The sequence below is a fragment of the Rutidosis leptorrhynchoides genome, chromosome 2 (assembly GCF_046630445.1).
Source record: "Rutidosis leptorrhynchoides isolate AG116_Rl617_1_P2 chromosome 2, CSIRO_AGI_Rlap_v1, whole genome shotgun sequence".
Classification (NCBI taxonomy): Eukaryota; Viridiplantae; Streptophyta; class Magnoliopsida; order Asterales; family Asteraceae; genus Rutidosis; species Rutidosis leptorrhynchoides.
Genome location: NC_092334.1, coordinates 446,157,601 through 446,229,689, shown reverse-complemented (window position 1 = coordinate 446,229,689; position 72,089 = coordinate 446,157,601). Strand labels below are relative to the sequence as shown.

Genomic DNA, 72,089 nt, shown 5'->3' with positions numbered 1-72,089 from the left:
GTCCCGCATAAACACGCACACAAAGTCTAAGTCTAGGCGCCTATCTCAAGTCACCTAAATCCCTTAGACCATGCTCTGATACCACTTGTAACAACCCAAACCGTAACCGACCAAACACGACGAAATTGCAAACAAAAAAAATTTTCTGGTGCAGATCATCTGCGCGGCGCGCCAGGTGACCGCGCGGCGCGCCAAATCACCTGGACAGCCCGCTGTCCCCGGAAGTCTTTTTAACGAAAATGTTTGACTAGTTCCCGACATTTTTAGCCAAAACGCTTTTAACCATACATTCATATATGTAAAACTAGCACATAACTAAGGTTTGAGCGAGTTTTACAAAGTGGGGCCCACACGTGCCCAAAACGCCACTAAGTTAAAAATACAATGTTTAATACAAATTAGAGTTTCGACCACGAAAAGTTTATTTGCCAAACGATACAACGAGCATGGTGTTTGGGGTTAAACTACCCAAGTCTCGGTCAAACTCCAAAATCGTCACATCCCAAAAGCGTCACTAAACAAGACGGGATCTCTAATCCAACCGGATGCCCTTACCCTTGTCCACACCGGAACCTATAAAAATAGTAAACAACGAGAGGGTAAGCAAAGCTTAGTGAGTAAAACATATATATACATGCATATACAACTTACCCACACGCATCCACGATATCAAATAACACATAACAAATCTCGATAAGCAAGCTAGTATCACCAAACGTATCACTAGCAATAATCATAGCATAAATACTCATAACAATAATCAAATGCTAGTATGAACAACAATAAATCATGGTTAACCAATCTCTTCGCTAGGGAACGACTTCGCGAAACAAGTCATCGATGTTCATAACATTCGTTAGCTTCCAAAAACGGCTATGGCATGCTAACCCCCCGAGGTGTTCCAAAAACGGCTATGGCATCACCCCTCAAGTGTTCCAAAAACGGCTATGGCATCACTTGCTCAATGTGAGTAGAACACGGCTATTACTCACGCTTTCGTACACCAACACGGCTATGTGTACGGGTAACTCAAATAACAACGTGGGAGTAAAACACGGCTATTACTCGCCACTAAATGCACAAACACGGCTATGTGCCTTAGTACAAAACATGGACTAATACGGCTAAGTCCCACAACCTTGGTCACAAAACGGCTATGTGACACCATCAACACGGTACATAAATCATATACATACATATATAGATATTCCACTCACCTCAAAATCTCTTGTCGAAAGATAACCGAGCTTGAACACTTCAATGTAACGCACCTATTACATTTATCACAATATCAAAATCATAACTCAAGTTGGTCAACACTCTAAAGCTCACTCCTAGGGCCAATTTGACCTATGGTGCAAATCCGACCCATTTGCACCCTTAACCCTAAAATCGGGTTAACTCATCACAAACCCTATCATTAACCAAAGTAGGTTCTTTACACATTTTAACACTAGTTTTAGGCTTCAACTACACATATTAATTAGCTTAAGTTCAATTTGACCCATTTGGCACTTTCAAAGTCAACCTACCCATTTTTGGGTCAACCACTAACCCTTTTACACCCATTTACATAAATCATGGTGTTCTAACCCTCTTACTAGCTAATTAGGGTTCTCTAACATCAATTAACACTTCCAAAACCCTAGTTAACTCGATATTGAGTCTAGATGACCCAAATTACCCAAGAATACCCAAAATTAACCAAAAGTGGGTTTTATGTTCACCTTTGACTCAAACCCTAGCCCTAAATCGAATTAAACAAAGGAATTAAGATTAGAGCATACCACAACTACCAAAACGAAGATAATGACGAGATGAACAACTTTAGGACTTGGGCTTTAGCAAGAAACCCTCTTCTTCCTCTTCAAAATGAGCTTTCCCTCTCTAAAACTCACTCTCTCACTAAAATAAATTGGGAGGTGATAAGGTTGGTGAACAAGGGAGTAAATGAGCTCCCAAACTACTGAACCAAGCATTAAACTCGGCCTTGATGTGAATTTACCAAAATACCCACAAAATATCTAATTTAAAAGAAAGGGAGAATCTGCCAGTCATATGGCGCGGCGCGCCACCAATCCGCGCGGCGCGCAACCCTCCCAGTCCAGCTTCTTTTGCCTTTTTTAATATATACAACCAACCCCGATTCGAGTACCGCACAATACACTTATTTACACATATGTACACTTCAATTATTCGGGTCTTACATTAGGCACCCAAACACGATTGTTTAAGGTCTTTAGTCCACGTGAGTCATCAATTAAGTCCACTTTTCGTTTGGTCATTTGTTCAGATTTAATATGTTCGTCCTCTAAAGCACAAGCCTGAATGGTTCTTAAGCTGTTAATCAAATCTGAAGTTATATTCAAACGAAGAAATTTCACATTTTCACTTGACTTTTTACGACTTAGCGCATCTGCAACCACATTTGCCTTACCCGGATGGTATTTAATTTCACAATCGTAATCTTTGATCAACTCTTGCCATCGTCTCTGATGCATATTCAATTCTTTCTGTGAGAAGATATACTAAACAAACTCTTGTGATCTGTACATATAACACAATGGGTTCCATACAAATAGTGTCTCCACAGTTTCAAAGCAAACACTACTGCAGCCATTTCAAGATCATGCACTGGATAATTCTTCTCATGAACTTTCAACTGTCGCGAGGCGTAAGCAATTACTTTATCTCTTTGCATTAATACACAACCCAACCCAGCATATGATGCATCACAGTATACCATGAAGTCGTCTGAACCTTCTGGTAAAGCTAACACTGGTGCCTGACACAGTAGCTGTTTCAAAATCTGAAAAGCCTTTTCCTGTTCATCAGTACATCGAAAGGCTACATCTTTACGAGTCAACTTAGTCAATGGACCCGCTATTTTCGATAAATCCTTGATAAATCTGCGATAATAACTGGCTAATCCCAGAAAACTCTTAATCTCAGTCGGAGTCTTCGGAGAATTCCAATTCATTACCGCTTCTATCTTTGTCGGATCAACTTTTATACCCTCGGCACAAATCACATGACCCAAAAACTGCACTTCAAGTAACCAAAATTCACACTTTGAAAATTTTGCAAATAGTTGTTCACGTTTCAACAAGTTCAAAACGTGTCTCAAATGTTCGGCATGTTCACTTTTGGTCTTTGAATACACTAGTATATCGTCTATAAATACAATCACAAACTTATCTAAGAACGAGCGACACACTCTATTCATTAGATACATGAAGATTGCTGGCGCATTCGTCAACCCAAACGGCATGACAAGAAATTCATAATGACCATACCTTTTTCTGAATGTTGTTTTCGGTATATCTGATTCAGCAACACGAACCTGATGATACCCGGATCGTAAGTCTATCTTAGAAAAGAATGAAGCACCCTGTAACTGATCGAACAAATCGTCTATTCCAGGTAACGGATACTTATTCTTCACTGTTCTTTTGTTCAATTCATGATAATCAATAAACATACGCATTGACCCATCTTTCTTTTTAACAAACAATACCGGAGCACCCCACGGTGAAGAACTCAGTCGGATAAACCCACGATCTAATAGTTCTTGAATCTGTGACATCATTTCACAGATTTCAGATGACACTAATCGGTATGGAGCTTTTGCAACTGGAGTTGTTCCAGGAACCAACTCAATCTTATATTCGACTTCCCTTACCGACGGCAGACTTGGTAACTCCTCTGGGAACACTTCGGGAAATTCTGATACTATCGGAATATCGGCCACTGTTTTCTTTTCTTTTTTCGCATCAATCACATATGCAAGAAATGATTCACAACCCTTTCCCATCGACTTTTTCGCTTTCATCATGGTTATCAACGGAAGATTATACCCGCTCCGCTCCCCTCGGGCCACAACACGGGTTTCATCGGTCGAACGAAAGGTAATCATTTTCCTATTGCACTTAATATTAGCCCTAAGCGAGCTCAACCAATCCATTCCTAGTACTACATCAAAGTTAGGAATAGGTAACACTAAACAAGTCACCGGGAAAGACTTCCCTTCGATCTCTATACAAACCCCAGTCACATAGGTTGTGACGGGTGTGGTCTTACCATCGGCTACTTCTACACTAACCGGCTTGGGTAACACAGTAGCTGGTAAATTCAACTTAGCACAGAAATCTAGGGACATAAAACACCTATTGGCACCACAATCAAACAATACGTGAGCAGGTATTGAGTTGATTAGAAACATACCGGTGATCACTTCATCGGTTGCCACAGCATTCTCAACCGACATCTGAAAAGCTCTAGCCTCTGCTGTTGAAGGGTTCTTCCTCTTCTGCCCACTCGAGGCAGTTAACCCTACGGCTGATGCTGAACGCGCCCCTGACCCTGCCCCGGAACTGTAGTGACCCAAACTTTTCCATGTTTATATATATTAATTGAGATTGATATTTACATGATTAAATGTTTCCAACATGTTAAGCAATCAAACTTGTTAAGACTTGATTAATTGAAATATGTTTCATATAGACAATTGACCACCCAAGTTGACCGGTGATTCACGAACGTTAAAACTTGTAAAAACTATATGATGAAATATATATATGGATATATATATATAGTTAACATGATACTATAAGTTTAATAAACATATCATTAAGTATATTAACAATGAACTACATATGTAAAAACAAGACTACTAACTTAATGATTTTTAAACGAGACATATATGTAACGATTATCGTTGTAAAGACATTTAATGTATATATATCATATTAAGAGACATTCATACATGATAATATCATGATAATATAATAATTTAAAATCTCATTTGATATTATAAACATTGGGTTAACAACATTTAACAAGATCGTTAACCTAAAGGTTTCAAAACAACACTTACATGTAACGACTAACGATGACTTAACGACTCAGTTAAAATGTATATACATGTAGTGTTTTAATATGTATTTATACACTTTTGAAAGACTTCAATACACTTATCAAAATACTTCTACTTAACAAAAATGCTTACAATTACATCCTCGTTCAGTTTCATCAACAATTCTACTCGTATGCACCCGTATTAGTACTCGTACAATACACAGCTTTTAGATGTATGTACTATTGGTATATACACTCCAATGATCAGCTCTTAGCAGCCCATGTGAGTCACCTAACACATGTGGGAACCATCATTTGGCAACTAGCATGAAATATCTCATAAAATTACAAAAATATGAGTAATCATTCATGACTTATTTACATGAAAACAAAATTACATATCCTTTATATCTAATCCATACACCAACGACCAAAAACACCTACAAACACTTTCATTCTTCAATTTTCTTCATCTAATTGATCTCTCTCAAGTTCTATCTTCAAGTTCTAAGTGTTCTTCATATATTCTACAAGTTCTAGTTACATAAAATCAAGAATACTTTCAAGTTTGCTAGCTCACTTCCAATCTTGTAAGGTGATCATCCAACCTCAAGAAATCTTTGTTTCTTACAGTAGGTTATAATTCTAAAACAAGGTAATAATCATATTCAAACTTTGGTTCAATTTCTATAACTATAACAATCTTATTTCAAGTGATGATCTTACTTGAACTTGTTTTCGTGTCATGATTCTGCTTCAAGAACTTCGAGCCATCCAAGGATCCATTGAAGCTAGATCTATTTTTCTATTTTCCAGTAGGTTTATCCAAGGAACTTAAGGTAGTAATGATGTTCATAACATCATTCGATTCATACATATAAAGCTATCTTATTCGAAGGTTTAAACTTGTAATCACTAGAACATAGTTTAGTTAATTCTAAACTTGTTCGCAAACAAAAGTTAATCCTTCTAAATTGACTTTTAAAATCAACTAAACACATGTTCTATATCTATATGATATGCTAACTTAATGATTTAAAACCTGGAAACACGAAAAACACCGTAAAACCGGATTTACGCCGTCGTAGTAACACCGCGGGCTGTTTTGGGTTAGTTAATTAAAAACTATGATAAACTTTGATTTAAAAGTTGTTATTCTGAGAAAATGATTTTTATTATGAACATGGAACTATATCCAAAAATTATGGTTAAACTCAAAGTGGAAGTATGTTTTCTAAAATGGTCATCTAGACGTCGTTCTTTCGACTGAAATGACTACCTTTACAAAAATGACTTGTAACTTATTTTTCCGACTATAAACCTATAATTTTTCTGTTTAGATTCATAAAATAGAGTTCAATATGAAACCATAGCAATTTTATTCACTCAAAACGGATTTAAAATGAAGAAGTTATGGGTAAAACAAGATTGGATAATTTTTCTCATTTTAGCTACGTGAAAATTGGTAACAAATCTATTCCAACCATAACTTAATCAACTTGTATTGTATATTATGTAATCTTGAGATACCATAGACACGTATACAATGTTTCAACCTATCATGTCGACACATCTATATATATTTCGGAACAACCATAGACACTCTATATGTGAATGTTAGAGTTAGCTATACAGGGTTGAGGTTGATTCCAAAATATATATAGTTTGAGTTGTGATCAATACTGAGATACGTATACACTGGGTCGTGGATTGATTCAAGGTAATATTTATCGATTTATTTCTGTACATCTAACTGTGGACAACTAGTTGTAGGTTACTAACGAGGACAGCTGACTTAATAAACTTAAAACATCAAAATATATTAAAAGTGTTGTAAATATATTTTGAACATACTTTGATATATATGTATATATTGTTATAGGTTCGTGAATCAACCAGTGGCCAAGTCTTACTTCCCGACGAAGTAAAAATCTGTGAAAGTGAGTTATAGTCCCACTTTTAAAATCTAATATTTTTGGGATGAGAATACATGCAGGTTTTATAAATGATTTACAAAATAGACACAAGTACGTGAAACTACATTCTATGGTTGAATTATCGAAATCGAATATGCCCCTTTTTATTAAGTCTGGTAATCTAAGAATTAGGGAACAGACACCCTAATTGACGCGAATCCTAAAGATAGATCTATTGGGCCTAACAAACCCCATCCAAAGTACCGGATGCTTTAGTACTTCGAAATTTATATCATATCCGAAGGGTGTCCCGGAATGATGGGGATATTCTTATATATGCATCTTGTTAATGTCGGTTACCAGGTGTTCACCATATGAATGATTTTTATCTCTATGTATGGGATGTGTATTGAAATATGAAATCTTGTGGTCTATTATTATGATTTGATATATATAGGTTAAACCTATAACTCACCAACATTTTTGTTGACATTTTAAGCATGTTTATTCTCAGGTGATTATTAAGAGCTTCCGCTGTCGCATACTTAAATAAGGACGAGATTTGGAGTCCATGCTTGTATGATATTGTGTAAAAACTGCATTCAAGAAACTTATTTTGTTGTAACATATTTGTATTGTAAACCATTATGTAATGGTCGTGTGTAAACAGGATATTTTAGATTATCATTATTTGATAATCTACGTAAAGCTTTTTAAAACCTTTATCTATGAAATAAAGGTTATGGTTTGTTTTAAAAATGAATGCAGTCTTTGAAAAATGTCTCATATAGAGGTCAAAACCTCGCAACGAAATCAATTAATATGGAACGTTTTTAATCAATAAGAACGGGACATTTCAGTTGGTATCCGAGCGTTGGTCTTAGAGAACCAAAATTTTGCATTAGTGTGTCTTATCGAGTTTGTTAGGATGCATTAGTGAGTCTGGACTTCGACCGTGTTTACTTGAAAAATGATTGTTTAACAAATTTTGTTGGAAACTATATATTTTTAACATGTGAATATTATGTGATATATTAATCTCTTAACGCGTTTGATATTATGTGATAGATGTCTACCTCTAGAACAAGTCCCATTGACTCACCTAATAATAATGAAGAGTCAAATGTAAATTGGAATGATTCGTGGACTGATTCACAAGTTCCCGAAAAGGAACCGGAAGAAGAGTCGGAACCGGAAGAAGAATCGGAACCGGAAGAAGAATCGGAACCGGATGAAGAAATAGAACCGGTGGGGGAAATAATAAAACGGTTAAGTAAAAGAAAATCCTCAACCAACCGACCAAGGTTAATTATGGTCAATGGTGTTTCCGCCAAGGAAGCAAAATATTGGGAGGATTACCAATTCTCCGATGAATCGGATTCCGACGAGAATTCCGATGATGTTATAGAAATTACCCCAACTGAATTTAAAAAGGCAAAAGAAAATAACAAGGGAAAGGGCATAAAAATAGAGAAATCTAATTCCAACCCCGATGAACTTTATATGTATCGTCAACCCCCGAAGTCCTTAAGTTGTAACAATGACCCGGGAACCTCTAAACCACCAGGTTTTTCTAAACCAATGTGGAAAACGACGGCTCGTATTAGGGGAACATCATATATCCCTAGAAACTTGGCAAAACGAACCAAAACCGAAGAAGAAGAAGAAACAAGCGAGTCGGAATAAGATAGTTGTATTCGTGTGATGTAATATATGTAATATAGTGTGCTTATGCTTTATGATATATGTAAAAATTGCTTGTATTAATAAGTATCTTTTTTTATGAATCTAACTCTTGTCTATTTTACAGTATAAAAACACAAAATGGATAGACAACCCAATATTTTAAGAGACCTACCCGCAGACATGATTGATGAAATCTTGTCTAGAGTCGGTCAGAATTCTTCGGCACAACTATTTAAGGCGAGATCAGTTTGTAAGACATTCGAAGAACGTTCCAAGAATGCCTTGGTTTATAAAAGGCTTTCGTTCGAAAGATGGGGGATATCACATTGGGAAATCCATAAGTTACGATGTGTTTACTTTGACGCATATATTGCGGGGAACCCAAATGCTATTTTACGCAATGGGTTAAGAAATTATTTTGACTCAATATATCCGAATATTGGACTTCGTGATTTAGAAAAAGCGGCTAACATGCAACATAAAGAAGCATGTTATGCTTACGGATTAGTAATGTTCGCTTCTCACCAAAGTGAGAACAAGAACATCGGGCTACAACTATTAAACAAAACGTTTCCACAAGTGACGGAGTCAGTAATTGGGGTAAGAAATGAGGTTTTTAGATTGTTACGGGACTGTTGGACATTACGTAACCCTCGTCCCTTTGACGACGTTACAACACGCTGTCTTATCAATGGCCATAACGGTTATGTTCCACAAGACCAAGGATGGGAAGTAATACTAGTAAAACCAGAATGCATGACTTGTTTCTGGACGTATGAATTACGTGTCTTTATTGCCTTTGCTGAACGACTTGTTTACTAGCTAGAATTATCTTCACAACCATCTTGTATCAAATTTATTGTGTGTTATATTTCATGCTATATGTAAAATAAGCGGTATTGTAAGTTTGTAAAATATTGTGTAAAAGTTTGAACGCGAAATATTATTATAATCAGTTTTTCATATAGAATTGTAGTAGTTGAATTGTATATTAGCTACTAAGTATGAACTTAACGGGTAGGTACTACCCGAATTTAAACTTATAAAACGCTAATATGAAGAAAAAGCTTTTATAAATGAGTTCATATTATGCTACGAAATACTATTAACTACTCTTAATATTCTGTATGATTAACTTGTTCCATTTAACTATTTTGAAGGAAATGGCACCGACTACTCGACACACCGTGAATATGAATGAAGAGGAATTCCGTACTTTTCTAGCTTCAAACATAGCCGCAGTACAGGCAGCGCTACATACCAACAATAACCTTGGATCTAGCAGTATAGGAAATCGTGTAGGATGCACCTACAAAGAATTCACTGCCTGCAAACCTTTGGAATTTGATGGAACCGAAGGACCGATCGGATTGAAACGGTGGACCGAGAAGGTCGAATCGGTGTTTGCCATAAGTAAGTGTACTGAAGAGGACAAAGTGAAGTACGCTATGCATACCTTCACAGGTTCTGCGTTAACATGGTGGAATACCTATCTAGAGCAAGTGGGACAAGACGATGCGTACGCACTACCGTGGTCAGCATTCAAGCACTTGATGAACGAGAAGTACCGTCCCAGAACCGAGGTCAATAAGCTCAAGACAGAACTTAGAGGGTTACGAACCCAAGGATTTGATATTACCACGTACGAAAGACGATTCACAGAATTGTGCCTATTGTGTCCGAGAGCATTCGAAGATGAGGAAGAGAAGATCGACGCATTTGTGAAAGGATTACCGGAAAGAATCCAAGAAGATATAAGTTCACACGAGCCCGCCTCCATAAAACAGGCATGTAGAATGGCTCACAAACTAGTGAACCAGATTGAAGAAAGAATTAAAGAACAGACTGCTGAAGAGGCCAATGTGAAGCAAGTCAAAAGAAAGTGGGAGGAAAACGGTGATAAGAATCACCAATACAACAACAACAGTAATTACAACAATAATCGCAATAATTATCCCAACAATCGCAACATCAATCGCAACTACAACAAACGGCCCAACAACAACAACAACAACAACAACAACAACAACAACAACAACAACAGCAACTACAACAATCATCCCAACAACAATAATAATCACAACAACAACAACAATCAGAAACAGCTATGCCAAAGGTGTGAAAAGTATCACTCGGGGTTCTACACCAAATTTTGCAACAACTGTAAAAGAAATGGTCATAGCGCAGCAAAGTGTGAGGTCTACGGACCAGGGGTTAATAGAACGAAAGGATCAAATGGTGTCGGAACGAGTAATGGCGGAGCAAGTAGTGTCGGAGCAAGTTATGCCAATGTAGTTTGTTATAAATGTGGAAAACCGGGCCACATTATTAGAAATTGCCCGAACCAGGAGAACACGAATGGACAAGGCCGCGGAAGAGTTTTCAATATTAATGCGGCAGAGGCACAGGAAGACCCGGAGCTTGTTACGGGTACGTTTCTTATTGACAATAAATCTGCTTACGTTTTATTTGATTCGGGTGCGGATAGAAGCTATATGAGTAGAGATTTTTGTGCTAAATTAAGTTGTCCATTGACGCCTTTGGATAGTAAATTTTTACTCGAATTAGCAAATGGTAAATTAATTTCAGCAGATAATATATGTCGGAATCGAGAAATTAAACTGGTTAGCGAAACATTTAAGATTGATTTGATACCAGTAGAGTTAGGGAGTTTTGATGTGATAATCGGTATGGACTGGTTGAAAGAAGTGAAAGCAGAGATCGTTTGTTACAAAAATGCAATTCGCATTATACGAGAAAAAGGAAAACCCTTAATGGTGTACGGAGAAAAGGGCAACACGAAGCTACATCTTATTAGTAATTTGAAGGCACAAAAACTAATAAGAAAATGTTGCTATGCTGTTCTAGCACATGTCGAGAAAGTACAAACTGAAGAAAAGAGCATCAATGATGTTCCCATTGCAACAGAATTTCCCGATGTATTTCCGAAAGAATTACCGGGATTACCCCCACATCGATTCGTTGAATTTCAAATAGATCTTGTACCAGGAGCTGCACCAATAGCTCGTGCTCCTTACAGACTCGCACCCAGTAAGATGAAAGAACTGCAAAGCTAATTACAAGAACTTTTAGAGCGTGGTTTCATTCGACCAAGCACATCACCGTGGGGAGCTCCTGTTTTGTTTGTCAAGAAGAAAGATGGTACATTCAGGTTGTGTATCGACTACCGAGAGTTGAACAAACTTACCATCAAGAACTGCTACCCACTACCGAGAATCGACGACTTATTTGATCAACTACAAGGCTCGTCTGTTTATTCAAAGATTGACTTACGTTTCGGGTATCATCAAATGCGGGTGAAAGAAGATGATATTCCAAAGACTGCTTTCAGAACACGTTACGGTCATTACGAGTTTATGGTCATGCCGTTTGGTTTAACTAATGCACCAGCTGTGTTCATGGACCTTATGAACCGAGTGTGTGGACCATACCTTGACAAGTTTGTCATTGTTTTCATTGATGACATACTTATTTACTCAAAGAATGACCAAGAACACGGTGAACATTTGAGAAAGGTGTTAGAAGTATTGAGGAATGAAGAATTGTACGCTAAGTTTTCAAAGTGTGCATTTTGGTTGGAAGAAGTTCAATTCCTCGGTCACATAGTGAACAAAGAAGGTATTAAGGTGGATCCGGCAAAGATAGAAACTGTTGAAAAGTGGGAAACCCCGAAAACTCCGAAACACATACGCCAGTTTTTAGGACTAGCTGGTTACTACAGAAGGTTCATCCAAGACTTTTCCAGAATAGCAAAACCCTTGACTGCATTAACGCATAAAGGGAAGAAATTTGAATGGAATGATGAACAAGAGAAAGCGTTTCAGTTATTGAAGAAAAAGCTAACTACGGCACCTATATTGTCATTGCCTGAAGGGAATGATGATTTTGTGATTTATTTTGACGCATCAAAGCAAGGTCTCGGTTGTGTATTAATGCAACGAACGAAGGTGATTGCTTATGCGTCTAAACAATTGAAGATTCACGAACAAAATTATACGACGCATGATTTGGAATTAGGCGCGGTTGTTTTTGCATTAAAGACTTGGAGGCACTACTTATATGGGGTCAAAAGTATTATATATACCGACCACAAAAGTCTTCAACACATATTTAATCAGAAACAACTGAATATGAGGCAGCGTAGGTGGATTGAATTATTGAATGATTACGACTTTGAGATTCGTTACCACCCGGGGAAGGCAAATGTGGTAGCCGATGCCTTGAGCAGGAAGGACAGAGAACCTATTCGAGTAAAATCTATGAATATAATGATTCATAATAACATTACTACTCAAATAAAGGAGGCGCAACAAGGAGTTTTAAAAGAGGGAAATTTAAAGGATGAAATACCCAAAGGATCGGAGAAGCATCTTAATATTCGGGAAGACGGAACCCGGTATAGGGCTGAAAGGATTTGGGTACCAAAATTTGGAGATATGAGAGAAATGGTACTTAGAGAAGCTCATAAAACCAGATACTCAATACATCCTGGAACGGGGAAGATGTACAAGGATCTCAAGAAACATTTTTGGTGGCCGGGTATGAAAGCCGATGTTGCTAAATACGTAGGAGAATGTTTGACGTGTTCTAAGGTCAAAGCTGAGCATCAGAAACCATCAGGTCTACTTCAACAACCCGAAATCCCGGAATGGAAATGGGAAAACATTACCATGGATTTCATCACTAAATTGCCAAGGACTGCAAGTGGTTTTGATACTATTTGGGTAATAGTTGATCGTCTCACCAAATCAGCACACTTCCTAGCAATAAGAGAAGATGATAAGATGGAGAAGTTAGCACGACTGTATTTGAAGGAAGTCGTCTCCAGACATGGAATACCAATCTCTATTATCTCTGATAGGGATGGCAGATTTATTTCAAGATTCTGGCAGACATTACAGCAAGCATTAGGAACTCGTCTAGACATGAGTACTGCCTATCATCCACAAACTGATGGGCAGAGTGAAAGGACGATACAAAAGCTTGAAGACATGCTACGAGCATGTGTTATTGATTTCAGAAACAGTTGGGATCGACATCTACCGTTAGCAGAATTTTCCTACAACAACAGCTACCATTCAAGCATTGAGATGGCACCGTTTGAAGCACTTTATGGTAGAAAGTGCAGGTCTCCGATTTGTTGGAGTGAAGTGGGGGATAGACAGATTACGGGTCCGGAGATTATACAAGAAACTACCGAGAAGATCATCCAAATTCAACAACGGTTGAAAATCGCCCAAAGTCGACAAAAGAGCTACGCTGACATTAAAAGAAAAGATATAGAATTTGAAATTGGAGAGATGGTCATGCTTAAAGTTGCACCTTGGAAAGGCGTTGTTCGATTTGGTAAACGAGGGAAATTAAATCCAAGGTATATTGGACCATTCAAGATTATTGATCGTGTCGGACCAGTAGCTTACCGACTTGAGTTACCTTAACAACTCGCGGCTGTACATAACACTTTCCACGTCTCAAATTTGAAGAAATGTTTTGCTAAAGAAGATCTCACTATTCCGTTAGATGAAATCCAAATCAACGAAAAACTTCAATTCATCGAAGAACCCGTCGAAATAATGGATCGTGAGGTTAAAAGACTTAAGCAAAACAAGATACCAATTGTTAAGGTTCGATAGAATGCTCGTAGAGGACCCGAGTTCACCTGGGAGCGTGAAGATTAGATGAAGAAGAAATACCCGCATCTATTTCCAGAAGATTCGTCAACACCTTCAACAGCTTAAAATTTCGGGACGAAATTTATTTAACGGGTAGGTACTGTAGTGACCCGAACTTTTCCATGTTTATATATATTAATTGAGATTGATATTTACATGATTAAATGTTTCCAGCATGTTAAGCAATCAAACTTGTTAAGACTTGATTAATTGAAATATGTTTCATATAGACAATTGACCACCCAAGTTGACCGGTGATTCACGAACGTTAAAACTTGTAAAAACTATATGATGACATATATATGGATATATATATAGTTAACATGATACTATGATAAGTAAACATATCATTAAGTATATTAACAATGAACTACATATGTAAAAACAAGACTACTAACTTAATGATTTTTAAACGAGACATATATGTAACGATTATCGTTGTAAAGACATTTAATGTATATATATCATATTAAGAGATATTCATACATGATAATATCATGATAATATAATAATTTAAAATCTCATTTGATATTATAAACATTGGGTTAACAACATTTAACAAGATCGTTAACCTAAAGGTTTCAAAACAACACTTACATGTAACGACTAACGATGACTTAACGACTCAGTTAAAATGTATATACATGTAGTGTTTTAATATGTATTTATACACTTTTGAAAGACTTCAATACACTTATCAAAATACTTCTACTTAACAAAAATGCTTACAATTACATCCTCGTTCAGTTTCATCAACAATTCTACTCGTATGCACCCGTATTCGTACTCGTACAATACACAGCTTTTAGATGTATGCACTATTGGTATATACACTCCAATGATCAGCTCTTAGCAGCCCATGTGAGTCACCTAACACATGTGGGAACCATCATTTGGCAACTAGCATGAAATATCTCATAAAATTACAAAAATATGAGTAATCATTCATGACTTATTTACATGAAAACAAAATTACATATCCTTTATATCTAATCCATACACTAACGACCAAAAACACCTACAAACACTTTCATTCTTCAATTTTCTTCATCTAATTGATCTCTCTCAAGTTCTATCTTCAAGTTCTAAGTGTTCTTCATATATTCTACAAGTTCTAGTTACATAAAATCAAGAATACTTTCAAGTTTGCTAGCTCACTTCCAATCTTGTAAGGTGATCATCCAACCTCAAGAAATCTTTGTTTCTTACAGTAGGTTATCATTCTAAAACAAGGTAATAATCATATTCAAACTTTGGTTCAATTTCTATAACTATAACAATCTTATTTCAAGTGATGATCTTACTTGAACTTGTTTTCGTGTCATGATTCTGCTTCAAGAACTTCGAGCCATCCAAGGATCCATTGAAGCTAGATCCATTTTTCTATTTTCCAGTAGGTTTATCCAAGGAACTTAAGGTAGTAATGATGTTCATAACATCATTCGATTCACACATATAAAGCTATCTTATTCGAAGGTTTAAACTTGTAATCACTAGAACATAGTTTAGTTAATTCTAAACTTGTTCGCAAACAAAAGTTAATCCTTCTAACTTGACTTTTAAAATCAACTAAACACATGTTATATATCTATATGATATTCTAACTTAATGATTTAAAACCTGGAAACACGAAAAACACCGTAAAACTGGATTTACGCCGTCGTAGTAACACCGCGGGCTGTTTTGGGTTAGTTAATTAAAAACTATGATAAACTTTGATTTAAAAGTTGTTATTCTGAGAAAATGATTTTTATTATGAACATGAAACTATATCCAAAAATTATGGTTAAACTCAAAGTGGAAGTATGTTTTCTAAAATGGTCATCTAGACGTCGTTCTTTCGACTGAAATGACTACCTTTACAAAAACGACTTGTAACTTATTTTTCCGACTATAAACCTATACTTTTTCTGTTTAGATTCATAAAATAGAGTTCAATATGAAACCATAGCAATTTGATTCACTCAAAACGGATTTAAAATGAAGAAGTTATGGGTAAAACAAGATTGAATAATTTTTCTCATTTTAGCTACGTGAAAATTGGTAACAAATCTATTCCAACCATAACTTAATCAACTTGTATTGTATATTATGTAATCTTGAGATACCATAGACACGTATACAATGTTTCGACCTATCATGTCGACACATCTATATATATTTCGGAACAACCATAGACACTCTATATGTGAATGTTAGAGTTAGCTATACAGGGTTGAGGTTGATTCCAAAATATATATAGTTTGAGTTGTGATCAATACTGAGATACGTATACACTGGGTCGTGGATTGATTCAAGATAATATTTATCGATTTATTTCTGTACATCTAACTGTGGACAACTAGTTGTAGGTTACTAACGAGGACAGCTGACTTAATAAACTTAAAACATCAAAATATATTAAAAGTGTTGTAAATATATTTTGAACATACTTTGATATATATGTATATATTGTTATAGATTCGTGAATCAACCAGTGACCAAGTCTTACTTCCCGACGACGTAAAAATCTGTGAAAGTGAGTTATAGTCCCACTTTTAAAATCTAATATTTTTGGGATGAGAATACATGCAGGTTTTATAAATGATTTACAAAATAGACACAAGTACGTGAAACTACATTCTATGGTTGAATTATCGAAATCGAATATGCCCCTTTTTATTAAGTCTGGTAATCTAAGAATTAGGGAACAGACACCCTAATTGACGCGAATCCTAAAGATAGATCTATTGGGCCTAACAAACCCCATCCAAAGTACCGGATGCTTTAGTACTTCGAAATTTATATCATATCCGAAGGGTGTCCCAGAATGATGGGGATATTCTTATATATGCATCTTGTTAATGTCGGTTACCAGGTGTTCACCATATGAATGATTTTTATCTCTATGTATGGGATGTGTATTGAAATATGAAATCTTGTGGTCTATTATTATGATTTGATATATATAGGTTAAACCTATAACTCACCAACATTTTTGTTGACGTTTTAAGCATGTTTATTCTCAGGTGATTATTAAGAGCTTCCGCTGTCGCATACTTAAATAAGGACGAGATTTGGAGTCCATGCTTGGTAAGTAAAGGTGTTTTGTGGTGGCATATAATATTGGTTAGGTATTTGATTCTGAAACTGGTTCTGGGGCACATTAGGTATCGTTTGGGATTGCGCTGTTGGGAATCCAGGTGGTGTATCATCATTTCCAGAATGCCTCGCCAATTCAAGCTCATTAATTTTGTCCTCATCCTCTTTTAGCTTGCTTTCTAACTGAAGGATGTAACTACTCTGATCATCATCCAACTCAACACCCTCTTCTGGTGCTCTGAATGTTCTGGGGTTGGATGGGCCAGTTGCGTTTCTATCAGCCATACCTGTGCTACAAAACAGCTCACACAAAAGCTTAGTGGATAACAGTTAGTTCAATCACAACTAACGCACGTATATCCTATTTTCACTTAGCCCCACTCCCACAGACATGTTTGACTTGCCTCGGGGTTTGGGAACAAAATACGCGCACGTATTTGCTGCCAAACCATGCTCTGATACCAACTTGTAACACCGGCAATTTTTTATTTTAAACACAGCGGAAGACTTTATTAACAAACACACTATAAGTCGCGTCGTTACATTAATCTGAGTAATTAAGTTTAAGTTTACACAACGGTGTTACGTTATTACAAAACATGATTTAAACAAAAGTCCACATCAGAGTAGGGTTGTCAAACATGTCTTCTGCATCAGCACCCATCCCGACTAGCAGTATCTAAACCTGCAAGGGGTAATTATATGGGGGATTAGCGCACCGCTAAGTGAATGGAATCTATCTAACAGATATAGCTTAAGTCACACACAAGCTATATACTAACAACAACACATGCTAACTACCAACTAGCATACAATAAGACAATATGAGTATCGGCGGCTTGTACAAGCACACGACTCCTAGCTGATCGGACTTGAGTCTACCGATAGTCCCTGCTACTCAATTCGCAGTATAGTTATTCAGATGCAGGTGATGCATCGTTCACACTATACTCCACAATTAGTAGCCTATGGATCCAACCTCCCCTAGGCACGGTTGACCTCATACGGACTATAACCTCTCCTAGGCACGGTTTCGAGTCCCCAGTCTCCCTAGGCCCGACTGGTGCCATTCACACAGTGTACACATAATTCACATACAACATCAGGCATACTATACTATTCTAACATGGAAATTTCTACACTATGCATGGTAAAAGAGTCAACCACAGTAGCATGATATGCTACTTAAACTCTATCCGGAGATAGACCCACTCACCAATTACCAGCAACTGCTCAGTTATTATTTCTGAGCTTCCTCCTTGTCCTTATAACCTGAGAATAATACAAACAAAGTTAATATACATATCCAATAAATAATATAATCATTTCATACGATTAACTACGTCATAACACCATATATTCATAATTTTATGAGTCTACATCATGACTCCAATCAATAATGGCATACAGGTGCGTGCAAAACACGACATACACACTAAAACTCCTTTTCTGACCCAAAAATAGTTTGATCTAGTTTCTTAAAAGTTCACCATTGAAAAGTATTCTTTATTACGATTCTAACGATAGTTTATTCATCAAAAATGGAGTTACGTTTTGAAAGTTACGCCCGTTTCAATTTCATAAAAGCTACTGTAGCAATAGTGGTACTGTAGCAACTCGGCACTGTAGCAAATAGTGACACTGTAGCAACTCGGTACTGTAGCAAATAGTGATACTGTAGCAACTCGGGCACTGTAGCAAAATAGTGACACTGTAGCAATTCGGTACTGTAGCAAATACTGTAGCAAATACTGTAGCAAAATACTGTAGCAACTGGTTTCGAACACATTCGCTGATTTCTTGATTTTTTCCCCAAAAACTCGATTTTTGAGCGATTTTGATCAAATTTTAAGCACATGGAAGCTACTAAACATATATACAACCTATTTCTAACATCTATTAACACATACAAACACATAATATGAAGATTCAAGCTCAAAATTCATCAAAAACTCATTTACACCCAAAACTCAATTTCTATGAATTAAAGCACGAATTCAAGCTAACAAACCTGGATAAATGATCACAAGGATGATATGAATCAATCCTTAAAGCCTCACAATCCAATTTAAGACTTAGATTCAATTAGGGTTTGTGAAGGGATGAAGTTTGGTACGTTCTTGTTTGAGAAGGTTCAAGAAATGAGAAGAGTGAAGCAGATATTACACACTTATGTGGGTTATAAACCCATACCCCATAACACACGGGTATTTATCAGTTATCTTAATTGATAACCTTTCGTATCTCCTTAGGCGGTCCTAACGGAGTCCAAATTAAATAAACCAACCTGTTCTGGGATCCTTGTCACAAACTGGTCATAACACAATTATAATAAAACACTAATAAAATAATTAAAATAAAAGTACTTAAGACTAAACACAAACCCTAAGGCAAAATAGGCAACTTACAACTAGCCCGGGTTTCAGTCTGTTACACATAATAAATAGGTTGAAATCGTTTTTCAATCCTTTGTCCTAAAACGGCTCCCATTGCAAAATCACTTGCATCGCACATGAGTTCAAACGGTAAATTTCAATTTGGAGTTATCATGATCGGCACATTAGTGAGTTTCTCTTTAAGAATATTAAAAGATTTGATGCATTCATCTGAAAAGATGAATGGAGCATCCTTTTCTAGGAGTTTATTCATAGGAGTGGCAATTTTAGAAAAATCTTTTATAAAACGTCGGTAAAAACCGGCATGCCCTAGAAAACTCCTAACTCCTCTAACATTGGTGGGATGTGGAAGTTTAGCAATTACATCTACTTTAGCTCTATCCACTTCAATTCCTTCCTTTGAAATTTTATGACCAAGAACGATGCCTTCTTTAACCATGAAATGGCATTTCTCCCAATTAAGAACTAGATTTGATTGTTCGCATCTAATAAGCATTCGTTCAAGATTAACTAGACATGATTCAAATGTATCACTGAAGACTGAAAAGTCATCCATGAAAACTTCCATGCATTCTTCTATCATGTCATGAAAAATCGCCATCATGCACCTTTGAAAGGTTGCAAGGGCGTTGCAAAGTCCAAATGGCATGCGTTTGTAAGCAAAAGTACCATAAGGGCACATAAACGTGGTTTTCTCTTGGTCCTCGGGTGCTATTGGAATTTGAAAATATCCGAAAAAACCATCAAGAAAACAATAGTAACTATTTCCGGCTAATCTTTCCAACATTTGATCAATGAAAGGTAAGGGAAAGTGATCTTTTCTGGTGGCGTCATTTAATTTTCCATAATCAATACAAACTCGCCATCCTGTTACAGTCCTAGTAGGAATAAGCTCATTTTTCTCATTTGTAATAACAGTCATACCACCCTTCTTAGGCACGCATTGAACTGGGCTTACCCATGGACTATCAGAGATTGGATAAATTAAACCTGCATCAAGCAGTTTAATAATTTCTTTCTTAACAACATCTTGCATATTAGGATTTAGTCTTCGTTGGCGTTGCACATACGTTTTATGACCTTCTTCCATAAGGATTTTATGTGTGCAATACGAAGGACTTATGCCTTTAATGTCATGAATCTTCCATGCAATAGCTGGTTTATGAGCTTTTATCACAGAAATGAGTTGAGATTTTTCATTTTCAGGAAGAGAAGACGATATTATTACAGGTAATTCAGATTCACCATGTAAATAAGCATATTCCAAATGGTTTGGAAGTGGCTTTAACTCTAATGTCGGTGGTTCTTCTATCGATGATTTATATCGCTATCTGTCTTCTTCTTTTAGCATTTGAATTTCTTCTGTTGTTGGTTCATATCCATTAGCCATAAGTGTAGCTAACATTTCAGCTTCTTCAATTGGTTCAGTTCCTTCTCCTAAAGAACATTCTCCTGTTCCTTGTAATTCTGGAAATTCTTCTAACAATTTTGCATGTGAATCTATAGTTTGAATATAATAACATGTATCATCTGCAGATTGTGGTTGTTGTATTGCTCTATCAACTGAAAAGGTAACACTCTCGTCCTCTATACTTAGGGTCAGTTTCTTACCGAACACGTCTATTATTGCTTTAGCTGTGTTTAAGAATGGTCTTCCTAATATGAGAGGAACTCGAGAATCTTCTTCCATGTCCAGAATAACAAAATCTACTGGAAATACTAAAGTTCCAAATTTAACTAGCATGTTCTGCATTATCCCTCTAGGATATTTTACTGATCGATCGGCTAGTTGTATGTTTATTCTTGTTGGTTTCAATTCTCCAAGGTCTAGTTTAGCGTATAGTGAATACGGAATTAAATTTATACTAGCACCTAAGTCTGTCAATGCTTCTATTGAACTAAGACTACCCAGAAAACATGGAATTGTGAAACTTCCTGGATCAGAGAGTTTTTCTGGTATCTTATTCAACAGCACTGCAGAACAATTAGCATTCATAGTAACAGCCGAGAGTTCTTCCATTTTCTTTCTATTTGTGATTAGATCTTTCAAGAATTTAGCATATCTAGGCATTCCTGAAATTACATCAATGAAAGGAAGATTGACATTTATTTGTTTAAACATATCCAAAAATTTGGATTGCTCGGCTTCAAGTCTCTCTTTTCTCATTTTACTCGGGTAAGGAAGTAGTGGTTGGTATGGTTTAACATAAGGTTTAGCCTTAACTGTGTTATCTTCATTAACCTTTTCAACTACCGGTTCTTTTTCCTTTTCTTGATCAGACTGTGGTTCTTGTGGAATAGGAATAGTGTCCTCAGAAATTACAGGTATTTCAGGTGGTTTAAGTGTAATACCACTTCTCGTGGTAATGGCTTTAGCTGTTTCATTCCGGGGGTTAGCATTTGTATCACTAGGTAAACTTCCCGGTTTTCTTTCACCTATTAACCTTGCTAGGTTGCTTACTTCTTGTTCCAAATTTTGAATAGAAGTTTGTTGATTTCTAAATGTTTGAGCATTTTGTTCATTGATTTGTTTCTGAGATGTGAAAAACTGTGTTTGAGATTCAACTAGCTTCGACATCATATCTTCTAAATTTGGCTTTTTATTATCGGTTTGTGGTGGTTTGTTTTGAAAAATAGGTCTTTACTGATTGTAAGTATTGTTGGATACTTGTTGATTACTAGGACCTTGTTGATTTTTGTATGGAACATTTCGATTATAATTCTGATTTTGATTGTAGATTGGTCTTGGCGGTTGATAATTATTCTGATAATTATTTCCAGGCCTTTGGTTCATGTATGAAACATTCTCTCTTTGTTCCATTGTTGGTTCAATATTGAGACAATCTTTTGTTAAATTTGGTCCTCCACACTGCTCACAACTAATTCTTATTGAGTGAATATCTTTAGTCATCTTTTCCATTCGTCTCTCGACAGCATCTATCTTTGCAGAAATGGAATCTAAGTCATGGCTAGAATCGGCTCTAGCTGCTTTAGATGATCTAATGATATCTTTTTCTTGATGCCACGCATGTGAGTGGGAAGCAGTGTTATCAATAATTTTGTAAGCGTCAGTTGCGGTTTTCTTCATAATGGAACCACCAGCTGCTATATCGATGTCTTTTCTTGTAGTGATGTCACATCCTTGGTAGAATATTTGTACTATTTGACAAGTGTCTAAACCATGTTGCAGACATCCTCTCAATAACTTTCCAAATCTTGTCCACGCCTCATATAGAGTTTCGTTTGGCTTTTGTGTGAACGTAACAATTTCTCCTTGAAGTCTCACGACTTTAGATGCCGGAAAGAATTGTTTAAGAAATTTTTCAACTAAAACATTCCATGTATCAATCGCCCCTTCAGGTAACGATTCTAACCAATCTTTGGCTTCTCCCTTTAAAGTCCAGGGAAATAACATGAGATATATCTGTTCATCCTCCACTTCTCTTATTTTAAATAGAGTACAGATCTTATTAAAGGTACGAAGATGTTCATTTGGATCTTCCTTCGGCGCACCACTAAATTGGCATTGATTTGTTACCATGTGTAGGATTTGTCCTTTGATCTCATAATCTGGCGCATTAATGTCTGGTTGAGTAATTGCGTGACCTTGGCCAGTGCGTTTAGCTCGCATTCGGTCTTCCATACTTAGAGGTTCCAGATTTTCCATGATTGAATTTGTTGAGTCTGAATCACTAGAGGATTCTGATTTAATGGTTTGTTCCTCGACAATCTCTGTTTGAATGATTGGTGGTTCCGGAGGAAAGATTAGTGGTTCAGGATCTCTGAATTGTCCCTGAATATCCTCCGAATTCTCAATTGTGAGGTCGAGTTCAAAAAATGGATTATCTGAAATTTGAATTGGAGTACTTGCTCGACTAGATGACGATTCTAAAGAAAAATCAATGGCGACAATATTGGCTAGATGTCTTGATCGAGTTATAGGTGGTGAACGTATAAAAGGTGGTGAACGTTTTGCTCGGTGCATTCACTGAATATACTATTAGTTATAAAAATAAAAATTATATAAGTTATCAAAATAATAGACTTTTCTGATTTTGCCTACGTTTTGAATAGCCAATAGATACAGCAGGTAGCCAGGACCCTTTAAATCGGAAGCCCACAACTCGCCACTAACAAATCCAACTATTACTACGAACCAGAAAATTTTGGATGTCTATCAATTTAACCACTTAAAATAATTTTTCATTGAAATTTAAAGAAATTTTAGAGAAGAATTAGAAAATTATATGTCCTAAAAACTAGTGCGTCGAGAAATAAGAAAGAAAAAGAGCGCGTCGGAAAGACGTCGAAAAATAAAAGGTCGAAATATAATAAAAGGAACGTAGCACGTCGAAACTTAAAAGTCTAAAAACTAAGAATTAAAACTTACGTCTAAAGGTATTAAAGCTTAAAAGAAATTCTATATCCAAAACGGTAATAACTTAAAAAGTACTAAAATTTATAAAACGGCGTCGCAAAATTCTAAAGCACTTAAATCTTAGTCTAAAGAAAAAGCACTTAAGGGATTTTACGGCAAAGCTTAAAAATCTTGAAATAAAAATAACTATGGCAAAAACTATGACTTAAAACTAAATACGAACGAAAAATACAAATATTACGCTAAAAAAATTAAAAAAAATACAAAATATAAAAATAAACTTAAAGTTATAAAATTACAATTTTTATAAAAATATTATTTTTATATTATTTATTTATAAAAGTATTAATGTTATAATTTATTAAAACTAATTAAACTAAATAATACAAATTAATTAAAAACTAAAACTAAATAATTAAATAAATAACCCTAATTAGGGTTTTAATTAACTATAATTAATTTATACTCCGTAATTAATGCAGTAGGTCAGAGGTTTCAGGCGTGTCAGGTTACCTCATGCGATCGCATGAGGTTTCCTTGTTAATTCCATGCGGTCGCATGGTACTCGGATCCAGTTCAGAAGTTGGGCTTCTACAGTACCTTGGCCCAATTTTATTTATTATTTTTCTGTTTTAATATTTATATAAAATATTTATATAAATTAAATAAAAAATTATATTTTAAAAACTAAAATAAAAATAGAGAGACTTTATAATCTTATATATATTTAACAAACTCTTAAAAATATATATATTTTGTTTTTCTTTTTATATTTTTTTGTATTTTTAATATTTAAAACGTATTTTTACAAAAAGAAATTAAAACTTAATAAAAATCTTTTTTTATATATAGCGTTTCGCTTCCAGCTTTTAAGCAGTTCCCCGGCAGCTGTACCAAAAATACTTGATGTTACGCGAGGGGTATATGAAATAGTATTAATTTTTACAAGGAAATACTATTAAATACGATACAATTTTACACAAGTTATTTATTTATTTATAGAGTGGATATACCTAAACCTTGCTACAATACTTATAGGCAGTGTACCTAATCATACAGTAGTGTAGTTTTTAGTAAGTTCGGTTCGTCCACAGGGAACTCACCAAGTTTAACGCTATATTTTTAAAACTATATTTGTAGATATATAAATATATATAAGTAGTATTATTATTATAAAAGGGGGGTTTTACCGTTTAATGACCGGTTTGTCGATTTTAAAACTTAAGTCACAGTTAAAACCTAATGTAAAATATTAAAAATAAATATAACTTAATTTTAAGCGTAAAGTAAATAACGATAATGAAATGACGATAAATAAATTTGCGATAATTAAAAAGTACGATAATTAAAATGACAATAAATTAAAGTGCGATAATTAAAAGTGAAATTAAATATGAAATAAAGGAATTATGCTTATTTAAACTTCTGTAATCATGATGTTCGACGTGTTGTTTTTAGTTTAGTACCATGGGTTAATTGTCCTTTGTCCTGGATTATTTGATATGTCCATACGATTTTGTCCATAATAGTCCATCAGTCATAAATATAAAGTGCGAAACTCTTCGTCAAATTATCCTTATACCCGAAGTCAAATATTCCAACTAATTGGGGATTCAAATTGTAAAAGGTCTTAATACTTTGTTTAATGAATACACCAGGTTATCGACTGCGTGTAATCCAAGGTTTTATTACTTTGTTAATAATTACACCAATTATCCTTGAATGTAATCCACCCCTGTTTCAACTAGTCCATTAACTATTAATCCAGTTCCGTGTCAAGTAAAATGAACAATTATTGGTATTTATAGATATCCCGCCCACCGTACCCAGTCAAGCGTATGTGGTTATATATAAATACGTCAAATTATAAGTCTATATATTAAATTAATGAGGTATCATTTAGTTAATATAAAGCCCATTAATAGCCCATAGTCTAATTTCCACAAGTGTCGTTCTTTTGTCCAAACCCCAATTATGGTACAAAGCCCAATTACCCCGTCTTTAATATTTAGCCCAACATCACGATTACTTTGGCATTAAATAAGCATAATAATAACTTAGCTACGAGACATTAATTTAAAAAGGTTGAACATAACTTACAATGATTAATAATAGCGTAGCATTACACGGACAGAATTTCGACTTACACCCTTACAACATTCGCTAACATACTCTCATTATTATTAAATTAAAATTAAAATTATAATTATAATTATAATTATAATATATATATATATATATATATATATATATATATATATATATATATATATATATATATATATATATATATATATATATTACAGAGAGATAGAGAGGATAGATAAAGATGTGTAAAAATTCGGCCAAAACACGCGAACTTTATAGGACCTGAGCTAATACTGTTCACCATGTGACTGCATGGATTTTGCACTTCCAGGCCATGCGATCACATGGCCTGCTTTTCCAGCTCACATGCTTTTGTTTTTTATTTGCCGACGGTTTTAATAAATAAATATAATATATAAATAATTTTAAGAATTATTTAAATATTATATTATATTTATGTGCATAGTTGACTTGTAATTTTCGCTCCGTTACGTCGCGCGTTGAGAGTTGACTCTGGTCCCTGTTCCGGATTTTCGAACGCCTTTTCGTACAATTTAAAATCTTGTATTTTGCGTTTTGCGGCTCGTACTCTTGTAACTTTTAGACGTTTCTCATCATTAATTTGAACCACTTTGATTGTATTTTGTACTTTTAAGCTTTTTGGTCGTTTGCGTCTTCAATTCGTTGAATCTGTCTTTTGTCTTCACATTTTATTATTTAAACAAATATCACTTGTAAATAGAACAATTACAAATAAAAGCTTGTCTTTCTTGAGGGATAATGCTATGAAATATATGTTCGTTTTTAACATTATCACACGGATACACTAATAATATATAAAAGTTAAGTTATGAGGGCTCACGTATCAATATTGAGATTCAATATTGCAGGAAAAGTACGTAGACACAACGGGGATGATAAACACTAGTTTGACTCACGAGCAATACTCCCGAACCATACCCATAACCTCCATAGCTATAACCCATAATTTCCTTAGCTCTATCTCGTTAGAAAAACAATTTCGAAATCACTTGGACAGCACTCCGTCGTAATATTTTATGTATACTAATAATATCTTGAAATAATACGGAGTAAATATATATATGTAAATCGATTGAGAGAGTTTAGAGAAAAATATTTTCAAGTTTCTATGAAATAATGAAACCTATTGAATTCTATTTATAATAGATTTTTGAATTATTAAAGTGAATTATTAAAGTATGAATTATTAAAGTGAATTATTAAAGTGAATTATTAAAGTATGAATTATTAAAGTGAATTATTAAAGTATGAATTATTAAAGTGAATTATTAAAGTATGAATTATTAAAGTGAATTATTAAAGTTAAAGTAAAGTAAAAATAAAGTAAAGGTAAAGTTTAAGTATAGTAAAAGTATAAAACTATGTACGTATAATACGCGTATAAATATATATAATATTAATTTAAATCATTATATATATTTAATAAAATAAAATATAAATATCGTTATCTTTATCATACTGGTTAAGTAATGAGTTGTCAAAAGTGGTTCTAGATATTTATAAAAGTTATATGCGTTTTAATAATAAAGTTCTTTTTAAACTGAAAACGTTTTTTGTACGTTTGAAACTAAATCAAATAAATATGATAATTTTGTTTTCCAAAACTAAATATATTTAAGAATCATTTTGTTTAAAGGTTAAAATAATGGAAATCGTTATATCATAAATCGTTTTAGAAAAGTAGAATCATATATATTCATAATAGGTTTCAAGTTTTTAAATTACAGTATGTTGGTGAAGCATGGGATAAAGTCCAAAGGTTAAATAAACGTATGAAATCATCTTAATGAAAAATGTCGAGTTACTTAACTTGTCGATATCCAACATCTAAGTTATTTACACTCCACGTTCTTACTTATAAATCACTTTACCATTTTCCGAATGTTGTCAAAAAGAATAGATTTCTTAAATCACAGTAGACCTCATAACATGGACCCGTAATCATATCACAATGTATCTGATAAATCAATCATTTGATATTATCTTCTAATTCCATTGATAAACATATTGAAACAAATACATTCGTGTAAAGTATTATACGTTTAATACTTTATTAATATTCTCAAGTTATAATATATATATACATATATATACATATCTATTTATATATAACGGTTCGTGAATCGTCGGAATTTGGTCGAGGTTATAATGAATGTATGAACATAGTTTAAAATTCTTGAGATTTAACTTAACAAACTTTGCTTATCGTGTCGGAATAATATAAAGATAAAGTTTAAATTTGGTTGGAAATTTTCGGGTTGTCACAGTACCTACCCGTTAAAGAAATTTCGTCCCTGAAATTTGATCGAGGTCGTCATGACTAATAGTAAGAATGTTATTATGACGAAGATAAGCTGATACATAGAGTTTTATCATGATTAAGAAATACGGATAAAATAATACGATTTTTTGAAGAGTATGAGTGAAGCTATCGTAAAAGAGAGAAATGAGAAAATAGAGATTTGCCTTATCTTTTGACGTCATCAAAGTTGATTTTTGGTTTAAAGAAAATCTTTGTAATCTATATAGGATTTGATTTTTCGGCGATTAAGGAGATTATGATTTTCTTTGATTTAATGCGATAATCCATCTCGATTTTGTCATACCCCGTCCAAATTTTCCTGAACGAATACAATAACATCTGGTACCATTGCGATGAACGGACCTCTATATGCCAGGAACGACTCCATGTAATATGAGCAAATACACAACGGAAGATTTTTTTCATACCTGAGAATAAACATGCTTTCAAGTGTCAACCAAAAGGTTGGTGAGTTCATTAGTTTATCATAAATAATCATTTCTATCATTTTAATAGACCACAAGATTTTCATTTTCATTTCTCATAAATATACGTCCCATGCATAGAGATAAAAATATCATTCATATGGATTGAACACCTGGTAACCGACCTTAACAAGATGCATATAGAATATCCCCATCATTCCGGGACTCACATCGGACATGATAAAAAGGGGCATATTCGATTCGATAATCCAACCATAGAATGTAGTTTCGATTACTTGTGTCTATTTCGTAAAACATTTATAAAAGCAGCGCATGTATTCTCAGTCCCAAAAATATATATTGCAAAAGCATTTAAAAAGGGAGCAGATGAAACTCACCATACGATATTTTGTAGTAAAAATTAAGCATACGACGAAACTGAACAATGCAGGGTTGGCCTCAGATTCACGAACCTATATCATTTATATGTATATTAATACATATAATCGTAATCGAATAAATTTATATATTATATCTTAAATTATATATCTTATATATTTAATATAGTTAATGTTTATATAGTTTTATTTATACATATGATTAATATTATATTAACAATTTGTTATATGTAAATATTTATATAAATAACCTTACTATATATATTTAGATGTATTGAGGTAGTTGTAAATAATATTCTCTTATATAGAAAATATTTATTTGTGATAATAATATTGTTAATATGAAAGTAATAATGATAATAATAATACTGATACTGATACTAATAATAATCTAAATGATAATTCTAATAATACTATAAATTTTGATAAAAATAATAATAATAATAATAATAATAATAATAATAATAATAATAATAATGATGTTAAAAATAATAATTTTAATGTTAAAAGTAATAATGATGATAATAATAATATTAATGATAATAGTAATACTTTTACTAATAATAATAATAATAATAATAATAATAATAATAATAATAATAATAATGAGTAATATGTTAACTACCTCAAAGAAAAAGTTCCAAAAATAATGCTTATGCCCGGGATCGAACCCGAGACCTCTTGCTTAAAGACCCACACTTCCTACCATCCATCTGTCATTACTTTCTTCTTTTAATTTGACCCTAATTTGTTTTAACCATCTTCGCCATTCCCATTAATCTGGCCCAGCCATCTTTGGCCCAACAGAGAAGTTCACAGCCCAACGTTGTTATTACAGTTTCGGCCCAACTGTACTGAACTACTCGGCCCAACAAGTTGCTATCAAATAGTCTGTTAACAATAACCCTTTCACGACCCAAAAGGATAATAAAAAAAAATGCAGCGAATCCTTTGTATCCCACTATGATCGATCATCAAGCCCCATCTCCCACATGCACAATTACACTTGCTGTAAGATAATAATATATCTAACCAAGTTGTCAAATACACTTTTTAAATATCCCCTTTGCTTTTTGGTCGGCCATCCAGGAAAGAAAGAAAAAAAATAAAAATTGAAACTTGCAAGGCTAAAAACAATTGCAAGTTGTTTGTATTGGATGTTATATGTGTCGGTTTTTGGGTTGGCTTTTGGATAGAAGACAGCAGCGAAAAAATAAGTAATGAAATGGTCGGTTAGAACATAAAGTAATACGGCCCTTGTTCCATTAAAAGAGTACGGTGATGAGAACCGTTGGCAACAGAAAGAAAAAAAAACGATTAGTGTTTGCAGCACAATTCGTTTTCTTTCTATCATCTCTTGCGTGAGACCCCACTTCATACTTCCTTTTGGTAAATAAAAAAAATTGGGAAAACTCCAACAGCACTAGTCGACCACTAGTCTCCTTTGTCCCGCACTTTAATCACGAAAAGTAATTGAAAACCAAAAGTTCTTTATTCAATTCCATTTTCGGCCAGCTTGTAAATATGGATTCGTTTTCACTAATGTCCCCACCATAAACATTATCATCCCACTAAGAATCAATCATTCTTTATAACTAATCGTGTGGCCTTTATATAAATGGGTAGGGAGTTGTAAAGAGGCGATATACATTAAAAAAAGCATAACCTTATGCAATCTGGTTTGATAGTAGTATTGATTGTTTTGGTTTCGAATGCAACAGAAATCAAAAGAAGAATAATAGAATTTGTGAAGTGACGGTTCCAGAGGTGTTTACGAATCCAATAGAAAAGAAGAAAAAATTTAATATGAAGAGAGAGAGAAGGTTGCGGTGGTGGTGGTGGTTTGGTTCATGGAATATATCACGATGGTGTAGTGATGATGATTGTTTGAAGGAGTAGGGTGATCGAAGGTTGTGAGAAGAAGAAAAAGGAGTAAAGTTAGTTAATTGAACAAATGAAACAGGTTCTGTATTTAGTCGTGGTTTAATGAAGTGATGTTGGAGACATGATGGGTTTTTGATGGTGGTTTGATCGTAAGGAGTGGTGGTGATTGTTTATTGTGATGGTGAGTTTTTGCTCTTGATTTGTCGATGGTGATTTATGTTTGTTTATGAATCCTAAGTATCTCTCTGCAATCGCTTGTGTGTAAGTAATACATATATGTATATCTTAATATTTTAATATTCTTTTTTTTATTTTTACAATTGCAGTAGCAAATATTATTGTGCGATTGATTGATTGAAATAGAACTCGTGGTACGATAGATTGTTTTATATTCAAGAAGATGTGGACAGATAAAATCAATCCAGGAAGAAGAAAAGTTATAAAGCTTGATTGGCTCGACAAATTTTTATTCTGTCAGAAGAAAATCAAGAAAAGTAAAATTTACATCCAACGAAATTTGTTTGATTCTTATGTTCGTATGTTGATTTGTACAATTTTTAGTGGCAAGGAACAAATTTAGACACGGTATGATCGTATGTTGATTTACCACAGATTTTGGATTTGTTCATGTGATTAACAGTGATTTGTACGAATTTTGGAATCAAGCAAAGTATGATAACATCATGAAACAGATTCAGTAATCTAGTTCATATCCACATGATTTTATAGAATTCAATCTATTAATTAATAATTATAATTATTATTAATAATCACAATTACTAATATTAATAATAATACTATTAATAATAATATTAATAAGAGTAATAATATTAATATAATGATAATAATACTAAGGATTGTAATAAGTCTAATAATAATTGAGAATAATGATAATAATACTATTATTATCGATACTAACAATAATATAATAATATTTATATTATTATCAATAATAATACTAATAATAACAATATAACAACTTATAATTATCAAATTATATATATACATATTTATATCTTATATTAGAATCAATAATATTAATAGTACCAATATTAATATTAACATTAATAATAATAATGGAAGTGGTGATAATAACATTTATATTTTATCTTATAATTACATATAATATTTTAACTTTAAACTATATAATAATATTTATTGAATATTTAATACTTATATATCACAATATGTTAATATCTATTATTAGAAATTATATATATATTTATAATAATATATATGTGGTTATATATAAATATATTTATTTTAATAGTAACTTATTTATTCTAATTATTATTTTACATTTTAAATCCAAATAACTATATTTTATTTTTTTATTAGTTCAGTTCATAATATATTTATATTTATATATATATATATATATATATATATATATATATATATATATATATATATATATACCTATGTTATCTACACTCAAATGTTCGTGAATCGTCGGGAACAGTCGTTGGTCAAATGAATATATGAAACAATTTAAAAAATTTGAGATTCTATATTACAGACTTTGCTTATCGTGTCGAAATCATATTAAGATTAAATTTAAATTTGGTAAGAAATTCCCGGGTCGTCACAGTACCTACCCGTTAAAGAAATTTTGTCCCGAAATTTGAGTGAGGTGGTCATGGCTAACAATAAAAATGTTTTCATGACGAATATGAGTTGATAAATAGAGTTTTATCATCATTGAATAATATGGATAAAACAAATCGATTATTCGAATAGTACAAGTGAAGCTATCACAAAAGAATGGAATGAGAAATAAAGATTTGTTTTAACCTTTGACGTAGTCAAGTTTGAATTCCGAAATTTAGAGGATTTAAAGAATATCTTCGAAATCTAAAAGATTTGATTCTTCGGTGAATAAGGGAATTAGGATCTCTTTAATTAAATGCGACCATCTGTCTCGATTACTTTGTCTGATATTTTCACTATAAATTTACCTTTTCCGTTCCATTATTTTCATCACTCATATACTTTCCTTCTCAGTTCATACTTCCAAAAGATTTTGAAAATGCTAAATCCAGTTCTGATCCTTGTTATTTTCCTGACTATCGCTTCTGTCATTCTTCTTTTTCATTTACCACCAGAGGAATCTGTTTACGTCTATGATTACCTTGGGGTTATAGTGTTTTTAATTCTCACGTGTCTTTATGTTGCTATATACATTGATATACACGGTTTGTGATTTCTGTGTTTGTGATCGGCTTTATATTTTCCTTTATATTTTGGAGCTCCATGCTCATGTTTTCTCTTCCCGACTCCAAGTCAAGTGAATAATGGTCCAGAATTCATATGTATGAAATTTTGAATGATCATAATATACTAAGCAGAAGAATTGTAATAGCACGATTTGATTGGTAAAATTACCAGAATTACAGAAGATAGAACTATCAATAATATATTTTTCTTGATATGTTCGGAGGTTAAGTAGAATGAAAGAGTTATGTAACATGACACAAGATGATGGTATGATCTACTGTGAACCATCATCACGTTTCATTAGAAACTCAGCATGACTTACTGTAATATAATCATGTTGGCCGGGTGTCATTATATTATACTAACCCATGCTTCAATTCCCAACACTTCTCTACAATTCATTCATAATTTATACTTAGATTTTACAGAAGTTTCCAATATAATGGAATACAGATAGCACGAAAAGGTATATATTTTCGGACGAGAATATTTATGAAAATATCTTCAGAAATATCGAAGATATTTGTGATGATATTTTGAAATTTCTAAGTTCGAGAGTTGATGAAGAAAAAATTTTCGCAAGATTTTAACATGACTTCGGAACAAAATATTCTCTAAAGATTTCGGCGGATCCAGAATTACCTGGATTCTTTGAATATAGGGTTTGGTCCCTGTATTTGTCCTTGGTCTCCTTCATGGTTAGCTCAATCCGTTTTTCAGTACCAAATTTTTTTAACCGAGCGTTCCCCACACTCCATTCTTTATCATCAACCTCTTGGCCATTTAGGCCATCTACAATTTTAGTGTTTCGTCTGCATTTAATGCAGCCATATCTAAATCATCGATTATCAATCCGAGGTGTTTTCAGGAGAATTGTGTTTTTAGATGATTAAAAGCTGATGGTAGTATGGTGGAATATAAAAGGTTTTCCGGTAACGAAGGCGAAAAGACAACGTATATATCAAGGTTATAATAAGGCTAGTCTGACCGAAAAGTCGAAATTGACTTGATGGAGCTGTGACAAAATTTGCTACTTTGAAGAGGAACTGCAAAGTTATTTTGGGTAATAATAACACTAAAGGAATTAATACAACTACATTTTAAACGTTTACTCAGTTTTCGAGAGTTTTTCAGGTGCATAACTATATGCATAAATCTTTCCTTCCGTAGATGAAGTGCGGTTGGTTCATCCTCTTGATTGAGGTGTTTTCAAGAATCATGAAAGGTTTAAACGTAGATTGAAATCGCCATGATACAAATGAGGTTTAAGATGAAATCAAGTGGCAAACTTATATATTAAGTTATAATAAGGCTACTCCGAATGAAAGTCGAAGTTGATTTGCTGGAGCTGTGATAAAATTGGCTAATTTTGGAAAGGTATTGTAAAGTTATTTTCGGTAATAACACGCCAATGGATCTGGCACAGTTTTGAATTCAAAGTATGGCTTTGAAAGATGTAGGAATCTAAAAGTGATGTCTTCTGTTAAATCTTGACTTGGATTTTGATCAGTCAAAATCCGAATATGAAATTAAATTGGAATGAAAATGGTTATTCTTTGGTGAACGGATACGTATATCTGTGGTTGTAAGTAGGATAGTAGATGATTGTTGAATCGTATTTGAAGAATGTACAGTGTAACTTACTAATGTGAAATCTAAATATTCCTCGGGTATTACCTACCCGTTAAAATATTTTCACCATTAACAGTTTGTACAAAAGAACTTTTAATTACAATCTTTATGAAAATATATATACATATATATTTTCTTCAGATTTAATCATGGATTTAATGAGTTAATATGATATTAAACTCATATGATTTGCGATTTGAGCTAGAATAAGTCATCTCTAAAACTATTAGGAACCACATATTCTTCGCAGAATATTTATTCAATGAAGTTTTAGATCAATACTTCATCGTTCATTATTGTTGGTACTCCTTGGTATCTATTGTGCGTATGATGTTGATGTTTGTGGAACAGATTGTGATATTGAGGCTTGGATTGTTGATGGTATTGATGTTGTTGATGTTGATGATGGTGGTACTGTTGATGTCGGTGTTGTTGCTGAAGCTAGTACATTTTGCACCATATTTTTCAAAGCCACTATCCGAGCGCGAAGCTCGTTGACTTCTTTTATTACACCGGGATGATTGTTGGTCGAAACGAGCGGATGAATAAAGTTTAGAATTGTGGATAGAATATAATCGTTGCAAGCTATAAGGGTAAATATGGTGTTTCGAACTGGTTCGCCGGTAAATACTTCTGGTTCTTCGTCAAGAAGGCAATTTGGTTGATGGAAGGAATCGCCTTCTTCTCATCTCCATTGGTTAAGTCGACTACGAACTCATCCCCAATTCATCCAGAATTGATAATGGCTGAATGGTTGATCCATTTCGGTTACACTGCTTTCAGAGCTCGAGTGGGAATCCATATCAGAATCCGAGGAACTTGAACTGGTTACAGAATTCATCTTACACGGTTAGATAAAGGATTTTCGATATGAAATTATTTTCGGATATCGGATAATATTCTAATTACATAGAATACATATGTATAATATAGGTGATCTTGTAGATTACGGAGGGAATTAAGGAAACGTGTCAAACAAGGTTTAATGTGATGGGATATGAATTTGTCCGTACACCATCTATGCAATAATCTTAATAAGACGTGTTGAGACTGAAATGATAGATAGATATTTTTCGTCAAAGAATGATAAGCAAAACTTTTGATATGCAGACCAGGTTCAAGTCCAGACTTAATAATGTATCCTAACAACTACTAGGTCGAAGTCCAGACTCATTAATGCATCCTAACAACTACTAGTTAGACACACTAATGCAAGACCTGGTTCGCTAAGACCACCGCTCTGATACCACATGTCATACCCCGTCCAAATTTTCCTGAACAAATACAATAACATCTGGTACCATTGCGATGAACGGACCTCTATATGCCATGAATGACTCCATGTAATATGAGCAAATGCACAACGGAAGATTTCTTTCATACCTGAGAATAAACATGCTTTCAAGTGTCAACCAAAAGGTTAGTGAGTTCATTAGTTTATCATAAATAATCATTTCTATCATTTTAATAGACCACAAGATTTTCATTTTCATTTCTCATAAATATACGTCCCATGCATAGAGACAAAAATATCATTCATATGGATTGAACACCTGGTAACCGACCTTAACAAGATGCATATAGAATATCCCCATCATTCCGGGACTCACATCGGACATGATAAAAAGGGGCATATTCGATTCGATAATCCAACTATAGAATGTAGTTTCGATTACTTGTGTCTATTTCGTAAAACATTTATAAAAGCAGCGCATGTATTCTCAGTCCCAAAAATATATATTGCAAAAGCATTTAAAAAGGGAGCAGATGAAACTCACCATACGATATTTTGTAGTAAAAATTAAGCATACGACGAAACTGAACAATGCAGGGTTGGCCTCAGATTCACGAACCTATATCATTTATATGTATATTAATACATATAATCGTAATCGAATAAATTTATATATTATATCTTAAATTATATATCTTATATATTTAATATAGTTAATGTTTATATAGTTTTATTTATACATATGATTAATATTATATTAACAATTTGTTATATGTAAATATTTATATAAATAACCTTAATATATATATTTAGATGTATTGAGGTAGTTGTAAATAATATTCTCTTATATAGAAAATATTTATTTGTGATAATAATATTGTTAATATGAAAGTAATAATGATAATAATAATACTGATACTGATACTAATAATAATCTAAATGATAATTCTAATAATACTATAAATTTTGATAAAAATCATAATAATAATAATAATAATAATAATAATAATAATAATAATAATAATAATAATAATAATAATAATAATAATAATAATAATAATAATAATAATAATGTTAAAAATAATAATTTTAATGTTAAAAGTAATAATGATGATAATAATAATATTAATGATAATAGTAATACTTTTACTAATAATAATAATAATAATAATAATAATAATAATAATAATAATAATAATAATAATAATAATAATAATAATAATAATAATGAGTAATATGTTAACTACCTCAAAGAAAAAGTTCCAAAAATAATGCTTATGCCCGGGCTCGAACCCGAGACCTCTTGCTTAAAGACCCACACTTCCTACCATCCATCTGTCATTACTTTCTTCTTTTAATTCAACCCTAATTTGTTTTAACCATCTTCGCCATTCCCATTAATCTGACCCAGCCATCTTTGGCCCAACAGAGAAGTTCACAGCCCAACGTTGTTATTACAGTTTCGGCCCAACTGTACTGAACTACTCGGCCCAACAAGTTGCTATCAAATAGTCTGTTAACAATAACCCTTTCACGACCCAAAAGGATAATAAAAAAAAATGCAGCGAATCCTTTGTATCCCACTATGATCGATCATCAAGCCCCATATCCTACATGCACAATTACACTTGCTGTAAGATAATAATATATCTAACCAAGTTGTCAAATACACTTTTTAAATATCCCCTTTGCTTTTTGGTCGGCCATCCAGGAAAGAAAGAAAAAAAAAATTGAAACTTGCAAGGCTAATAACAATTGCATGTTGTTTGTATTGGATGTTATATGTGTCATTTTTGGGTTGGCTTTTGGATAGAAGACAGCAGCGAAAAAATAAGTAATGAAATGGTCGGTTAGAACATAAAGTAATACGGCCCTTGTTCCATTAAAAGAGTACGGTGATGAGAACCGTTGGCAACAGAAAGAAAAAATAAATAAATAATAAAAACGAGTAGTGTTTGCAGCACAATGCGTTTTCTTTCTATCATCTCTTGCGTGAGACCCCACTTCATACTTCCTTTTGGTAAATAAAAAAAAATTAGGAAAACTCCAACAGCACTAGTCGACCACTAGTCTCCTTTGTCCCGCCTTTAATCACGAAAAGTAATTGAAAACCAAAAGTTCTTTATTCAATTCCATTTTCGGCCAGCTTGCAAATATGGATTCGTTTTCACTAATGTCCCCACCATAAACATTATCATCCCACTAAGAATCAATCATTCTTTATAACTAATCGTGTGGCCTTTATATAAACGGGTAAGGAGCTGTAAAGAGGCGATATACATTAACAAAAGCATAACCTTATGCAGTCTGGTTTGATAGTAGTATTGATTGTTTTGGTTTCGAATGCAACAGAAATCAAAAGAAGAATAATAGAATTTGTGAAGTGACGGTTCCAGAGGTGTTTACGAATCCAATAGAAAAGAAGAAAAAATTTAATATGAAGAGAGAGGGAGAGAGAGAAGGTTGCGGTGGTGGTGGTGGTGGTTTGGTTCATGGAATATATCACGATGGTGTAGTGATGATGATTGTTTGAAGGAGTAAGGTGATCGAAGGTTGTGAGAAGAAGAAAAAGGAGTGAAGTTGGTTAATTGAACAAATGAAACAGGTTCTGTATTTAGTCGTGGTTTAATGAAGTGATGTTGGAGACATGATGGGTTCTTGATGGTGGTTTGATCGTAAGGAGTGGTGGTGATTGTTTATTGTGATGGTGAGTTTTTGCTCTTGATTTGTCGATGGTGATTTATGTTTGTTTATGAATCCTAAGTATCTCTCTGCAATCGCTTGTGTGTAAGTAATACATATATGTATATCTTAATATTTTAATATTCTTGTTTTTATTTTTACAATTGTAGTAGCGAATATTATTGTGCGATTGATTGATTGAAATAGAACTCATGGTACGATCGATTGTTTTATATTCAAGAAGATGTGGACAGATAGAATCAATCCAGGAAGAAGAAAAGTTATAAAGCTTGATTGGCTCGACAAATTTTTATTCTGTCAGAAGAAAATCAAGAAAAGTAAAATTGACATCCAACGAAATTTGTTTGATTCTTATGTTCGTATGTTGATTTGTACAATTTTTAGTGGCAAGGAACAAATTTAGACACAGTATGATCGTATGTTGATTTACCACAGATTTTGGATTTGTTCATGTGATAACAGTGATTTGTACGAATTTTGGAACCAAGCAAAGTATGATAACAACATGAAACAGATTCAATAATCTAGTTCATATCCACATGATTTTATAGAATTCAATCTATTAATTAATAATTATAATTATTATTAATAATCACAATTACTAATATTAATAATAATACTATTAATAATAATATTAATAAGAGTAATAATATTAATATAATGATAATAATACTAAGGGTTGTAATAAGTCTAATAATAATTGAGAATAATGATAATAATACTATTATTATTGATACTAACAATAATATAATAATATTTATATTATTATCAATAGTAATACTAATAATAATAATATAACAACTTATAATTAACAAATTATATATATACATATTTATATCTTATATTAGAATCAATAATATTAATAGTACCAATATTAATATTAACATTAATAATAATAATGGAAGTGGTGATAATAACATTTATATTTTATCTTATAATTACATATAATATTTTAACTTTAAACTATATAATAATATTTATTGAATATTTAATACTTATATATCACAATATGTTAATATCTATTATTAGAAATTATATATAGATTTATAATAATATATATGTAGTTATATATAAATATATTTATTTTAATAGTAACTTATTTATTCTAATTATTATTTTACATTTTAAATCCAAATAACTATATTTTATTTTTTTATTAGTTCAGTTCATAATATATATATATATATATATATATATATATATATATATATATATATATATATATATATATATATATATATATATATATATATATATATATATATATATATATATACCTATGTTATCTACACACAAATGTTCATGAATCGTCGGGAACAATTGTTGGTCAAATGAATATATGAAACAGTTTAAAAATTTTGATATTCTATATTATAGACTTTGTTTATCGTGTCGAAATCATATTAAGATTAAGTTTAAATTTGGTCAGAAATTCCCGGGTCGTCACAGATTTCTTCGTCAGATATTTTACTATAAATCCTCCTCTTTTGTTCCCTTACAACTCACATCTTCTATTCTTTCTCTCTCAACTCATGCTTTAAAGCATTCATCAATATGCTCCATCCAGTACTGATTCTTGATATACTCATAACTTTCATATCTGTCATTCTTCTCTTTCATCTACCACCGGAAGATTTTATTTACTTTTACTATTACCTTGGGGTTATAATATTTTTAATTCTCCCGTGTCTTTACGTTGCAATACATACTGATATACACGGTTTGTAATTTCTGTATTGTTGTTGGGCTTTATATTTTCTCTTACATCATGCTTTTGTTTTCTCTTCCCGACTTCAAGTCAAGCGAATAATGGTCCATAATTCGTAGGTATGGATTTTGAAATGAACATAGTTAATGTTCTAAGAAGGGAATTGTAATGGTATGATCTTGATTTGTCAAATTACCAAAATACCTCGAAAAAGGCCGAATCATCAAGGAAAATATTTTCTTGATATATTTAGAGTTTAAGTAGAATACAAGAGTCGTGTAACATGGCACATGATGATGTTATGATCTGTGAATCATCACGTTTCATTTAGAAACTCAGCATGACTTACTGTAATATAATCATGTTGATCAAGTGTCATTATATTATACTAACTCATGCTTCAGTTCCCAACATTACTTCAAAAACATTCATATTTTAACTCGAAGGTTTACAGAATATTGAAACTAAACAGTTTCCTTTTTGATGTAATATAGATAGCGCAAAGAGATAAATGATTTCAGATAAGAATAGTTATGGAAATATCTTCAGAAATATGGAGGATATTTATAATGAAAGATTAGAAGATCTAAGATCAGAGGATGATGAAGAATATTGTCCGCAAGAGTTTTAAAGTAAGGAGTAAGATATTCGCTAAATACTTCTGTGACGATCGCTCCAAATCCATATGGACGAACACGTCATTCATCGATTTCATTGCGAGGTATTTGACCTCTATATGATACGTTTTGTAAATATTGCATTCTTTTAAAAAGGCACACCATAAATGAATATTTAAATCAAAGGTTTTCGACATCTGATGATTTCTACATATAGATAATCACTGTAAATAATAGTTTACAATAATACTTCCGTTGACAATGCAGTCAAAATAAGATACATGGTGATGATTTGGTGAATGCAACGTTTCCTTGAAAAAAATGTCATGTAAGACTCCATGCACATAGCTTGTCTAACACATAAGCAAACAACGGAAGACTTCTAGGAAACCTGAGAATAAACATGCTAACAAGTGTCAACACAAAGGTTGGTGAGTTCATAGTTTTATAGTTTTATATAATCTGTATATAAAGGTGGATCACAAGATTTCAGTTGTTTCGTCCAGAAACGTTTATCAAAATATTCTACAAGATTGAGCACCCTGGTAACTAAACTTTAACGTTATAATAAGTACCCCTATTTTAACATACATGCAACCAACATGTACAATACACGCAATCCAACGTGTACTAAACTCAAATAGTATACGTCTGTTTTATAGTTCAGGCTAGGGTTTCTATACCTGGAACAGACGGGGATGTCAAGCCCTATGGATCCATATACTACTACTCGCGCCCACCAGTTCTTATAACCGGCAGTTACTAGTTACCAAAGCTAAGGGATTTTCGGTTCAAACTCAGTGTAGAATTTAGTATGTACTTGTATCCATTACGTTTAAAATAAAGTGCATGTATTCTCAGCCCAAAAATATAGATTGCAAAAGCAATTAAAAAGGGAGCAAATGAAACTCACCTTAGCAGCATATAAAGTCGTTCACCAAAATGTGACCGAAACTCGGATTACCAAATAACCATAGATCTCAACCTAGAGAACATATGTTGGTCAATAAATGTCTATCAAGCTAAGTCTGGTCATAGTGTATCACAATCCTAATGCTCGAGATCAACATACAAAAGTTATCCAAAGTCGTTTCAAAAAGTCAATTTTGACAATAGTTCAACAAAACGAGACATACCTTATATAAGGAGTCATTTACTCGGTTGGTAATATTCAAAAATCCATTTTATCAATCTCGTAAACAAGTTGTTTAAATCTTAATTGCAGATTCAAAAGCAATTTCAATTAACGTCAATCATAATTCAGTTGATCATATCTCTTAATCCGTTCATCGAAACTATTCGATATCTAAATGAAAAGTCATTGATTTTTCGCCAGCTTTCCAAAAATATGCATATCATATACCTTTTACCAGTAACATATGTATTTAATTCGTGATTCATCATAAACTGTTTAACGACGAAATTTAGCATACAAGCATGTATAAATATATATACTCGAGCACTAGACATGGATACACAATTAATATATAAAAGATAAAATATGAGTGCTTACGTATCAATATTGAGATTCAATATTGTAGGAAAGTACGTAGACATAACGGAGATGACACTAGGTTTGATTCATAAATATACCCCCGAACATTACCCATAACCTCCTTGGCAATAACCCATAATTTCCTTAGCTCTATCCCGCTCGAAAACCATTTTGAAAGTGACATGCTCATAACCTCGTCGTAGTATTTTATGTATAATACTAATTAATAATATTAATAATAATAAGATTAATAATAATATTAATCTTAATAATAATAATAATAATAATAATAATAATAATAATAATAATAATAATTTATATAATATATATATATATATATATATATATATATATATATATATATATATATATGAGAGAAGAGGTCGAGAGATAGATTGAGTAAAAAAAATGGCAGAAACGATCGAGCTTTATAATGTGGCCTGATATCAGACCCCATGCGATCGCATGGGGAATGTGAGGGAATTCCATGCGATCGCATGGATCCCTTTTCCAGCTCACATTGTTTTGATTTCTTCCTCGTCAACATAATATTATAATATAAATATAATAAATAATTTATATAATTAATTATATATTATATTAAATTCATGTGCATAGTTGACTTGTAATTTTCGTTCCGATAAGTCATACGTTGTCACTCGACTTCTGTCCCGATTTTGGTTTTTCGAACGTCCTTTCGTATACTGAGAAAACTTGCATTTTACATTTTGGGATACGTACCTTTGTCAAAATATAGCCTTAAATTATCCCTAAACTATATCACTCGAAATATAATTTATACATTTGAGTGTTTTGGTCATTTACTTCTATAAATCAACGTCTCGCTATTTGTTAAAATACATTTTAAAATAGTTTTTACTGCAGCAAAGGTTTTTTTTACTGTAGCAAATAGTGATTTTTGAAAACACTGTAGCTTTTCGGGTACTATAGCAAATCGAAAATACTGTAGCAAATTAGTGTTTTACTGGTTCATCTTAAACGTTTTAGTTAACTTATCTAAATATCAAACAGATAATCAAACCAATAAGGTTAATGCACAGTATCATTTTCATAACACTTTGTTATGTTTTCAAGTTATAGCATATGTATCTATTTACATATAATTGTTCGCGAATCGTTGAGAACAATCGAAGGGTAATTGAATAGTTCAAAATTTTGAGATTCAACTTCATAGACTTTGCTTATCGTGTCAGAAATGTTAATCATACAATGATTAAGTTTAAATTTGATCAGAAATTTCCGGGTCATCACAGTACCTACCCGTTAAAGAAATTTCGTCCCGAAATTTGAGTGAGGTCGTCATGACTAACAATAAAATGTTTTTATGACGAATATGAGTTGATAAATAGAATTGTATCATCGTTGAATAATTATGGATAAAACAATCCAATTATTCGAAGCGTATGAGAGAAGTTATAGAGATTCGTATTATTTATTAACGTAATAACGATTTATTTCCGGATTTTAAGGAATAGAAAATCTTCATAATCTAAATAAGATTTGATTCTTTGGAAATTGCGGAAATTTGGATTTTCTTTGATTAAATGTGTAATCTGCCTCGATTGCTGTGTCCGATATTTCGCTATAAATTGACCACTTCCGTTTCATTTATTCTCACCATTTCTACATCTTCTTCCTCATTTCATACCTTCAAAATATTGTGAAATGCTTCATCCAGTTCTGATTCTTGATATACTCCTAACCTTCATATCTGTTATTCTTCTCTTTCATTTACCACCGGAGGATTTTATTTACTTTTACTTTTTCTGAGCTTTTGCCAACACACTACTCTTTATCATCAACTTTTTACTGTTAAAGTTGTTTATAGTTTTTGCTGCTTCATCAGCATTTCGAGAACTAGTTCGCAGTTCAGGGTGTTTTTCAGAAACTTCACATTCACAGTATGTAAGTCCAGGAGATAGACGTTATATGTATAACTGTTGGCGTCGACATGCTGCGAGATTTTAAAATACTGATTGCTATTTCCCAATGATTCATATAGCAATTCTCATTACAAGATGCAGATAGGTAAATGATGGGTTTTGATAATTATAATGATTTTTCGAAAAATCAAAAATCAGTGAAGTTGTTGGTAAGTTTATTGCTAATGTGATGGAACATAAATGGTTCCCCGGTAACGATGGCGAAAGGGCGACGTATATATCAAGGTTATAATAAGGTTGTTTCGACTGAAAAGTCGAAGTTGACTTGCTGGAGCTGTGACAAAACTGACTACTTTGGAAAGGAATTGAAAAGTCATTTTAGCTAATAAATGCCAAAGGGTCTGACACGAATACGTGTTAAACTATGACTTTGGTTTTATAAGTTTTTAAGGTACATAACTGTGGGTAACATGTAGTTGGATCATCATCTCGATTGTTCATTATTTGAAGTGTCTTCAGGAATTTCGGAGGGTTTGAACACAGATTGTAATCGTTAATATACATATGATGTTCTAGCACAGTTTTGAAGTCAAAGTATAACTTTGAAAGATGTAGGAATCTAAGAGTGATGATACCGGTTATATCTTGAATTGAATTCTGCGATTTCAAAATCAGAATATGTAATTGAATTTGAATGAGTATGGTTATTTTGATTTTTATGAAAGAATGCATATTGTTGAGAAAATAGTGAGTATAGTTGATGATTATTGAATCAGATTCGAAGAATGTAACATATTAATTGTGAATTTATATATCTCTCGGGTATTACCTACCCGTTAAAAAAAAATTCACAATTAATATTTTGTATAAAAGAATTTGATTAAAGTCTTTATGAAAATATATATGTGCATATTTTCTTTAGACGTAACATAGATTTAATGAGTTAATATTAAATTAAACTCATTTTATTTAGGGTTGAAACTAGAATTGAGTAATCCCTGAACTTTAGAAATTACATAACTTTTACGGAGTATTTCTTCAATGATATTATGAATCAATACTTTGTTATTTGTTGATGCATGATGTTGGTTTTCGTGAAATTCTTGTGAACTTCGCAAGGTATGAATGATGTTCTTGGAAAAGTTTCGAGTACATCGATGATGAAAGTGTAAAATCAAACATATATTTGATTAATACACTTGTTTTATTATGAGATGAAATTTATTGAATTAAAATAGAGATTGTAGTTAACGATGGTTAAGTTGCGGACGAAGGACGTACCTCATTGCATATTAGTAATATGAATTAACCGAGTAATTAAGATTCACACATAATAGCTTAGTATGGAAAGATTTATTTTGATCTCAAAATTTATATATATATATATAAAATATACATATAATTTCTTCATAGGGAGTGAGTTAATACTTCATAACTCGTTGATACAATATACGCGTTATTGATTCGTAATGATGTCCACAGTGATTCTTGAACTGACGGAGTTTGTGATGTTATAGGTGCTACTGATTCTGATGACACTGACGGCACTGACTGTGATGGTGATGCTACGGTACTGTTGATGCTATTGGTAAAATAAGTCTAGCTTATAAATCACACATCATTCTTGTCAGGGTTTCTACTCTTCCTTCTATCATTTTGATTCACTCGTCTGATTTATGGTTAGGGTTAAAATAGATAATCTCTAAGACTTTAGAGATTGCATAATCACCGCGGAGTGTTTCTCCAATGAAGTTATGAATCAACACTTCATCATTTGTTGTTGTTGGTATTCCTTAGTATCTACAGGGCGTATGACATTGGTGCTCATGGGACAGATTGTAAAGTTGAGGTTTACGACGCGGTTGTGGTTGGGGGTGGTAATGGTACTGTTGGCGTTGATGATGGTAGTACTGGTTATGCTGTTGGTGCTGCTGCTGGTGTTTGTAACCTTTGCACCATATTCTCCAAAGCCACTACCCGAGCGCGAAGCTCGTTGACTTCTTCTATTACACCGGGGTGATTGTCGGTTCGGACGAACGGATAAATAAAATCTAGAATTTGATGTAGTATATAATCGTGACGAGATACTCTGGAAATGAGACTGAAAATGATGTTTCGGACATGTTCGCCGGTAAGTGCTTCAGGTCTTCGCCAAGAGGGCAATGTGGAGGATGGAAATGATCGCCTTCTTCTTGTCTCCAATGATTGAGGAGACTACGAACCCATCCCCAATTCATCTAAAATAGATGATGGCTGATTGGTTGATCCATTCCAGTCACACTGCTTTCGGAGCTTGAGTGGGATTCCATATCGGAATTCGAGGGACTTGAACTAATGACGAATTCCATTTCGTACAATTGAATAAATAATTTTTTTTCGATATGAAATGATTTTTGGCTATCAGATGATATTCTAATTACACAGAATATCTATATATATAGAGTAAAAGATTTCGTAGATTACGGAGGAATTTACGGAATATGTCAGGCAAAGTTTACAGTAACAGATACGCTAAAATATAAATTAGCAGATACTCTAAGATATGAATTTTCTCTATACACTATTCATGCAATCAATGCAATAAGATGTGTCTAGACTAAGAATGATAAGCAGGTAATTTCCGACAAAAATGATAAGCAAAACTTTTGACATGCAGACACGGTCGAAGTCCAGACTCACTAATGCATCCTAACGACTTATCAGTTAGACACACTAATGCAGACCTGGTTCGCTAAGACCACCGCTCTGATACCAACTAAAAGGACCCGTTCATATACATTATAAACAATTCACAATAGTTGATTACATCGCGAGGTATTTGACCTCTATATGATACATTTTACAAACATTGCATTCGTTTTTAAAAGACAAACTTTCTTTAAATCTAAAGTTGACGGCATGCATAGTATTTCATAATACATCCAACTATAATTGACTTAATAATAATCTTGATGAACTCAATGACTCGAATGCAACGTCTTTCGAAATATGCCATGAATGACTCCAAGTAATATCCTTAAAATGAGCTAATGCACAGCGGAAGATTTCTTTAATACCTGAGAATAAACATGCTTTAAAGTGTCAACCAAAAGGTTTGTGAGTTCATTAGTTTATCATAATCCATCAATTTCATAATTTTAATAGACCACAAGATTCTCATTTTTCATAAATAACATTACACTCGCAAGTGTAATAAAAATCATTCGTATGATGAACACCTGGTAACCGACATTAACATAATGCATATAGAATATCCCCCGCATACTCGCAAGTATGCTATATAATGGCAATCGCAATCACCTTTTTAAATCGAAGTACTAAAGCATTCCAAATTCCAGAATGGGGTTTGTTAGGCCCATAGATCTATCTTTAGGATTCGTGTCAATTAGGGGCCATTTCCCTAATTCTTAGGTTACCAGACTTGAAGGGGCGATATTCGGTTTAATAATCCAACCATACAATGTAGTTTTAAGTACTTGTGTCTATTTCGTCAAACATTGATAAAACAGCGCATGTATTCTCAGTCCCAAAAATATATATTGCAAAAGCATTTAAAAAGGGAGCAAATAAAACTCACAATACTGTATTTTATAGTAAAATACATATGACGTCATTGAACAAGTGCAAGGTTGGCCTTGGATTCACGAACCTATATTAATTATATATATTTATATGTTTGATCAATACCTGTCTAACAATTTAGGTCAAGTCGTAGTATATCACAATCCTAATGCTCGAGACTAAATATGCAAAAGTCAACAAAAGTCATATTGACCAAAATGTCTTCCAAAATTTATACATGATTATTATATAGTTTAAATATAGTCATTTTATATATTTAAATATTTTTAACAGATTTTATTAAAGTAAATAATATAGTTCTTTTATTAATAAATAAAATTTTATTTATATTAAAATTTATATAATAAAAATATACTTTTATATATCTTAAGTAATAAAATTTATAAAGTTCATTTAATATCATAAAAATAATATGATAGGTATTATTAATGTAATTATATTATACGTAGTAAAATATCTTTGTATCACATATTTATTTGATAAAATAATATTGATAATAATAATAATAAGTAAAAGTTGTATTATTTTGTAATAATTATTATTATTCTACTAATAAAAATAACAATAATTATATTTTCTAAAAATGATAAAATGATAATTTTTATTAATAATAGTACTAAAATGATAATAATAATGATGTTTCATATTAACAATGATATTTTTATTAAAAATAATAATTTTAGTAAAAATGATAGTTTTAATATTAATAATACTTTTAATAATAATAATAGTAAAATAATGAAAATGATATTTTTCCTTTAAATCAATATCTTACAATATCTTAATTTCATCATGATACTCATACTCATTATTTCCTAATCGCTTCGTTTAATAGCTTTTAGTCGTCTTTTATATCGCGTTCATATTAATAATAATAATAATAGTAATCATAATAACTAGATGTTACTAATATTAGTTTTAATTATAATAATAATAATAATATTAATGATAATACTAATAAATATTTGAATGATAATAATAATAATAATAATAATAATCTTAACGATAATAACGATAATAATAATAATAAAAATAACAAATACGTTCGTGTAAAGTATTATACGTCTAATACTTTATTAATATTCTCAAGTTATAATATATATATACATATATATACATATATATACATATCTATTTATATATAACGGTTCGTGAATCGTCGGAATTTGGTCGACGTTATAATGAATGTATGAACACAGTTTAAAATTCTTGAGATTTAACTTAACAAACTTTGCTTATCGTGTCGGAATAATATAAAGATAAAGTTTAAATTTGGTTGGAAATTTCCAGGTTGTCACAGGTGAGAAAAAATTAATGAAGGGAGATAGGAAAGGAAACATGCCGGGAAAAAAGGGAGGAGATATGGTTGTGTAGGGTGGTGGGAAGGAAGAGTAAATGTGAAAAAATATTTATGAATTGGGAGAGAAATTCAAGCATTCAACATATTTAATTTAAACCTTTAAAATCACCTTTTATCTCTTTCTCAACAACCCTAATCGTTACAGTACAAATCATTTACTAAATTTTGTTGAAGATTTTCGTTTCTCTCTGACCTGGGAGTTGTGCCCAACGGTACCAATTTTCACCGGTACCAATTTCGTTCGTTTCCTCCTTTCCCCGGCGGTGGTTTATTTTTTCGGAAGGGCTCTTCTTTCACCATTTTCCGTTCGATTTTTCTCAGTGCCTTTCTCTGTGGCGTTTGACAACTCAAATCAGTTGGGTGATTCTATTTTTATTGGAAGGTTAGATGGGATTTCACATAATTTGCTTATGGATACTTTCGGTAATTTGGGATGATTAAGGAGATTAAATCGTGGTCATTCCGGAGATTTGCTTTCATCACCTATGATCAGTGTGCTCATGCTTTCATGTCAAATCAAGAGATGAATGGCTCTAGTGTCTTCGGAAAACCTATCTATGTTGGACGGCCATGTCGGCGAAGTGGTGGAAATTCTCCCCGTGGTTAAAGAGTTTCTTCTCAAATGCAAAGGACGTTTTTTGAATTTTAGAAAGATAGGATCGTTTTCCACGGTTGTCAAATGTGTTGATTTGGAGTCGTATTCCAGTAATCTAGCGTTGGGTTGGGGGTCCGACTTTGAGATGGTGGTTCCATTTTCTTCAAAGGCTAACGAGTTTTTTAGGTTTGTTTGGGTTAAATTAAGAGGTTTTCCGGTCAGGTATGTTTCCGACGAGAATATAAAGAATTAGCTAGCAACGGTGGTGAAGGTGGCTCAACAATCGGCTGATTTATCAAGCATTGGATCGTCTTTTGCTTCATTGAATCTTCATGTGTTAAGCAAATACATGAGTTTGTCCCGCTGTCTTTGATTTCTGATTCTCTTGCTAAAGGACAGATTTGGGTTAACGAGCTCTCCGACACTTCAGCTACGGAGAGAATTCAGGTACATTCTTTTTCTTGTGATTTTATGCATGAGATAAACGTTTGTACAGGAGGTAATGAGGTTGGTTTGGGTTCCTCTGTTTTGGGTGGTGTTGGTAATCATGTTGATGTGGGTGCTACGGTTGATACGATTGTACCGATGAGTCATGCGGTTCGGGCTGAGCAGGCTGCTCGTAGTTCTGGCAATTTGGTGTTTGGAAATTTTAAAATCGGGTCTACTTCTAGAGTGAAGACGGGTCATCTTTCGGGTGGTAAAAACAGTGGGTGTAAGTCTTTTGAAGGTGTAGGTTTGGGTGTGGATCGATCACCCTCAGTTACTTTTTCTCTGGACAAGGTTCAAACAACGTTAGATTCTCATGATTTTCGCAGTCGCAAAAGGGCTCGGTGTTTAAGTTTTGAGGATGATGTTGTGGCTGTAGAGAATTTCAATTTGGTTAACGGAGTCGGCGGTTCTGTTCGTAGTCCTAAATCTGTGGTGGTGAATGGTGGTTCTGTTGCTCACCCGGTTAGCAGCCTAGTGGTGGATGATGATGATGATTCGTGGGTTGACTTTGGTCAGAATGGATAGGGATTGGAAATGGGTTGTGAGGTTGGGCTTAGGGTTGGAAGTAGGGACGAGACTGGGCCAGGTTTGTTGGGTCAACGTGTAGGTAAGACTTCGGGTATTGCTTCTAGTTTTCTTGAAGGGGTGGCGAAAGAGCTTAAAGGTTGTATTAGGGTGGAAGGAAAATTACTTAGTTCGAAGACGCTTCCGAAACAAATTGTGAGAAAAGGTTTTAAGGTTAAGAAGAGAGGTAATTTGAAATGTTAACGATGAAGGTTTTGATATTTCATGATTCGGTTGTTTTTGTATGATGCTTGATCCTCCTTTCGAACTTGTTTAGTATTTTGGTTTCTTTTTTTTTTGTTGTTTAGCTCGATAGGTTTTTATAGTGGATGTTTGTTTTTGTGTGGGCCTCGTTGCCTTTGTTTGTATTTTTGTTGCGAGTTTTCGATGAAGCTGTTAAAGTTTTTAGTCAAAAAATAATAATAATAATAATAATAATAATAACTCCCTATATATATAGAAAGATTGATTACCAATTATGCACTGCGAATCATGAATAACTTGTATACAATACTCAACATGTTTCAAGATTCATTATCAACAAGTTTACGTTGGCTAAATCTATTACCTCCTGCCATCATACCTATCATCATTTCCTCAATCCTCCTCATCCTAAAACATCTTAAAACGAAGCCGTCAGGCAACACGAACGTCCCTCTACCGCCTGGTCCATACCCTTTGCCGTTCGTTGGTTGCATCATCCAAATGCTCCTAAACAAACCAACTTCCAAGTGGATCCACAACCTCATGGACCAGTACAACACCCCAATCCTTTGCATCAAACTAGGATCATCTACCCATGTTATCGCGGTTAGCTCCACAAACATAGCTTGCGAGTTTTTAAAAACACAAGATTTAGTATTCGCTTCAAGACCCGAAGCCTTGTCCTCTCATTTGATGAGTAACGGTTATCGTGCCACCATTGTGTCCCCTTTTGGGGACCAATGGAAGAAGATGAGAAAAATACTAAAGCATGACATACTCGCGGCACCAATACTCAAATGGTTGCGTCCTAAACGAGACGAAGAAGCCAATCATTTGGTTAGATACTTGTACAAATTAAGTGAAGATGGTGGATTAGTAAACATTCGAATGGTTGGCCAACATTTTTGTGGGAACTTGATGAGAAATATGGTTTTTGGTACACGATTATTTGGTGAAGGAATGGCTAATGGAGGGCCGGGTGAAGAAGAAATTAAACATATTGAAGCTGTTTATGTAATTCTTAGGTATCTTTTTGCATTTTCGATCACTGATTTCATCCCTTGGTTGAGAGGGAAGACTGATTTTGATGGCCATGAAAAGATGATGCGGGATGCGCTTAAAGTTGTTCGTGGTTATCATGATCCGTTGATCGATGAAAGGATCAAGATGTGGAAAGATGGCATTAGAACAGAAAAAGATGATGTACTTGATATTTTTATCAAACATGAAAACCCTAAGCTTACAACAGAAGAGATCAAAGCTCAGATTATTGTAAGACTTTTCACTATCCATCACTATTTTCACTTTCCTTTTTAATTGATAAGATTTTCATTTTAGATATTTGAATTGACTGGATCCAGATAGATATAGCCCGATTCGAAACATTCATAACTATAAGTGGCAAGCTAATAAGGGTTAATTTAATTAAGTTATTATCATTGAGAATTTTGCATAACGTACGAGCAAAACTGTGTATCAAAACAGAAGAAAGTATAAAACAACTCTACCCTACTTTAAGTGTACACTAGTCGCGTTAGATAGACCATTTCTTACCTTGATAATTTTTAGTTGTAACGTGAAGTCAAAAATTGTAATTTTTGGAAGAGAGAAAAATCTGTGTGTTGTGGTAGGTGTCAAATTTGAATGTTAAATTTAACTGAAAAGATTTTAAATGATGTGACAAAATATGATTAAAAGTCAGATTTAAAATAATTAATTAATTAATTAGGGTTAAGTTGCTAGTTTTTAATTGGGTGTTAAAATCTTATGAAGCCCGTTAGATCTGAGATTAGCGACTCAAACTTGTCAAAACTAAAGCCCCACAGTGGGCGTTGGAAAATGTCAAAAAGTTGCCACCTCAATCTGTCATTTTTGTTTTCTGCATGCTCGTATCATTGACTATGAGATGTCAAAAGTAAATAGTGCGTTTTTGTTGAGTTTTTTATTGTTACTTTATTTGATCTCTATTAACTTAAAAGGTCAAATTTTTTTTATCAAATATTTGTATAGTGACGTGATAAAATCTGACTGAAAATTTAGTGAAAAAATATATTAATAACAAAAGTATATTTTTTATTAATTCATGATTGGTTGATCCAAGTATCAAGCTTCCGTAAAAATATGACTGAGGCACCCTTCGTCGGAAACTCACGCCGAGTAAATAGGCGTCAAGTTTCATCAAATTCATTACCGCGTTGCAAATAGTCTAAGAAGTGGTCTCAAGGATAATCATTTCAAGTGGCGCGTCAAATTATATTTTACGTAGTAGTAAAGATACAAATTGCTAAATTAAGATTCTTCCTATTTGATTTTGTAATTATATCAACATTTCAATCTATGTTTGCAACAAATTAATTAATTTCTCTGTATTGCCCGATTTTAGGAACTAATGTTAGCGGGCATAGATAACCCCTCTAACGCAACAGAATGGGTGATGGCCGAGATGATGAACGAACCCGAGATACTAAAAAAAGCCGTGGAGGAACTTGACCAAGTGGTAGGTCGCAACCGACTAGTCGAAGAACAAGACCTACCACGCCTTAATTACATCAAAGCATGCATCAAAGAGGCCTTTAGGCTACACCCTTTTGCATCTTTCAATGCACCCCATGTATCAGTTGAGGACACTACTGTTGCTGGTTACTTTATACCTGAGGGTAGTCACGTGTTCCTTAGCCGACGTGGCTTGGGAAGGAATCCTGATGTGTGGAACGATCCAACGCGATTTGACCCCGAAAGACATTTAGAAGGAAATGAAGAAGTGGTTCTTTATGATGATGAGTTGAGGATGATTTCGTTTAGTACCGGGAGACGTGGATGTCCTGGTATAGTTTTGGGTTCGACGATTAGTACAATGTTGTTAGCCAGAATGGTTCAAGGATTCACTTGGGAGATGCCGAATAACGAGCCGATTAGTCTTGTTGAACATCATGAAGAACTTTGTTTGGCTAAACCACTTGTGGTCGTTGCCAAACCTAGATTGTCTCACCATCTTTACCCTAAGATATAATTTCAATATACTTATGACCATGTATAATGTACTTGCATGATATCTGCTAAATTTGTGAAAACAACATGTATTTTTAACAATTATAATAAGTAATGTGGAACAATTTAAAAGACATTTGTCAAAAAAATAAAAATAAAAATTAAAGTTATTCAAAATTTACTTGGATCATTCTCAACACATCTCACCATGGAGTCGCCCTCAGTTTAGTAGTTCAAGTGGGTCCATGGTGGATTGTGGTGGTAGTTGGAGGTGAGTTTGGTTGTGGTGGTTGGTGGTGGTGGAGCAGACATTATGAGGTGTGCATACTATGAGGATGAATAGGAGGATGAGAATAAACATTATGAGATTGGGTTTTACAATCACATGTGATTGAAATGCAGAATCACATGTGATTGGGTTTCTACAATCACATGTGATTGGGTTTCTACAATCACATGTGATTGACTCGGATGTGCTAGCCGGGTGGCTTGGGCGACTTGGTAGCTCGTGCGGCTTGTTGAAGCCCGGGTACGGTGTCGTGTGTGGTGCCCGGGTGGCTAAAAATAACATTAAAATGAGTAAAAGAACATTTCCGTCATCTATACAACCTAGAATGGCAAGACACCTTCAAAAATGTAGATCAATAGCAAGTTCTGATTCCGAGCACAGACATCGGCACACTCAACGTGAAATAATGAACGAAATATTACTTCCCGCAATCGAGGAAGAGTACCTATGGGCCTCCCTTGAGAATATGACAGCGTCTTAAATCTCATTCGCCCTCACATGCTTCCTACACTGTTTTTTTAGAACAGCAGCAATATATTAAAACAAAACGAGTTATCCTAGCAAATAGCTAGAATAGACCCGCGAAAGAGATTATAGCGGCTTAAGGCGTTACACGTTTCAATTTACAATTTTTTTTACCTCTACTTTTATACCAATTAATAGAATAAAGGCAAATTGAATATAAAAAACACAACGATTAAAGGGGCGTGGGTGAAATAAATGGCTATTCCTGAATCTCCATATATGTCAAACTGTAGAAGCAACTATGACATATAACCTGGACATTCTATAAACGGCTATTCCTGAATCTCCAAATATGTCAAACTGTAGAAGCCTACAGTCTTCAAACCAAGCTAAGCTATCCAATCCTACTCTTAATTATCATGTCACTAGTTTCTTTTAAAAATAAAAAATAAAGAAAAAAGAAAGAAAAAAAAAAAAAACCTTTGCGTCAAAACGATACACAATATCTATAAAACGAGATTCCGTACGAGGGATTTGATTACGGCGCCAAAATACTTTTATTGCGAACCAAAATATATAAATTTTCGCATTTCACTACCTTTGGGGACTTTCATCAAACACTTGGAGGCAGTTTTGAAGAGTCAACTGTCAGCTTCCCGCTTAAATTGTTGTCATCAATTTCAGGGGATTTTAATCTGAACAGTTAGATATCAAGGGTGAAAGTGGTCCGGTCAGGTTATTATTCATAGGTGCATAGTTCCCTCGTCTTGTTAACATTTAGTTAAGGAATGTCTTTAAATGGATGACAACAATTTAACCCGGAAGCTGATAGTTGACTTTTCATAACTGAAATACATAAATCGTATACCGTTGCAGTATAACCTATTCGGAAGTGGAGAAGCTGACGAAATGGCGTTTATTGATTCCCTCGGAAACGGTAGCAGATTACAATATCAGTATCTTGGACTTGGTAACTGCAAGTTTCAAGGAGTTCTCCCCCCAAATCAATCAATTGGTAATCTTTGTCAACAACGTAACTACAAATTCTTAATTTGGGAACAAATTAGTTCGAACATATCGTATAATAATTTCGAGGGTGGGGTACAGGTGGTAGGACTGTTTTCCAATGCAAGTGAGATCTCGGTTTCATGGAATAGTAGAATTTGTAGCGGATTGGTTGAGCTCGGGTTACCCATATGCAAGGAGACAAAGAAACGTAGGTTTCCTCTGTTTGCAATAGTCGTTTTGATTACATTCGCGCTTCTCACCATAACATGTTTTGTGCTCATCTTGGTTGAACAGCAAGGGTCAAACGCGTATGATCCCGCCGACGAACGAACGAGTTATGAAAATTTCCTACAGTCAACTTCTCAAGGCTACAAACGGCTTCTTGAAAACCAATTTAATTAGTGAGGGTGGGTTCAGCTATGTTTATAGAGGAACCCGTGATCATGATGGCATATTTGTTGCAATCAAGGTTTGACATCTTCAAAATAGAGCTCACAAAGGCTTCATGGCTGAGTGTGAAACATGGAAAACTATTGGCTATAAAGCTTTGGTGGCTTTGGCTATAAAATGTGACACCGGAATTTGTTAACGATAATAACTTCATGTTCAACCGTAGACTTTCATAGTAATGACTATAAAGCTTTGGTGTACGAGTTCATGCCCAATGGGAGTTTACATGATTGCCTATATTCAAGTGCGGCGCTATTTACGTTCAACTTTTTTCAAAGAATAAACATTCTCCTCGATGTCGCCAAATGCACTTGATTATCTTCACAATCTTTGCCAAAAACCCATCATTCACTGTGAGGTAAAGCCTAGCAACATTTTACCCGATGACGATATGGTCCCCACGTTGGAGATTTCGGTCTAGCTCGAACTCTTGGAACCGATTCAAACCATAATAGCTCAATTAGGGTTAGAGGAACAAATTTTTTTTTTTTTTTTTTTTTGGCGAAAAAAACGAATACTCATATAGAAACGATATCGTTTTCCAAAGGAAAACGCCCTCAACAGGGAAACAAAAAGGCAGGGGAAAACGGGGAAGTTCGCGCCTATAAAACAATCATCTAAACAAAAACTATCTATAAACGAGTCTCCCTAACATTCCGAAAAAACCTTACAAACAAACTAACTAATCAAAAACCGAAACATACGCGGAAATACAATAAATGAAACCAACCGAAGAAACAAGACAGACCACAGCAATCAACCTCGAGGACCCGCCCTTTTCAATTTTCCATTGACTGTTTGTTTCAAAGAATTCTTACCGGACCGATTCTCAATGTTGTATGATAACACATTAGCGGATCCGTCACCCGACACGCTCTCCCCGGCCAACCTTGTCATCATAACATCGAATGCCTTGAAAGCCTCCGCGGACATATTTCCTCTCCCGATTACCGATGAGCCGTCATCTCTTCCATCTTGAGGACCCATAAACAAGTTTTGAATTGCGTCTCCGTAATCTAAGTCGTCAATGTTATCTTTAAGCTTATAATCACCCGAAGTTAAAGTCTCGTTCTCCTTCTTTCTAGACCTCGGGTTTGCATCACTAAATAAACATCTTGAAACATCCTTATTCATAACATACCACGCTTCGTTGTTTTAAAGTATTTGCTTATAACTGGCAGAGTATGGTCTCCGGAATGAGATGACAAGAAGTGGGATATGTACATGTACAGTTTTGGGATATTATTACTGGAGGTAATTACAAGATAGAAGCCAACGAATAACATCTTTAAGGAAAGGCTTAGCCTTCATAAATTGTGTTACATGGGCTTGCAGTAGAACATGCAAAGAAGATAAAGGAATGTATGAATTCAACGTTAAAACTTGGAGTGTCATGCTCTGTGGATTCCCCATCACAACGGATGAATATAGAAGACGTGGTCCATTTGTACTCTTCAACGTATTAAGGTACCATGTTCTCTTCTTTTAAAACCCCATGTAGCAAAAATGTGTATCTCCACCAAATATTAAATCTCCATCTAGCTATCCTTTTATGGGTAACACCAAACTTTCATTGTGGAGTTGAGGGATGTGCAAAAAAGGATGGTGGTGCATGTCATAGCCAAAAAGCCACTATTGCCCTGAGGTCAAACTACGTACTAGAAGATGGCCCTCATGTTCGTACGAGTTTTGTGCTGTGAAAATACAAGGAATCAAATAATGATGTCATGTTGGAAAAACATTATGTAGTTTAATTGTATATTCTTTGGCGCCAGTCAATTGATATTATTAGCATCAATGGTTCAATAAAATTTTTTTCCGGCGAAAATAACGAAAACTCATATAGAAACGGGGTTGTTTTCCAAAAGAAAATGCACTCAACAGGGAATACAAATGGACATGGGAAAAACGGAGAAGCTCGCACCTAGAAAGTAACCATCTGAACAAAAACTATCTATAAGCGAACTTCCCTAACACCCCGAAAAACCACAGAAAATATAAAGAAACGAAAACTGAGAATAACATTAAAGTACAAGGAACGAAACCAAGCGAAGAACAAAAGACGGACTTGAGTACAATAACTTGATAACTTGAGTACAATTCTGTATCTGTATTAATTATATGAAATTAGGAAATGGGCATATCCACCTGAAAGTTCGGGCTCTAAAACACAAGTTGATCATAAGATACGCACTTTAGTTTCTTGGCGATAATAAACTGCAAATCATAAGATACGCACTTCAATTTCTTGATAATAAACTGCAAAAGCTCATTCCACTGCTTTATATCAGCTGCAACACCAACAAATTAAAAAAAAAATATTACATTAGAAGTATTAACCATCCCAAGATAGCCTAGTAATTGGGAACTTAGTTCCTTCCAGTAATGAAGATTGATGCCTTTTCGAGAGCTCTAATGGCTCATTTTTTCTGTCTTCGTACTCATCGCTGAGAACAAATCGTGCATTTTTTCGGATTGGAAAAGGTTTCATATACAGATCCAACACCTATTTAAAGCAAAACACATCTTGATATTGAAAAGTAAAGTTTAGAGTAAAAAATAGGGCAGACAGCGGGACCTTGAAAGCTCATTCCAACACTCAATGATGTAGGATTCCAACAATTATGTGACACGGAAGGCTAAAGTTTTGGTAATTACTTTTAGAAGAGCATAGCAACACATTAGAAGGAAATGCATATAATTCAGTAGTAGAAGTTACACAGGTACCCAACAAATGAGCAAAACCAGAATATAATTGTTGAAGATGAACATCTAAAGGATCATCAACTAAATTAGTATTAAACTACAATGCTACTTGTCTAGTCCAATAGTATATTAGCAGATTCCTTTGATCCCCTCTATAAAATAATCTATAAAGAAAATAAAAAAAATTATACAACTCCATATGATGTTAAAGATAGCACAGTGGTTCGGTCCCTGACATCCTTGCAAGAGGTCTCATGTTCGAATCTTGGGGGTGGCCAACGAAGGTTTGGAAACAGCTAGGGATGGGCTACATACAGTAGAGTATGTGTTGGATTACTCGCCCTCTCAGGATCAAAGAAGACAACTCCAGTTTCATCATGTTTAAAACCCTAGGATACATGCTATCACGGAAGACATTTAGTTATCATGAACTTTTAATATATCGGTGTTCATGAAAACCCTAAGGAAAAAAGATAGAAACCATGATTCGATATTATAGAACTGAACCGAAGTATGTAAACCTAGAAATTGGAAATCATTAGTAATTAGTAATTATCAACCGTAACATTTTTCTTTCCTTTTTCTCGGAGTTATTTTTCTTTTATTTTATTTTCCTTTTCTTTTATTTTATTTTTATATTTAGTGATAGTAATTAGTCCGCTGTTGTTCCACTTTTACTCTTGAGAATTTTTCTTTGTTAACTTTTAACATATTTTTGTTTGTGTTATATAATAATTGATGAAAATGAAAATTATACCAATGAAATCACGTTTAAAACCTAGTTCATTCACATATTTTATCAAAAATTATATAACACATACAAAAATTTTAAAACCAAGGTTGAGAATAAAATAACTAAAAATAAAAATGTACAATATTTGGGATTGTGAGATTAGTAATTAGTAAACTAGCTAAAAAAAGCCAATTTGCTGCGGAAAAATATTAATAATAACTCAGCCGCCTAATTAAACAAAGGCAATAATATAATTACAATAATGTCAGAAATGAACAGTAACACCAAACATAAAAATTACAATATGATCTTGAGGTTCACGGCAATCTTTTACTAAAGATATTCAGTAAAGTCTCGACCGAGATACTAAGGTGTAGAGCTATATATGTATGCAAACGTTGGTTTGAGATTATTAACGAGCATAGGTGAGCTTAGACACCTCATTATCAACCCACGCGATATATGTAAGTATATTGATTTTTTGCGCATAAGAGAATGCTTGTCTGGTAACCAAAGGTCGACGAGAGAGACAGAGCACTCTAGATATAGAATATAACGGCCGAATAAACACATGAACCAATGAGTTCTTGCTTGACCTTGAACATGGTCAGGACCTCTCTACTTATATAATTAATCACGAATATTATTTTTTTTGTTCTAAAGGACATCCATGGTATCAATGTGCATTATCACTTACATATGCAAACTTAAGAACGATACAAAGTGATTCATGTTCTCTATGGACCACCTGTTTGAAGGGAAAAACTTATTAGTTGAACATCACAATGGAAACAAATGAGGATCCGTCTTAATATAGATCGTAGTAGAATGTGTTATTGGGATTTGCCTGTTTTGGTTCAAGCCAAATATATTTTCTTGAATATGTACAATGGTGAATTTTTTACTATCTATGGATACAAAAATTAAAGTTGGTTCAGCTGCAAGCCTGCAATTACCCTTATTTGGCTTGATCCAACAAACACCCATTCCAGTTTTATGCAAATAGGTGACCGACTGTTTCTACTTATTATTTTAATTCAACGATAACAAATTATGGGGAAGCACGGCTTAGAGAAACCATGTCTAAGCCACATCGCTTTCATCACGTATTATTGATGAAACAAAGTAAAAAAAGGTCGATCACGCATTTTCACAAGATTGTACATAGTGTTTGTTGGATCAAGGTCCAATAAAGGTAAATGCAACTAGAAACCGTTCTTTTACTGTATTCATAGATAGTAGAAATTCACGATAGTACATATTCCAAAAAATGTACCAAGCTTAAACCAAAACTAGCTCATCCCAATAACACTTTCTATGATGCATATTAAACGGATCCGTGATTTATTTTTATTATGATGTTCCACAAATAAGTATCTCCCCTCAGACAGATAGATCCATAAAGTTCATGAATCACTTTACACCTATTTTTTAAATCGGTCGTATGTAATCGATAATTCACACTGATACCCGAGATGTCCTTTATATGTTGTAGATCAAGAGAAAGTAATAATCCTTCTTGGTGATCAAATTATAAGAGGGGTCTCAGACCATATTTGATGTCTCCTAAGCAGGAACTCATTGCCATATATACAATAGATATATTTAATATCTAAATTGATTCTACCATTTTCATGGCGTCTCCCCTTTTTCTTTTTTTTTCTTTTTTTTTATGTATCTATATTTTTATTTATTTATTTTTATTTTTCTATTTTTTTATTTATTTATTTATTTATTTATTTTTTTTAACTTATCTTTTAAAAAAAAAAAATTTCTTTTTAGCCGGAGGTCCTCACGGAAGCAATCTCTCTACCCTGGAGTAGAGAGGGGGATGAATTTCCCTTTCCTATGGGTGGAGAATTCCTTTTCTCGACTCGTGGTAAAGGAAACGACTTCTCTTCTAGTTTAGGGTAGAGGAAGGATTGTCTACATCTTACCTCCTCCATACCCCGCAGGCGCGGGATTGGGTTTTGTTGTTGTTGTTGTTGTTGTTGTTGTATATATTTAATATCTACTGGTCTTTGCCAAGCCTCACCAGACACTTCTGTCACCGGACTATATTCGAGATCTCTGATAAGCGAGAACCCATTAATCTAGACCTTGCTATCTTTTTATATCTAGAGTGGTCTATGTCTCGGCAGACCTTCCATCACTACCAAACGAGCACTGATTTCATCTCTTATGTTCACAAAATGAACATTCTTACATCCATCTTGTGTCTCGATAATAAGGTGTCGAAGCACACCCGATATTCGCTCCTTAATAATCTCATCTTAGCGTTTGCACACATATCTAGCTCTGTACTTCACTATCTCGGCAGCGACTTCCTTAAGTATCCTTTATAAAAGATCATCTTGAAACTCATGATGATCTTTTAACAATATAAGCAAGAAAGTCCCATGATTTTCTCGAGTATCTAGATAAAAGATCGTCGTGAACCTCAAGACAATGCACCTCCAGATTAAATTCAAGTTATTCAATTCCCACAATCTCATATGTACTTGTGACATTACCTTTTTTGAAATAATTGCTTATAACTTGCAAAGTATGTGCTCGGGAATTGGATGACAAGCAGCAGGGGCATGTACAGTTTTCGGATATTAATGATAGAGATAGAGATGATGACACGAAAAAAGCCAAGAAAGGAAATCTTTAAGGAAGGGCTTAGTCTTCATAAAGTTGAGTTACATGAGCTTGCAAGACTACTTCACCAGTGTTACGTTATTGATGTTGATCTTCTACATTTTCTAGGCGAATTGCAGTAGAACATGCAAAGAAGATAAAGAAATGTATGACTTCAACATTAAAAGTTGGAGTGTCATGCTCTGCGGATTTCCCCAAGGCAATGGATGAATATAGAAGATTTGATCCATGAGCTTTAAAATATTTTAAATACTCGTCGGTGTATTAAGGTACAGTCTCCTCTATTTTTAACCACCATATTGCAGAATATGAGACCCCCCTAAAATAAAAAACAATAACTCTCATCTTTATAACTATGGTTCTAACTTGGTCCATGTAGCTTTTAGGTGACACAAAGCTTGCCTAGTGGTTCGACTATGTACAGAGACAAGTGGCCTTCTGTTCGTTGATTTGGTGTTAGAAGTATACAAGTTTCGTGGCATGAAAATATAAGGAACTATATAATGTTGTCATGTTGGAAAACATAAGGTCGATTATTTGTATATACTTAGGCGCGAGTAAATTGATATTAGCTTCAATGGTTCAATAACTAGAGAACAATCTAATATATATATATATATATATATATATATATATATATATATATATATATATATATATATATATATATATATATATATATATATATATATATATATATATATATTGCATTGAGATTACCTACAAGGGTAAAATGGTGTTTATAAGTCTATTAGACAAGGGGATAGCATATCACCTGAAATTTCAAAAACACATGTTGCTAATAAGATCCGCACTTCAATTTTTGATAATAAACCGCAAAAGCTCATTCCACTGCTTTATATCAACTGCAACACCGACAAATCAAAACAACATTACTTTATAAGTGTAAACAAGGTTGGACTTACGAGTCAGATAAACTATTATAGGCTTTAAACTCCATGTAAAGATTAAGTATATAAACATAAACCAACTACTACACAATTCATTGTGAAAACATAGATACCAAAAAGTAACTGTTGGCTGCCCTCTGCAAATCATAATCATATGGTCGTATTTACGAAGCAGAGTTAGATGCCTTTGCCGAATTGCCGGTACGTGATCACCAAGAGTTTCGGGTAGAACGGGTGGTGCCCTAGCCCATTTTCATCTAGAAAAGTTGTTGCTTAAGAACTAACACATTAAGCTACTGTAACTTATTTGACAAAAAAAAGTACGCATTTTTTATTGAAAGTTTAGTTTTACAATAACATTGATTTAGAGAAGTAAGGTGTATAAGTATTTTCTAAAATTTCTGATATGTTTCTACTAGATTGTCAGTTTAAGACTTTTTAATCAGGTACATATAAATATCACAGAGTAACACCTTTCGCAATCATATAGAGTGGAACAAACCTCTAGCAAATCAGAATCCAACAACCAAAAGACCTAACTTCAACAACAAACGTATACCATATATTTGTATGGAGTTATTATTAAATTATAAGTTAAGAAACTACTTGAAAGTGCATGCCCAATGGGTCCTGTAATATGACTCGAGCTACCATATTAGCATCATATTATATGCTATTTGGGCTCGAATCACAATCAAACACAACCTGTTCAACAATGGCACATAAATTCGAGTAATTAAAAGTGATGTAAAAAGAACACTTATACGATCCTAAACATAAATTAGGGTTTAGAAATTAGGGTTTATAAATTAGGGTTTAGAAATTAAAGTTTAGAAATTAGGGTTTAGAATTTAGGGTTTAGAGTTTAGATTGATTTTTTAACACGAACGGTTTAGAATTTAGGGTTTATGGTTTAGGGTTTAGAGTTTTGAGTTTAGGGACTAAACCCAAAACACTAAACCCTAACCCTAAACTCTAAATCGGGCTAAATTTTTAAAAAAATTCGGAAAAAAAAGAATTTTTTTAATTCCACGTCAGCAGACTGACTGCCACGTCTGCACAGACTGAGCCACGTGTCGGCCTGTGCTGACGTGGCAGTCAGTCTGGCTGACGTGGAATTAAAAAAATTTCAAAATTTGTTTTTTTCCAGCAAAAAATATTTTTTTCGAACATTTCTTTTTTTAAATTTTTTAGAAATTTTTTTTTCCAAAGAATAGGTGCATATGGTAGGTAGGTTCTCTCCCTACCCAAGTTCTCCATGGATCCTCACCCTATATATATATATATATATATATATATATATATATATAGTGGTAGGATCAAGAGGGAAGTAACCAATCGGGGGGAAGTGGGGGAAGCAAAAACTTTCTTTTTTTTTCGTTTTTTGAAAAAACTTTGTTCACGAACATTATAGATGAGATGAAAATATGAACATTTAATAAAGACACTTTGTGATAAATGTTTTTATTTTGGCGGAAAAACGCTCGAAGAAGTAATATATAACAATTATCGTGTTTTTCGAGCGTATGTTGAGGTTTAGCTATTATGGTATAGATATTAGGGTTTATATATTAGGGTTTATAGGGTTTAGATATTAGAGTTTAGAAATTTAGGGTTTAGGGTTTAGATTTAGGATTTAGATTGAGTTTTTAACACGAACGGTTTAGAGTTTAGGGTTTAGGGTTTAAGGTTTGGTGTTTTGGTTTTATGGAATAAACCCAAAACACCGAACTCTAAATCGGGCTAGCTTTTACTTCACAAAACATGAAGGAAAAAAAAAACGTTCACATTCTTCACGAACAATATTATCTTACATGTTATTTTTGTCGATCGTTTTCCCGCCTAAATAATAATATTCATCACGAAGTGTCTTTTCTAAATGTTCATATTTTCGTGTGATCTTGATGCCGGGAAAAAAAATTCCAAAAAAAAACGAGAAAAAATTTTTTTTGCTTCCCCCCGCTTCCCCCCGATTGGTTACTTCCTCATTGATCCTGCCCCGGGTAGTGTTCACATGAGAATGTTCTCATTTTAAAGTTTGGTGAGAACACTTCTTAACCATTCATTAGATTAACCTTGCAAGGGGTAAGAAAAGTATTTGTCATCTACTAAAACTAAGGCATATCCTATAAAATCTCTAAAATAGATTTACCAACATAGTCTTTTCATCCGAACATCATAATATATTTACCCTTTCATCAAACAATTCGTGTAAAAAATTCAGTTTATAGTTATTTTTGAATTCAAAACACATCTTATATGTAACATGCATCAATTGTATATATGGAAACAGATGTGGTATATGCATTCAGTGAGTACTCAAGGATGCATATATATATATATACATCAATCGAGACTGCGTACTTTCAAGACTTGGGATGCGCCAAACAAAAATTATTGTGATAAGTATCCATAAATCAAGTTTTCAAACGATACATTCATATTCATATATGGATGATGAAGCATTCATAACAACATAGTTTACACATAAAAACGGTTGACGTAACCATAAACTGATTTACATTTGGATGCATCTGAAACAATATAAAGTCGTACCAGATAGTCTTTAATTTTCCTCGTGTGACTAATAAACATTGGTGGTAAACAAGGTCTCTTGATCCATCGTGCATAAAATTGATATAAATTTATCTTTATAATTAATAATTAATGTTAAAAAATATAATAATGAAAAGGGTGTTGTCGCCTCTTTTTCATTGTCAGATGTTGCAAGCAGTTTTGAACAATCCCAATTAATAAGGAGAAGCAGTTAAAGAATGAAGACTGTTAGCGCCATAAAATTCCATTAATGCCCTTTTAATATCAAAAACTAATTAATTTATATTAAACTCACATTAATTAAATGAATGGTCCAGAAGTGTTCTCACAAAACTTAAAAATGAGAACGTTCTCATATGAACGCTTCTCTCTCTCTCTCTCAGTGGCGGAGCCACATACCAAATACCGGTGGCACGGGCCACCAGTCAATTGGTCCGAATTTGATCAGAGTAGTGTAAACTTTTCAGAAATTTGAATGGTGACACCATAAAAAATTTCAGGAATAAAGCCAGCAGGTGCAAGCGGAGTGATGTTATGGGGCACCAAATTTTGAATCATACTAAGTTATACTTTTAATAAAACATGTATTACAATAATATTTTATGTTTTAAATAGAGATTAATTTAATGAAAATTGAGGTTTTATAACTCAAGTTTCATGGTAGTTTAATTACTTTGAAGAAGACAAATAAAAACGTGTAAAGAAGATGATAAAACAAGGGTGGGTGCTTTTTAACATTTTTACACAAACTACCCTAGAATTTATTAATATTTAGTATTAGCCACTAAATTTTCATGAAGTTTATCTAAAATCCCCTAAACTTTAAAATACATTTCACACAAAGTCGAGTTCTAGAAGTAGAACATAACAATCGTTGCCTACGTTCATTTTATGTAGGTTATCATTATCACTATTATTATTTGTGATTTATAATAGATATATAATTGTAACTATTACATTTATCATCTTTTTCCATCTCTATATGATAATAAATTTTGGGTTATGTCTCAAACTCCTAAATATAAAGGCCAGATATTGGGCGTACAATTGCATATGACTTAATATTCAAAATGACTTAATATTCAAAATGACTTAAATAATGTAGTCCAATATTAAATATCTAGGTTAATTTGATGTGGTATTCTGTTTTCTACAACTATTATTTTAACTGACGCTAACACTTAGGACGCTTTTTATATTATTGAAATTATTATTATTATATATGCAAAGCTTTCGTATATTAAAGGTCCACTTTTAATTATTGAACCGAGCTCATAAAATGACAAGACGACTCTGAATTTCACAAAGGACATTGTTATAGTGTAATTTGAATTTTATATATACAAGATGACATATGACCTAGCGGTATGGAAGTAACTCATTAACCTTGATGTTGTGAGTTTGAGTCTCGTCGTGGACAATTTAATTGGTGTGTGTTTGAGTTTTAAAAATACATATCATTACTATATTGTGCCACCAGTGATCTTGAAAGTTGGCTTCGCCCCTGCTCTCTCCCCCTCTCTCTCTCTCTTTTATATATATATATATATATATATATATATATATATATATATATATATATATATATATATATATATATATATATATATATATATATATTGGGCAATGTGCATTGAGATTACCTACAAGGGTAAAATGGTGTATATAAGTCTATTAGACAAGGGGATAGCATATCACCTGAAATTTCAAAAACATACGTTGCTAATAAGATCCGCACTTCAGTTTTTGATAATAAACCGCAAAAGCTCATTCCACTGCTTTATATCAACTTCAACACCGACAAATCAAAACAAGATTACATTAGAAGTGTAAACAAGGTTGGACTTACGAGTCAAATAAACTATTATAGGCTTTAAACTCCATGTAAAGGATAAGTATATAAACATAAACCAACTACTGCACAATTCATTGTGAAAACATAGATACCAAAAAGTAATTGTTGACTGCCATTTGCAAATCATAATCATATGGTGGTATTTACGAAGCAGAGTTAGATGCCTTTGCCGAATTGCCGGTACGTGATCACAAGAGTTTTGGGTAGAATGTTGGTGATTTTGCGTCACCAATATGATTAATTTGTTAACCAAAAATAATCTTGATAAATATCAAACAAGTTCGGGAAAGTGTGGTGTGCACACTTGTTTGAACTTATCTTGATTATGACGGGGGTTCGGGGGCAGCGCCCCCGATAGCGGGGTCCAAGGGGTGGCAACCCCTGGCGGGGTCCAAGGGGCAGAGCCCCTGGCTGGGTTATTTGGGTTAACATCGCTTTATTAAAAATGTGTTAAAATTCGATTTTGACCCGGTTTGACCCAAAATAAAAAACCCGGATTTGAACCTTTTTAGCAGTTATGAAACTGCCATTCGGCAGTTATAGAACTGCCATTCGGCAGTTATGGAACTCCCGTTTTTGGTTATTTAGTCTTGTACATTTAATCAGATGCAGAAATACAAAAACACATTTTTCTTTGTTCAACAATTCTGAGTTTTATCCGATTAGAGATTTCGAAAGTACCATCGAAATACTTTGACCTGAAAGTGATTACACGACTCTCAAAAATCCGAATTCGAAACTCTAATTAACAACATAGAACAGGTGGTGCCCTAGCCCATTTTCATCTAGAAAAGTTGTTGCTTAAGAACTAACACATTAAGCTACTGTAACTTATTTGACAAAAAAAAGTACGCATTGTTTATTGAAAGTTTAGTTTTACAATAACATTGATTTAGAGAAGTAATGTGTATAAGTATTTTCTAAAATTTCTGTTATGTTTCTACTAGATTGTCAGTTTAAGACTTTTTAATCAGGTACATATAAATATCACAGAGTAACACCTTTCGCAATCATATAGAGTGGAACAAACCTCTAGCAAATCAGAATCCAACAACCAAAAGACCTAACTTCAACAACAAACGTATACCATATATTTGTATGGAGTTATTATTAAATTATAAGTTAAGAAACTACTTGAAAGTGCATGCCCAATGGGTCCTGTAATATGACTCGAGCTACCATATTAGCATTGTATTATATGCTATTTGGGTTCGAATCACAATCAAACACAACCTGTTCAACAATGGCACATAAATTCGAGTAATTAAAAGTAATGTAAAAAGAACACTTATACGATCCGTCAACACAGTTCAGTCAGATGTACCAAATTCGAGTAATTAAAGCTTGAAAAAGGTTACCTGAGTGCTCTATGTCAACCACCACCGGCGGGCAGCGACAGTAGCATTAACAGGAACAATAGCGGAGGCTGGCGGCTACCTCAACAGCACCGCAAGAGGTAAAGGGTTGAGGTTAGATGCCTCAAACCCTAATTCCAAATCTTGTTTGCTTAACTCGCACAAAAAGAATTGGAAGAGAGAAAACCCTCGTACCCGAATTTAAGCCCTAATTTCAATTGCACTATGCGGCTGAGAGAAAAGAAAAAGTTGCGCTCAAATCTGTTTAAAGAAACATCAAACATGTGACCCCATTTTTATAACCCTTACTAAGAGCCCGTTCAAAAAAAAAACTTATTATATCAAATATCAATTAACTATGTGATAAACAATATCACAAGTATTGTGTGGATGAACTGTTTAACCGTATCAAATGGATTATACGTTAAACTCTAATTTCAATTTAAGAGCGCGTGCGTTGCATGACATTTCTATAAATAGTATTAAAAAACCTTCGTATTGATACAAATTAGATGTTTTTAATGTACCAAAAGATATTTAAATCATTAAAAATTAACCCATTACCCAACCCACTCATTTTACCATATTTAGGAACCTACATTTATAAAATACTTAAACCAATAACATAAAAATCAAAAGGCATGTTAATACCTGTTTGAAAATTATGCTTGTCCTGAATCCTTCGAAACCAAACCAAACAGCATAAGCTTTTGAATTCTTCATATTCAGAGGCAGAGATGTGACACCGGCCATTTTTATTTAATTTCACAGCGGAAGTAATTAAACTTTAATAAAAACAAACACTACCATTAAGTTGTTACATCAATACATAACTTCGAGTGTCACTTACAAATGTTTACAATTTACATGATAATACAAAATTCACATCAGAGTTGACTTCATGACAAACATAACACCAGCATGCCCGTCAACTCCCCAAAACATGTCATCTGATAAACTAACAACATGCAGGGAGGAGATGGAGGGGTTAGCATGAAGCTAAGTGAATAGCACTAACAATTAACAATATTATACATTACCGTCATACATCATGTCATATAACTAAAGCACACAAACCACTAGTGTTGTCATAAGAGACTCCGGCGGCCTGGCCAAGCCGTTAACCACAGTTGATAAGACTGGGTTTACCGGAAGTTCCTTCCCATAACGAATCGTATAAGTCCTCCATATGCAACGGATGCATCGTTCAAACTTATATAGATCCCTCTACCATAAGGAACCCAACCGCTGAACGTGGATTAATCTCTACTACCGCTAACTCGATATGGATGTACTAGGGTTATAACACAGAAAGTAAACATGTATCTACATATACGCTAGCATTCATTATCCAACAACAAGAGTAGTAGCATGACAATCCTAATTAGCATGGCACAAAGATAACTAACTACTTTATACTATGCATTAACGGCTAGTCCCATTCACCAAATACATGTAACAGAAGGTTCTCAGATTTCTAATCTTTTCGAGCCTTCTCTATGTCTTTATCACCTGAGCAAAGACAACACAAGTTAGTAATTTTATTCTAAGAATAGTGATGATACTAATAAATCATTAACCAAAAAAGGTTTACATCTAACTACCCCTTACAAAACCACATTTTCATTCAACGGAATGGTATTACACGCACATAAGTATGACATTCAATATACTAAATCATACTAAAATTACAACCCTAGCTGCTAAAGTGTTCTTAATAAAATTAGACACACGGGCAGCATAATGGCTACAAAACATCACTTAGGAAAATTACAACGGCCATACACCATTGGTAGACTGTCAAAGACAGTCGGCCGACTATCAATACACAGTCGGTCCAATGTCAAGTCAATCGGTCGGTAGTCACTAACAGATACCATCGGTCATTGTCAACTCAGTCGGTCGAGGGTCTTTTCTGTCGGTCGACTGTCATTAGACAATCGACCGACTGTCTTCATCTGCAACAGACGATGTACAAAGCTACGGGTTTCAAGCTAAAATCACCAATTCTTGAACAAGAGCTTGTTTTTTACCTTAAAACCAACCACAACTTGACTACAACATAATTTAGACTATAAACCCACAACCTTAACATTAAAACAACACTAAAATCAAAGGTTTTGACCCAAAATTACACTTTTAACAAACTAACACGGAAATTAATTTTTTACAAAGATTCAAGTACAAAATCTCATGATTCTTACCTTAATAGAATCAGTAGATGATAAGGAATGATTGATGTAACCAGTTTGAGTTCAAGAACAAGATTTAGTAACTATGGTTTGGTAGGTGAAGGATTGAAGAACGAGATGAGTTGAGGAGGAGTCTAGAAAATGAAAGAAATAGTAGCTCTTAGTTACTTAAGTGGGGTTAAAACCAATACCCCCACAACACACAGTTATTTATCAGTTATCTGACATCTTTCTTACGTTGTTAGGCGGCCCTAACGGAGTCCAATTTAAACAAACAAACATGTTCTGTGACCCTTGTCACAATCTGGTCTTAACCACATAGCCAAATAATAATAAACATTATATTAAAATAAAAGCATATAATCACACAAAAACAAACTTAAGGGCAAAATAGTAATCTTACAACTAGGCCTGGTCCGAGGGTGTTAAAATCCACCCCCTAAAAAGATTCCGTCCATGGAATCTGGTCAAGGTCAAACAAATGAGGA

At 33.5% G+C, this 72,089-nt stretch overlaps 1 protein-coding gene and 1 long non-coding RNA gene across 3 annotated transcripts; one reads left to right on the top strand and one right to left on the bottom strand.

The window, feature by feature from the left end:
* Positions 1 to 51,216: 51,216 nt before the first annotated feature.
* Positions 51,217 to 54,460, top strand: LOC139889260 (tryptophan N-monooxygenase 1-like). The gene is made up of 3 exons (XM_071872221.1): positions 51,217 to 51,433; positions 51,776 to 52,722; positions 53,834 to 54,460. Exons 1-3 carry the CDS (start codon positions 51,217 to 51,219, stop codon positions 54,458 to 54,460), a joined length of 1,791 nt encoding a protein of 596 aa, XP_071728322.1.
* A 4,233-nt stretch (positions 54,461 to 58,693) lies between these two features.
* Positions 58,694 to 69,746, bottom strand: LOC139894494 (uncharacterized). Of its 2 annotated transcripts, none has more exons than XR_011775029.1 (4): positions 69,413 to 69,746; positions 67,898 to 67,988; positions 63,508 to 63,598; positions 58,694 to 59,757 (listed from the first exon to the last, which is right to left on the bottom strand). It is a non-coding gene; the product is annotated as an uncharacterized lncRNA (long non-coding RNA). The 2 variants fall into 2 exon arrangements; XR_011775030.1 differs by having other exon boundaries at positions 58,694 to 58,941.
* Positions 69,747 to 72,089: the final 2,343 nt, after the last annotated feature.

Excerpts from the sequence above, each read along its gene's own strand:
- LOC139889260 (XM_071872221.1), top strand. The coding sequence starts at position 51,217 with ATGGGTTGTGAGGTTGGGCTTAGGGTTGGAAGTAGGGACGAGACTGGG. Across the intron at positions 51,434-51,775 it reads TTTTAAGGTTAAGAAGAGAG|ATTCATTATCAACAAGTTTA; the intron begins GTAATTTGAAAT and ends ACATGTTTCAAG. Across the intron at positions 52,723-53,833 it reads AGATCAAAGCTCAGATTATT|GAACTAATGTTAGCGGGCAT; the intron begins GTAAGACTTTTC and ends GCCCGATTTTAG.